General features: G+C 42.4%; 3 protein-coding genes across 3 annotated transcripts; 2 read left to right on the forward strand and 1 right to left on the reverse strand.

Moving 5' to 3' along the window:
* Positions 1–298: 298 nt before the first annotated feature.
* Positions 299–23206, reverse strand: LOC306921977 (piggyBac transposable element-derived protein 4-like). Its single transcript, XM_079499324.1, has 10 exons — positions 22819–23206; positions 16615–16695; positions 14172–14270; positions 12787–12888; positions 11898–11956; positions 11233–11368; positions 10945–11025; positions 5174–5502; positions 4929–5052; positions 299–2218 (listed from the first exon to the last, which is right to left on the reverse strand). Exons 2-10 carry the CDS (start codon positions 16682–16684, stop codon positions 618–620), a joined length of 2601 nt encoding a protein of 866 aa, XP_079355450.1. The 5' UTR covers positions 16685–16695; positions 22819–23206; the 3' UTR covers positions 299–617.
* A 4439-nt stretch (positions 23207–27645) lies between these two features.
* Positions 27646–32259, forward strand: LOC306921987 (uncharacterized protein). Its single transcript, XM_079499337.1, has 3 exons — positions 27646–27879; positions 28675–28830; positions 31766–32259. The coding sequence occupies exons 1-3, from the start codon at positions 27678–27680 to the stop codon at positions 32215–32217; spliced, it is 810 nt and encodes a 269-aa protein (XP_079355463.1). The 5' UTR covers positions 27646–27677; the 3' UTR covers positions 32218–32259.
* An 11372-nt stretch (positions 32260–43631) lies between these two features.
* Positions 43632–48045, forward strand: hmgb2a (high mobility group box 2a). The gene is made up of 5 exons (XM_079499648.1): positions 43632–43776; positions 45246–45405; positions 46055–46206; positions 46588–46762; positions 46997–48045. The coding sequence occupies exons 2-5, from the start codon at positions 45259–45261 to the stop codon at positions 47174–47176; spliced, it is 654 nt and encodes a 217-aa protein (XP_079355774.1). The 5' UTR covers positions 43632–43776; positions 45246–45258; the 3' UTR covers positions 47177–48045.
* Positions 48046–65831: the final 17786 nt, after the last annotated feature.

Raw genomic sequence — 65831 nt, forward strand, 5'->3', positions numbered from 1 at the left:
GCAGTTTGGGCAACTCGAAAGCAAACTCCACATGCCCCAACATTGTATTTACCTGCCATAGTGTCAACCGCTTACCCCTGTGTCGGATCGGTGGTTAGACTGGCATATTCGCCGATACCGATGACCAAATAAGGGCCGATACGATACTTTTCCGATACTGATACAGTATCGGGACATCTCAAATTTAGAGTAGACAGTATACAGTATACATGTACGTTTGTTTTCACCAGAAATCCCTGTCTGTAGACAGAAAGTTGAATGCATTTTGTGAAGGAAGAAAAGCTCAAGCAGAACTCTCTCAGGCCTTTTATATTTACAGACAAAACACATAGCACAGAAAAACATAAAAGGTCTCCACTTCATACAGAATCATCCTATCAAATGCACTTGTGAATGCAGTTCCGGACATTTCTAAATTCTTACTAATCTTTCGATTAGTTTAAAGTATTTTTCACGTAATAGAAAATGGCATGAATGAAACAGAATATATACAGAAAGAGCAGACCTGAGCATTGAGCACTACTGGCTTTCACATACAAAATTAAAAATTAACAGTCGTATATCACAGTGTGATGTGTGTGTGTCTGTGTCTGTGTGTGAGAGAGTGATGAAACTTTTTAAAAATAGTTCACCTCTGTGTGGTACCTGTGGAAGCATGGCAACTTGCACAATGGCATTTTACAATCTTTACAGTAGTACCGTGACTCTCTGCGGTTATTGTTCTTTGAACAGACCCGGCACCGCTTCGTTGGCGCCACCTTTCCTTTGGGCCCACGGCCAATGGGAACAAGCACATGGCTTGCGATGTCTCCATTCAGCCTGCTCTTGGGGTCTGTTCTTGGTGCCCTGGGATTCTGTGGTTGTATCCGGGGATCCCTGTATGGTGTTGGTGCGCTGGGTGGATTGTCATCACCACTTGCTTCCCCACCCGTCCAGGATGTGATGATCCTTTTCATGAAGGAGAGTAGTTCCTTCTCTCTGCCCTGAGGATTTTTGGCTCTGTAGATCACAAAAGCATTGAAGATACAGATCTCAAACAGGTAGGACACAAACTTATTTGTCCACTTGTGAAACCTGCGCACAAAGGGGTAATAGGCAATTTTCTGGTCAAGCTTATCCACGCCATTCATCGACTTCTTATATGCCACACTGCAGGCAGGCCTCTCTTTCTCCACACTCTCACTGTGGCCTCTCTCCCTCACTTTGACCTTCTCCATGTCAGCCTGGTGGAATGTGGACACCATCCTGATGATCTTTTTGTCCCGCCAAGCCAGAACTATCACTTTGTCATTGTGACGGGCAATGACGTCTCCAACTTCCAGGTCAGCATGTGTCAGCTTATTTATGTCTGGTGGTTCACCCCTATTCTTTCTCAATGGTCCACACACATGGGTCTTCAAATCAAGGAGCTTATCACACATTGCCACACTGTTGTAGAAGTTGTCCATATACAAATTATGCCCATATCCAAGAAGACCACCTAAAAGAGCGACAATTGTGTTTTCTCCACAATAGGGCTTTATGTTGTAACAGTACCCTGTCTCCGAATCACAACAGATGTACGATGTCATGCCATATTTCACAGACTTCTCGGGATTGTTCACTTTGAAGCTCAAGCGCCCACGAAACAGCAGTGCACCCTCATCTATACAAATGTTTTTGTCTGGCTGGTACATTTCCTGGAATTTGTTGACAATGTAGTCCAAGACAGGGCGGATTTTGAACATCTTGTCAGTACCATCACCACGGTTTACAGAGTTATCACTAAAATGAAGGAAACGCCAAATTAGTTCAAACCTGTTTCTACTCATGGTTTGGCCAAAGTAGGGAGTCGCTACAATGTCCTCTGTGGACCAGTACATAGCCAGCATAGGTTTCCAAACAATGCCCGTGAGGAAATGGAGCCCTAGGAACGTTTTGAGTTCTACCCTGTCCACTGGTTTCCAGGATAGAACCCTTGCATGTGGCAAGGCACTCTGACCGACCGCGTCAATGCACTGCTGGGCATACAAGTTGGTCTGGACAACGATGCGATCCAGCAGTTCATCTGTCAGGAACAGCCCAAGGAAGTCGGCAGGATCATCGGACTGAAGATCAGCGGCAGCAGCACGAGGTCCAGGGACTGCAGTGAAAGGGATGTCCTGTGGGTACCAGTCCGCCGTTTCCTTCCAAACAGGATCTGCTGGAAGCTTTGTACCGGGCCTGCCACATCCCGGAACTATAGAAATACATAGAAATATATTATTATATATAATATACAAATTTGTTATTTATGTGATGTGCACATAGTATGTTTTTGTTTCACTGTCTGCTGATGCTGTTGCGCCTAGTACAATTTAAAATGGTGCAAAAAAAATGTAGGCATGTAGGCAATGTAGCTCAATGCAGAGAGACTGTGTAGTGTCTCAGTAAACTATAGGATCATAGAATGCAGAGATACTGTATAGTGCAGCCATGTCAAACATATGCCCTGTGGGCTGGAGATGGTTTAATCCGGCCCATGACTTTTAGAGCATAATATAGCATTCTGAGTTTGTAAAAAAAGTAAGTCTCTAGCTCATTCCTGTGAGGAGTTATGATTTTTTAAAGAATTAACCAAAATGCTCACTCCTAGTGAAAACCTCCCTCGGACATTAATTGTTTTATTGCTTGCTTGATTGAATGGAATGCTAAGGACTATATAGCTGTAGCTAGAGAGCGTCGCAGTCCCGCCCCTTACCATGGACCAGGAAATGATTCTCCGTTCATTTTCCTCATAGACATTTCAGAAAGTATTTATTTAAAGACGTTTACGCCGCGGACAAAGCCAACTCGAGTCGTGACAAATCATGACAACAAACACTATTTTTGGGTCCGAAAAAATAATTAGAAAGAAGAAAAAAACGGCAGGTTACAACACTTTTTTTGTTGTTTTTCTTCTTTGTAATTATTTGTTTGGTCCAAAATATTGTTTGTGTTGTCATGAGTTGTCACGACTCGAGTTGGCTTTGTCCGTGGCGTAACCGTCTTTAAATAAATACTTTTGCAAATGTCTATGGGAAAAATGCATTGGGATTCATTTCCTGGTCCATGGTAGGGGGCGGGACTGCGACGCTCTATAGCAGTGACTGAGACAACGGGAAGAAAAACAAAGCCAAGTAACAGCTGTGTACGTAAACATGCATGAGCATGCATCCCGTCTGCGACTGGTTGCACAGCTGCAGTCCTCATCAAGCCACATTTCGTCCAATGCGGCCCTCACGACTGATGTAGTGTCTCAGTAAACTATAGGATCATATAGAATACAGAGGCAGTGTAATGTCTCAGTAAAATTAGCCCGATCTACAAGATCACAACGCAGCACAACCTATGCAGAGAGTGTAGTGTCTCAATAAACTATAGGATCACATAGAATGCAGAGAGACAGTGTAGTGACGTATGATGTATAAATACTGTATATTCAAAGGTATAAATATATGGGTTATTCTACAAAAAAAATTCATTTTGTGTCCCTCAGAACAAAACAATTTGTAAAACTTGAATAAAAAATATATAATTTAGTTTCGGTTCTTGGTGTGATTTCATAACATAATAACAATAAAGTTGACAAGTTTGACAAATCAATAAATCATGACAATAAACACAATGTTTTGGGCCGATCAAATAATTAGAAAGAAGAAAAAGGCAGGGTACAACACTTCTTACTAATTATTTGATCGGCCAAAAACGTGTTTATTGTCATGATTTGTCACGAGCCGAGTTGGCTTTGTCCGTGTCTTTAAAATCTTTAAATAAATACTTTTTGAAAAGTATATGGGGAAAATGAATGGGGAATTATCTTGCGGGGCTCTCGTTGTCATGAAAGGAGGCGGGACTTCGACGCTCTATTTTTGAAAAATTCGCCCGCATTCAAGGTGTTAAACAGAGCAAATATTTTCAGTTTCACACTTCTTCATAATAAACCTGCCAATTACACACCTGCTTGTTCCTTGGAAGTAGGCACGTCACCACTGTGAGTACGTCGTGACACCCCCACTCTCACAGATGGGTGATTTTATCCCTCCCCCCCACACACACACTTTTGACCACCCGACTAACTGTTTTTCCACTCTCTGTTTCTCCTATATGAAAGCCTATTGGCCCATTTAAGATTGAACGACGACTGTGCCATTTTTGCCTAGCCAAAGCATGCCTACCTGCGAATTTTGGCCGGGAATAGGCTAAAATTAGAACAAAAACATAATAACGCCAAATTCGAAGTGCGGGCATTGTCCCCTCCCCACGCTCATCCCCCCACCTTCAGATACCCTGTGACACCCCTGCTTGGAGGTTTAAAGTGGTTAAGAGTTCAGCTGTAATTCAGTATGGGAAGACACTGAGGGAGAAGAGAACATCAACCCTGTTACTATCCTGTTGTCAACCCTGTTACTGAGAAGTCAAGCCTGTTACTTTTATAACTTGCATTCTAATATAACTTAATAAATTAAAAAGCAAATGTACAATCAATTCATCTCATATGTTAATTAAAAGGACCGGTTATCCACACAATTCTTATTTTGTTTTTCTTAAAAAATAAAAAATAATAAAAAATAAAGGTGCTGTATCAATTGCAAAAATGCAGGTTGTTAAGTAAAACTCATCAATATTTTCACGTGACAAAAAACAAGAGGAATTAATCTTTCATATTGTATGCCATGTTTTTAAAACATTTTCAAAAAGTAATTTAAATGTTGGTAACAGGGTTGACAAAATGCTGATTAAAGTGTGAAAAAAGACAAAACATAAAATAGCCTGAGATGGCACGGCTCACGTTTCTGATAGGTGAGGATCTTACATTGTTATTTTAAACATCAAACACTGAAGATGGAAATGGGCACGTTTTTGTAGAATGAACCACATTCATTTGATTTAATTTAATCTAAAACATGACACAATGTACGTATTCTTACCAGGACGTCTGCTCAAGCCGTCGTCCTCTTCTCTGTTGCATGGCACCCGGTCTTCATCATCACCACCATCTTCATCTGATGAATGGTCAGACTGGGACAGCCGGGAATTGTATGGGCTTTCCACCTGACATGTAAAAACAGCAGCAGAGTATACAGTCAAACACTTGATCTAAAAGGGATATCATATCTATTCATAGCAATAGCAAACAATTCATACATATGACATGAAAAATAAAATTCAATACCTGTTCACGAAGATCAAAACATGGTCGTGGAACTTTTCCGCTATGCTGTGTGCCGGTCCCAACACCCATCTCAGCAGGTCCACTCTCTGGCATGGCGGCCACGGGATCACTCGGTCCCGACGGTATGGGAACACCGTGTTCCTCCTCGTCATCGGAGAGTTCGGCGTCGGTCTCCACCAAAACCTTCTTCTTCAACGCCAAAGCCATAATTTCTTCTAAAGAACTGAAGTCCTCCTCTCGTGTCCTCTTGCAGGAACCAGGTCCACTCGACGGGCAGGGCCCTCCCCCGCGCTTGCCTCCCCTCGTCTTTTCCTTCATTTTCGGCATGGCTGCCGAAAGACGAACAACAAGACGAACAAACAAAAATAAACTATAGGCCTACTAAACTTCTAACTACTACTAATAATACTACTACCTGATCGCAACAACAACACTAACTCTCAAATACAACCCAACTATATTTTTCTCGCAGTCTCAACTCACTACATCAACTTCCCAGCTCACGCTACGGGGAGGGAGGTGGAGAACGGCTCTATTTATGCTGTTGTTTGATCACATGGTTTCCAGTGTGACCTCAATGAACTCAATGACCCAGGTACATTCACATGTTGCGGAAGGCTGTATATTATCATAATCTACTGTAATCAATAAAACATGAGAATCTCGTCACTGGCATTGGCACTAAGGGTTGCCCACCTGCTAAGGCTGGGCGATATGCCAACATTTTCCCATCACCTATGTTATGATATAAGTTGTCCTTGTACAGTACATCAAGTCTGTGTACTTGAACTTGAGATACAGTGTACTTGATATGTATTGTGTACTGCCTGTACTGTAGCATACTTTATAGATAGGCTACGAGACATCTCAGCGTAAGGTCAGCCTTGCTGCATTAGTCATTATCATGTCACGTTTCTATGTGTCTCATATCTTGTTGTCACGTCATTATGATCCAGCACTATATATGTTCCTGTTTGTGTAATAAACTTTGTGAACCTTTAGCGTGATACTGTCTCATGTCGCGTTATTGTTCTCCCGGGCCCACCGCCGCAGTCGCTGTACCAAAGGAATAATTCAACTGGATTATCACTCACCACCCAGCCTGCACACACTAATACCAGTCTGTCAGAACCAGACGAGGGTCCAGTTTAGAAACTACAACAACCTATAATCGTCGATGGACGATATATTCGTGCTATAAAAGGGTGAGAATAGCTTACAGCAGTGGCGTATCTACAATAAGGCAAGGCCAGGTGGCCGCCTGGCCAAATCCATTTGAAAAACACGACTGAGAAAAAAGAGAGAGGACAAACACCAGACCTGAGAACTATTAGTGGGCAGTGGATTGGCCGTTGCGCGCAGCGCGGCCCTCAATCACCCAATGGAATGCAATTGCATGCCTTTCAGCCTTTGTGTCATGTGGTGCTAGGTGTGGGGGTCTGGGTGGACCATCACCTGTAGCCTACTTGTCTGGCAGGTATATCTCTTTGAAAAACTTTAGTGCTTTAGTGCTAATGAAATTCTGGAAACGCCACTGGCTTACAGCGGGTCGCGGGTCTAAAAAAGGCAGATCTACAAGCTCTCGTGTTGCGACGGCGACACGTTGAAAGCGTGTAGATCTGCCTGGTTTTGCAGCGCGTTGAGAGCTTGTAGATGGAGGGGGGGGGGGGGGAGGTTATAATAGTTTTGTTTGTTTTTTTCATTATAGTTTAGTTTTAGTTAGTTTTGACTTTTTTGTCTCCACCAGGCCGAAGGCATGGGGAGAGAGTATGTTTTGCACTCCGTCCGTGTGTGTGTCCGTCCGTCCTTCCTTCCTTCCGTCCGTCTGTTACCAGCTAATCTCCGGCACCGTTGGCCCAATCCATGCCAAACTTTGCACACACACTCTCTGGATGCCAACGACGAACCTCTGCCCCAAATATTCCTCAATGGCCTGTTATAGCGCCACCATGAGGCGGCCGATTTAGGCAAAACACATTTCTGTAGATTACTCGTACACATTTTATCCATACATCACACAATTCGGTATACACTATCTCCATAGTCATGTGATCAACACGGATCTGCACCATTTCCCATCTTCCTTCCTGATTGGCTAAGATTCGTTTCCAAAGCTCACATGATTGGTCCGTTTCGAACAAAATGCCACAAATCACTAACACAGTGTGCAATTTCCGTGAAATTATACACGCACATTTCCACTAGGCTGAGGACGACATGACACAATTTATTTTCCAAACCAGCCTCATGGGCTGTTCCTGTTTTTACCTATAACTGCATCGATCTGTGTACAACTTTGTATGCGCACTCCCTAGAGGCCATGGAAAAACATTTTCCCTGCATCCCTTCACATCTGCCGGTTATCTGCGCCACCATGAGGCCGATTTCTGCAAAACACATTGTTTATATTAGTCGCACAGATTTCATCCAAATCTCATGCAAATCGGTATACATGATCTCTGTAGTCATGTGATCAAGACGAGTCTGTTTGATTTCGTCATATTCTACACTGATTGGCTAAGATTGCCTTCCAAAGTCTTCAGGAGTGGCCCGTTTTGTACAAAATGCTGCACATGTCCTGCTCATCCAGAATTCTATCCTCAGAGATGCTATGAGTGATCTGGCTCTGCATTTCCTCAACAAAATGAAGAAAATTGTTGCAAAAAACAAACAAACATGTTTATATCACTCCTAAACATTTTGCCAAACATCACACACACTCCTATCCTCCTGGTGGAGACCTGTGCCCAGAAGGGCACTTTTTCTAGTTTTCTTCTAATTCAGTTAGTTTTAGTTTTTATTTTGGTGAAATGCTTAGTTTTAGTTTAGTTTTAGTTTTTTTCGTACTTTGGTTTATTTGTCAGGTATAGGATAAAAAAAGATCAGAGTAAGTATTGTGTAATAAAACCTAACAAAATATACCATTTCAAAATATATACTCAGCAACAAAAGTTCAGAAATGTAACTTTAGTCCTTTATTTCTCTACTTTGATAAAATCAATTGGTTTATGTTTTATATCATTTTAATCGTTGAACGTTGTCACCTGTACATACAACGAGGTATAGTCTGTATAGATTGTAAGGATCGGGCATTCGCGGAATGAGCAACACAGCTAAGCGGGTGGGTAGTGCCCCAAAAAATGTGCCAAAATTGCAAATGGTATACCAACCCTTGTTTTTAGTTGCTTAGTGGATTGGATGATTGCACTCTCCCACAGTAATAAGGAAAAAACAACACTTGGTTCTGTTGGTCGCACGTACAGCACGTACAGCCCGTACAGCCCGTACAGCACGCCTAAGCTGATCCCACAAGTGTTCAATTGGGTTGAGGTCTGGACTCACGGCAGGCCATTCCATCCTCTCCACTCCTACATTTTGGAGGTACTCTGTGATCCTGGCTCTGTGGGGGCGAGCGTTGTCATCCTGGAGGATGGCGTTCTTCAGATTCTGAAGATATGGGATCGCCACTGGCTCCAGAATCTCACTGCATTGAGATTGCCTTTAATGAAGACAAGTTCTGTCTTGCCCGTGAGAGAGATACTGTTCCATACCAAACCAAGCTGTTGTGGCAAGGGTGGATACCAACCACTTGCCATTTTGGCAAATGTTTTGGGGGCACTACCCACACATCTAGCTGTGTTGCTCATTCCACGAATGCCCGATCCTTATACAATAGGCCTATACCCTTCCGACGTGCTCCGCGTTTTTTACGATCATCCTTTTCCACAAGGCACTTCCTTGCGTCTCTCTCCAAGTAACATGCAGTCAGTTTCAGGCAGTGCAGAATGTAAACAAGCAACGTAAAACGTGGCTACATGCTGCCCTACGGTGCTGAAAACTGCCGTAAAAAAAAAATTAGGAAAAATTAATCTAATGAATTTAAAAGGTTAATATTATAAATATCCGAAAGGCATATACATATTGATTAAAACTAAGGGTATTTTGTCTATAATTTCAGTTAGTTTTAGTTAGTTTTGTGAACACACAATACAGTTATAGTTTAGTTATCGTTTTTTTAATTTATTTTTAGTTTTTATTAGTTTCAGTTAACTACAATGTTTTTTTAATTCTAGTTTTCGTTTTTTAGTTAGTTTAAGTTAACTATTATAACCGTCATGGGACACATCTTGCCTTCCCAAAATATAATTCCTGGAAATGCCACTGGTTTACAGCGGGTCGCGAGTCGAAAAAAAAGGCAGATCTACAAGCTCTCAATGCGTTGCGAGCTTGTAGATCTGTCTGTTTTTGCAGCGCCGTTCGCAACGCGTTGAGAGCTTGTACTTTGTCGTTGTCAATAACAAAATAACCTAGATTACAGGCAAAATTAAGTGAAGTTGAATCAGTGCGTTGAATCAGCAGCAACAAGCTAAGCTAACACCTGGTGTTAGTCACCTGGTACTCTACACAGAGTAAAAGTGAAACGCCAGTCAGCACCATCTTCATAATAGATAAATACACAAACAGACAGAACTGAACTATTATTTTTATTATTATAAAAAAATATCAATATATATATATATATATATATATTTTTTTCCATGGAGCCCGAGGCCCAGCCCGGCCCTAAAACGTCGGGTCAGGTCGGGCCTGGTCGGGTTCGGGCAGAGTTTGAGAACTCTAGTACAGTATCCTCGGTCCCAGCCTTACAACTTCCCCGATGCTGCTGCTGGGGCAATGGAGCATACCATTGTAACGGGAGGAGGGGGTTTCCACCCAGCCGCTGTTACGAGTTTGCTGGCCCAAATTGATTTGCATTTTGCTCACACTTACATTATTTCGCTGTACAGGTTTAATTGGGCTGAAATTTATTTTGCAAAAGAAAAACATTGCAGAGAAAATCGCATAATAATCGCCGATATATTCGTACCCAAAAGGGTCACCCAACCCTTTCGGGCAGGTGGAGTTTGCTTTCAGGTTGCCCGACCCGGCAAGTAGTGGAATGTAAAATAAGAGCACTGCCTATAATGTGCTGTTTTCCCTGTTGCACTTACAAATATAAAATAACAAGTGTGAACCCATAGTCATACAGAATTCATAGCTATGTAGGTATTTGGCATAAAAAAAATAAGTATGAATTTTTTTATCGCAAGTAAAAGTGTTAAATTGAACAGTAATTCAAATTTTACCTATCATTTTATAATGGGTCATTTACTTTTCAGGCAAGTGGACATGACATTTAGGCAAGTAGACCTGTACTTGCAGCAGAGATTAAAATAGGGTGCATTTTGCATCCCAAAACACAGTTTATAGTTAAGGGACGCAATAAAACAACGACCTCTGCATCCACGATGCACTACCGTACTACTGTAATGTTTTTTATTCTAGTTAATTTTGCTAGCTTTAGTTATAATAATCATTTCTTCTTCTGTTTTATACATGAATATAACCACATTATAACCATATAAAATGAAATGGGAGTTAAATGCTGCAATTTGTAAAAAATGGCAAAATATGACTCCTAACGTCGTTGAAGTGGGACTCGTAAAATGTCTCATCTAAAAGACCATCCCTGCATCCCGGGACTCATTACATTGAAAACCTATTTACAATAGAAAATTATAACAATCCTTAAAACACCAAAAGGGGTTCCTGTCCTGAATGGGATAATGTTTCTGCAGCCATGCGTCATGATGCGCCCACCCTAACACAAAGTATGTCCACCAATTATACCTCCACCTGTTGAAGCACAATACTTTCACTGCCAATAGTGCAGCTAGCAACTGTTGAATGTGACAATGAACACCTTGAAGCTGGAAAAGAGAGAGACTTACTGAGACCTGGCTGGTCTTCAGGTTCCTCCTGTTTCATTGATACGGGTCTGGCTGGGTCTGGAGAGTTCATCTGCACACAGTCTGGAATTAAATAATTAAAATGCTAGAGGAGTTTAGGATGAATTAAGAATAGAAAGAAACTCCTTATTTTAAACTTCAACAACAACAGACAATAAGGCAGGAGTATGTTTTTTCGTCATCAAATACACCACATGCATAGATACAGTATAAATATATTCATTTTATTTCATTTAATCTAAAACACATAACAAATGTACATATTCTTACGAGGACGTCTGCTCCAGGCGTCGTCCTCTACTCTGTTGCATGGCACCCAGTCGTTATTATCACCACCACCACCACCACCATCTTCATCTGACGAATGGTCAGATTGGGACGGACGGGAATTGCAGGGGCTCTCCGCCTGAAATGTAAAAACAGCAGCAGAGTACAGTCAAACACTCGGTCTAAAAGGGATAGCATATCGAATCATAGCAATAGCAAACAATTCATAGACATGAAAAATAACAAAATTCAATCTACAAGCTTGCATCGCGTCACAACCTATATGATCTCATAGAATGCAGAGAGACAGTGTAGTGTCCTGTAAGTCCTGACGTCACTCACTCATCCCCTGATCCCGATTCCACGACAGTCATATTTGATACAGTCCGTTTCTGGAATGATGTGTTTATTTTTCAAACACAGTTCTCATATGAGGCGATCTAAAATCCCCCTATGGGGATTATAATACACATTTTAAAAACCCGTGGACTTAGCGCCCTTTAGCGATATTGACGTCAGACTTCGGTTCACATAAAATGCAGAGAGACAGTGTAGTGTCTCAGTAAACTATACGATCACATAGAATGCAGAGAGACAGTGTAGTGTCTCATTAAACAGTGTCATAGACATGTCATAGACATGACATGAACAATTACAAAATTCAATACCTGTTCACGAAGATCAAAACGAGGACGTCGAACTCTGTTGCTACGGCGTGTGCCCGTCCCTGGATCGGGAATCAAACACTTTGTTTTTAATGTTTCTGCAGCCATGCATCCTGATGCGCCCACCCTAACACAAAGTACGTCCCCCACCCATAGGGCCGATTCACACTGCTATTTTAGAGCCGAAACAAAGTGGCTCTGGAAAGGTCCTAGGGACAAAAATTTGTTAGGCTCTATAAAAGTCAGTTCATACGCGCGTGTGCGTGTGTGTGTGTGTATGTGTGTGAGAAACGTGGCTTGTTAAAAGAATGCTGTCGCGATGCAGATTCTTGTGTTTAGTTTCTTATTTGTGTAGCCTGGTGTTGGTTTGTAATTATTTTATGTTTTATTGTTGAGAGTGTGAGAGGAGAGGAGAGGAGAGGAGACAACACTGCAGCCAGACCGCACAGCCAGCAAAAGGCAGCTATACTTCAGCTGGGCGGAATGAATGAGGAAATACGACGTAGTGACGAAATGATTGCGGCTCATCAGACATTCTCAGTGGCACCGAAGCGCTGACTGTAGGACGGTTCCCGCCCTCCGAACCTCGAATTACGTCACGTTGTAGAGTCTCTACAGAACCGAACAGAGTTTAATTCAGCTGTAAAATATGAGTATGAATCGGCCCTTACACCAATTATACCCCCACCTGACCCTATGCATATCGATTGATTGAATACTTTGTTAGTCAAAAACATTTAAATAACATGGAGGTACCGTAAAACATTTAGGCCAAAAGGATAACACAAAAAGTCCTAGGGACTTGTTTCCATTGTGGTCCTATAATAACCGGCTATAATCATTGTCATGACATTATTTGCCTGGAGTATTATTGTTCAGTGAAAATGTGTACCGAGTTGTAGGTGGTCTTCCGGTTCCTCCTGTTTAATAGAAATGTCCATGGCTGAGTCTGAAGAGTTCGTCTTCACCTGCAGTCTGGACTCCACACAATGGTCTGAAATTGAAACGTTAATAGGACAAGGGACAAAGGGACATTTCACAGATGGAAGAAACTGCAGTCACTCAATATTAATAACAGTAGCACAATTTGAAATCTGCACCCTATAGCCAGAAACATAATGAAGTCTGTGTTTTTGGTTTGGCTGGATTGCTGAATTCCTACATGACCATAATGCTTTGGTGTGCTGCCCCTCCTTGTGGAGAGGGGGAGGCTGCATGGAGGTGTGACTTGTAGACCAGAAAGGACCACGTTTTCATGACAAAAAAACATGACATTACACATAAAAACCCCAGGAAAGTGTTTGACGCCCAGGGGTCCTTGAGGGAGTTCCATGGGGTCCCCACCTAAATGAAACTATGATCCAAACTATCAACCAAATGGACCCTTATGGGTCTGTAACTCTGAGAGTGTACAAATAGTAACGGGTCCATCTGGTTCCATTTGTACACTCTCAGAGTTAAACTAACATTGATTTTACCATATAATGTGGGGGTCCCAGAGATAGAAATGCCATCAAATGGGGGTCCGTAGCCTAATGCATGTCAAACTGAGGTGGTCCTTTAATTTAACGGTTTGAGAATCACTGCTAGAGCCGTCAAAATCTTCTCTCACAGGGGTCACTGGCATATCTTTTCAAATGGGGGTCCGCAAGCTAATTAGTGTCAATTTGGGGGTCCTTGACATGAAGAAGATTTGCAGACGCCTAAGCCTAACTCTCCAACATATGAACCTTGCTTGCAAAGATAACAAGATTGATATGTTAGGATAGACATCTCGCTTAATATTTAAGATAGCAAAATACATCAACAAGGCTGAAACTACAATTTATGTTCATAAGTACGGATCCTCGCTCACAAAAATCCCAAACTCAATCTCAGTTAGACTGTGAGATGTTCAGTTCAGATGTAACAAGAATGGTAAAAGCAATTAATTTCTTTTGAAACATTTTAGTTTCAAGAAGTCAGATGAGGAACACAACAAGAAATACTGTTCAAGATTTATGACGCCCTGAGGGTGAGAAGCGACCTCGCCTTAAAGGGCGAGGTCGCATTGAAACAACAGAGCTTCTTAATACAACACAGTTGAGAAGCAGGAGTTAAACTATTAATCTGGTGTCAGTGAGGTCAGAGTTGTCATGTTACCTTTATATCACATTGAATTAATTGTGTCTTGTTCCACACTGTTGAAGCACAATTATTTCACTGCCAATTGTGCAGCTGTAGCAACTCTTTTATGTGACAATAAACACCTTGAAGTTGGAAAAGAGAGAGACTTACTGAGACCTGGCTGGTCTTCAGTTTCCTCCTGTTTCACTGAAACGGGTCTGGCTGGGTCTGGAGAGTTCATCTGAGCCTGCTGTCTGGACTCCACACAGTCTGGAAAGAAACAATTAAAATCCTAGGCGTTTAGGATAAATTAAGAACAAAAATAAACTCCTTATTTTAAACTACAAAAATAACAGACAATAAGGAAGGAGTAACTATTTGTTTTTTACTTTTTTCACGTCAAGCTGCCCAACATCTTAAGTTAACCCATTTAGACCCGAGGACGATTCTACAAATGTCTTCTAAATCCTGAAAGTTTTCTGAAAAACCTATGTTTCTATGTCAGTGGTTCTTAAAGTTTTCCATGTCAAGGACCCCCAGAATTATCTGTAAATGGCCGTGGACCCCCATCTGAAAATATGTTGTTCCAGGGACCCCCCAGAAGCAAAGATTTGAGTTAAAAACGCAAAGAATATATGCAAAGATTTGCGCCACATTTTCATGATTTTTCAAAAATAGCAGACCTACAAGCTCGTAGCGCAGCACTCGGTGCCGCGCTATGAGCTTGTAGATCACAAACACAAAAGTAGACTTAAAATAATCAGACAAACTTTAAAGCGTTAAGTAGCGACGTCTTGGAAAGTACCGACATCTTGGAAAGTGTGGTGACCCGGGGTTACTTAGGTGCGTCTTCTCTTGAATCTAGGGGGACGCGTTCTAGCGTGCACCCTACCATACCTGCATTTTGATACCACGGCATGGTACTGCGTTCTACGAGCATGACACCACTGATTGCAGGACTGAATTTATCAAAATTTCCATTGGGCAGCACAAACGTCATCACAAATTAGTCCCTCCCCAACCAGTCCAATGGGCATGTTAGCAACGGTTACTAAGAGAGGACACTTGGCAAGCGTTCCTTCTCACCCATTGAGATGCACATTAAATGGCGGTATATAAATAATCGATCATTTCAGTAGCAAGAGATTCAAAATGTCTTCTAAATCTAGTCAACCAGGCCTGCAGTAGGCTATGCACTGGACAAATGTGCATGACATTAGTTCAATAAACTAGACATACAACAAAAGATGTTTTGATAAATTCAGTCCTGCAATCATTCAGGGCCCCTCGCCCTGACAGAATGTCGTCGCTCGTGGAAAAGTGGAGATATTTTACTAAACACACGTTTTCTGCCAGAACTTTCAAATGGATATGAAACTAGCCCATTGATGCCTGAGGCCGAATCTGGGAATGCCTTCTAGGGCCTGACCTAAGGTTTCTAAAAACCTTCAAATTCTGATTAATTATTTTTTAAATAGTTATGTTGCTACATGTATAGCAATAGCTGATGAGACGCAGAGAGCGCGCCGGCATCAAGGGTAGAACAACGTATACGTTGCATCAGGCATCAATGGGCTAGAGGAAAATATCCGACTCCAAGTCTTAGGAAATAATGATTGGGTGAGTACACATGCTGTGCGGAGCAGATTTATGTTGCTAGGGCTAGCCCCTATGATGACCACGGATATGCTCTAAAAGTGTGAAAAACATATTGTTGAGGGGCACTAGCCAGCTTTGAGGGATTGTGTAAACACAAACATTGTCTTAACCCATTTAGACTTGAGGACGATTCTGAGGATAATGTCTTCTAAATCAGTTTTCTGAAAACCCCATGTTTCTGTCAGTGGTGCTTAAACTTGTTTATGTGAAGGAGCCCCACAATTATCTGTATTTGGCCGCCGACCCCCATCTGAAAATATGTTGTTCCCCCAGAAGCAAAGATTTGAGTTAAAAAAACGTGCACTCTGAAAGAACGAAAATACATTGCATGGATGCAACTGGGACGTATCCTCAGTGATGTATCCCAAGGTCATCGGGGTTTCGGATCTCGCGAACATCATACCCCTCACTCGGGTGACCCAGCCAGTAGCTACCCTCGATCAGACCCACTAGGGAAAGACCAGGGCCACACAATCTGTTGGAACCACTCCGGAACTACTGTGCCGGGACTGAGAGGTACAATTCTGGCATGTAAAGAATATATATTCAAATATTTGCGCCACATTTTCACGATTTAAAAAAAATAGCAGACCTCGATCTACTATTTTTCAATAGCTAAAGTATAACAATCTTTAAAACACCAAAAGAATGGGTTAACGCAAACATTGAATGCCATTGGCAATGAATGGCCAGCTTTGACTGTTTGTGTAAACGCAAACATTGTGTAAACACAAACATTGAAGATGAAAGTGAGGACACAAATTGTACGTGACTGGCCGGAATGAGATGATTTATGATGTATGATAATAAGAGTGCCCTTCAATTCACACAGGTGTGATTTTTAATTCCACTAAAGATTGAATACCCCCAGCAGCTCTTGTACTCTTGTAAATGTTCAATAGTGCATCTAGCAACTGTTGTGAACACCTTGAAGCTGGAAAAGAGAGATACTTACTGAGGTCTAGCTTGTCTTCAGGTTCCTTCTGTTTCATTGATACGGGTCTGGCTGGGTCTGGAGAGTTCATCTCCACACAGTCTGGAATGAAACAATTACAATCCCAGAGGAGTTTAGGATGAATAATATGGGAATGTCATGATAACCAGTGTGGTTGCCGCAACGCAAGTCTCACTTGCAAATGGATCTCCATATGTGGAGCTAGCCGCAAATTTGCAACTCTAGATTTTTTTTATAATGGGATGAATCTAGAGTTGTAATACTCTCCATTGACTCCCCACTCATCCAATTTGCGTTTGCGATCTGTATTAAACGACGTTAACACCAACATTGCAGCTCTAGGCCAAGCTTGAATTATCCTCTTTCAATCTGCCGAGCTTTTGTTTTTTGCCGGCAGATTGAAAGAGGATAATTCAAGCTTGGCCTAGAGCTGCAATGTTGCTGAGATTAACGTTGTTTAATACAAGCAGATCGCAAATTGGATAAGTGGGGAGTCAATGGGAGGCTATTGCCACTTTAGATTCATCCCATTATAAAAAGATCTAGAGATCTAGCAAATTGCGGCTAATGTGGAGCTGACTGATTTATTAATATTTATTAACAGTTTGCAGAATTACAGTACATTTCAAGCACAAACTCAATACAAACTGTGAGTGGACGACCCAATTAAGCATTACACTTGTTTACAAGAGGGTCCACCTTGTTCAATTCATCAAAACATTTAGAGACGTACAAATAGACACTTCTATATAGTCAAAGAACAGAACAGGAATTCATCATAAGGGAGGTAAAAAGGGAAAAAAACATATACAGTGAGGGGAAAAGGGTGTGGGCGGTGGGGGGTTCAGATTTTACGGAGGCCAGTTTCGAATTGCAGCCGTCCGTAGGTGCCCTTTGAGAGCGGTTTTGAAGGAGTCAAGGGATTCGCATGTCTTAATGAATGTTGGTAGGGCGTTCCACATTTTGGTGGCATAGGAGCGAAAATAATTTAGTCCCTTGTTTGTGCCGAATCTGGGTTGTACATGGTTCGTTGCACTTCCTCTGGTGTTGAGGGTGTGGACTTCGTTAACATTAACCCATTCTGGGCGGGAACCCCTTTTGGTGTTAGCATTATGTTATGCTTTAGCTATTGAAAAATAGCAGATCTACAAGCTCATAGCGCGCTACGAGCTTGTAGGTCTGCTATTTTTGAAAAATTGAAGAACGACTGACATTTTTAGAATCTGATCTCAGGTCAGAATCAGAATGGGTTAAGGAAGTATCTAGACAGGTACATGGCTATCTTGGTGGTGTATCGAATCTTGTGGACCAGACCCATTGCAAGATGCTGTACTCTGTCGTCGACCCTAAGCCATTCCAGCCTATTCCAGCCTGTCAAAGTGGGCATCATCACTTGGATTTCCATATATGAAGATCACAACATATGGAGCTGGAGAGGCAACTCTACATCTGACCTCACTGACACCAGATTAATACTGCTTCTCAAATGTGTCGTATTAAGAAGCTCTGTTGTTTCAGCGCGAGGTGCACTTCTCGCCCTCAGGGCGTCTTACTGGCGTATATACACTATAATTCCCCATAGGTTTGGGGGAGTGTGAATCACACTGGCCTCAGTTACATGCACAACATTTATTCAGAATGAATTAATTAATTCCGAACAGAGATTCATACCCAACTGTTTACATGGAATCTGTAACTTACATGGAGAGCTAAAGTATTCCTATTCCTCAATTGTTTACATGACCAAAGCATTCATTCGGAATATAACTTTGGACTATAGAGATGGCCAACCCATAACCGTTATCCCTTAATGAATAACCGAAAAACACTATCTATCTGATAAAATAAAAATATATTTTGAAGCGCAAGTCCCTGCAACCACATGCAACGTCCTCCACCCAAAACAACCCAGAACTAAAAAACACAGCTGGCACTGTAATTCGCTGATGGGTTTGTAAATAGCGCATTTTATTATGGGGAAAAAAACCTACTGGTGCATTTGTATTTTTCTAATGGGTAAAATAGCGCATTTCTGCGCACATAAAATGTCTCCAAATGGCCATCCCTGCTTGGACATGGGCATAAAGCACTATAGTCTACTATAAGGGCAGACATGTGTAAAATAATACATGTATTCCAAAATCCCAGTAGCATTCGGAATAAAGTGTTTATATGGTGATCAGATTCAACGCTATATACCACCCCTCCAGAACGGAATGAAAATTCATTCAGAATGGGATATTCTATTCCAATTGAGGTGTTTACATGAGCATTTTTGAGTGGTGGAACAGCAATGTCCGTTAACCTATGTGTGTGGCTATGAGTACCAATAGGAGCAAAAGTGGCGCTGTTGTGCCAGAAACAGAGAGAGATAGTGTTGCACTGTTGCCTAGAGCTAATTACAGAGAGAGAGAGAGAGAGAGGCAGGGGGAGAGGGGAGTTGCACCACTCAGTTCACACAGGTGTGATTTTATTCTGATGACTGGAATGAATCCATTCATTCAGAATGAATTTATGCGTGTAAATGGGGCCACTGAGTGACAGAATCGGTCTGGTGTCTCTACTTATTAAGCCCTAGCTGGCTCAAGTGTGTGTGATAAAAGACCAAAACATAAACTATCATAGGCATACATGGTCACCAGAGATTTCGACCCAGGACTATTCGACCAACCGCAAATTCGAGTCCGTTCGACCCGTTTTTACCGGGTCGAATTATCTTTACTTTACTTTACTTTATTTGTTTATTTAGACAGGACAGAGCATATTAATGAACGTCACATGAACGTAAATACACCGGGATTAGCAAAGATGCTAATTTTCATCCGCAGTCCTCACACAAAACATAAAAACAGAAAACAGACAAACGGTGTAACCCCTAGAGGGTAGTAGAGTACAAGGTGACGGTGCTGTTGTAAGCATGCTCCCCCAGTTGCATACTTTTTTAAGAAGGTTTTTTTGTAAACCTTCTTTTCTAAATGAAATAATAATGTATGCCTTATTGTAATGTTGTCTGTTTTGTCCTTCTCTCCTCTAAAATCATTTGAAAAGTAGCAGATCTACAGTAGTCCCCATCATTAAACACAACACAAGAGGTGAAATGAATTAACGTAACTGTTATTTTATTTGACAAAACAGGGCAGTGTAAAACAATTTCAAGTCAAAAATAGTAGTATATACAAAAACAATTGAAATAAAATGTATATTACAAAAAGGCTGAGTCTGATTGAATGTGCACTATTTCAGTCATAGAAAAACAAGTTATCAAAAATAGTTATATACAAAAAAAATGGGGGAATAAAAAAGAGAAAGGAGACCAGGCTCTGTCCGCTCTTGCCAGTCCGACCCCGTGTGGCATCGTGTTCACCTCGTTCATTGCATAGGCATCCCATAGTTTTCAAGTCAAAAATAGTAGTATATACAAAAAAATGTGAAATAAAATGTATATTACAAAAAGGCTGAGTCTGATTGAATGTGCACTATTTCAGTCATAGAAAAACAAGTTATCAAAAATAGTTATATACAAAAAAAATGGGGGAATAAAAAAGAGAAAGGAGACCAGGCTAGACCTCGCTGTCCGCTCTTGCCAGTCCGACCCCGTGTGGCATCGTGTTCACCTCAGCAACAGCTGCCAGCAGCTGGGTGATGTCCAACTCGTTCATTGCATAGGCATCCCATAGTTTCACCAGTTTGCCCTCTGTGTCCTTAGTTTTCTTTCGCTGGTAGCGTGCCACCATATCCATTGTGACGAGACGTTGTAGGTGTGAGATTGTGCCAGCTTCTTTGTACAGCAACGACACAAGCAGGTACAGATTCAAGCTTGGCCGCTGTGCTGCGTTGTTGAGTCTGTAGTGCCATCCCATTGCCATGCCATTCTTTTTTGATGAATTCCTGTTCTGTCTATAGAAGTGTCTATTTGTACGTCTCTAAATGTTTTGATGATTTGAACATGGTGGACCCTGTTGGAAACAAGTGTAATGCTTAATTGGGTCGTCCACTCACAGTTAACAGCCTTTGTATTGAGTTTGTGCTTGAAATGTACTGTAATTCTGCAAACTGTTAATAAATTCTTCAATCAATCAATCAATCAATCAATCCCTCCAGGTGGTTGTTGGTTCTGATGGCTTGTCGGTAAACGCACCACTGCTGTGGTTTCCACTGGCCATTCATCCAGGTGTCACGGATGTAGTCCACAAGAGGTTCTAGCCGTTCTGTCGACGTCGATGTGTGGCGATTGAATGCATGGATTAACCACTCAACCACAATAAAGGTAGTGTAGCAAAAAACGTCATATCTGCTATGGGGATGATGATGGTGGCTGCTAGCCTTAGGAATGTGATCGTTGATGGCCTGTGTGTGTGTGTGTGTGTGTGTGTGTGTGTGTGTGTGTGTGTGTGTGTGTGTGTGTGTGTGTGTGTGTGTGTGTGAGAGAGAGAGAAGTAGCAGTTGGGAGACGTAGCACGCTACGCAAATGCATTGGTTTTGCTGGAACACTAAAAGTAAAAGTGTTTAAATAATGTCCATATCAATCCTGAACTGTCAACTCAACATTCGGTAATGGGATGGGATTATATTTGCCTGTTTTGTGAGCAGCAGGAAAGAAGAGTTTCCCTGCATGAGTAGGCAGTTTTTAGAAATATTACCTTTGGTACATTTTGATGCCTTACTCTTTGTGTGTGTGTGTGTGTGTGTGTGTGTGTGTGTGTGTGTGTGTGTGTGTGTGTGTGTGTGAGAGAGAGAGAGAGAGAGAGAGAGAAAGAGACAGTGAGTGTGTGTGAGAGAGAGAGAGTGAGTGTGTGTGTGTGTGTGTGTATGTATGTCTATGTATGTATTACGGTACAGGCCAAAAGTTTGGACACAACCCTGGCAAACACCATCTGATTCAATGTGTTTCCTCCATTTTCATGACTACAATAATCAGGCTTTCATGGTCATTTCATATCTATCCTATCTCTGCTTAGGAGAGGCAACAAGCAGAAGAGATGTTTTGGGCCAAGAAACAAGGAATGGAAATTAGAACTGTATAAAAAGCTGCCTGATGTCTGATTTTTGGTTCTAAACACCATTTTCATTTTGGAGGCGGAGGTGGGGCACTGTTTTAGTTTATTTGATCAACTCACAGTACAAGCACACATTTATACAATCTTACATCCATCAGTGTTTGAGGTGATCAAAAGGAAATAGGCAGAAGCTAAAAGCTTATGATAGCCTATCCTCCTTAAACATGATTAAGGACACGGTCATATGCTGTGTACATATTCACCTTGTAAACAAAATGTAAGTAAGATGAAATATGCAATATAAATGAAATCCCAATTATAATATTCGCATCTCATATATGATGCCTAATTCTCCATATTCAAGATTTAAGATGGGGAACATATACAGTTGGAGGGGGGTACAGCATTGTGTAAACAGAGCTATGTTACATTGTGTCGTTCTATATGGGAGAATAAAATGAGTGCAAGAATAATTGTCAGACAACACAGAGCTGCTGCTAATGTGTAGACTGAACGTCACTTTATGACTGAATGACAAAATATAGTGTATTCAAATCACAGCATACAATCAATAAAGGCATTACCATTATAGCTATAACTTTTCTTATATATCATACTTTTATACTTCATGTGATTATTCACAAAACCCCACTAGAAAAAAACGTCATACTCTGCTATGGGGATGAGGATGGTGGCTGCTAGCCTTAGGAATGTGATCGTTGATCACCTCCATTAGCCTCCATTAGCTTTGTAATTGTTTGGTAAATAAAAACACCAACACAATAATTGTTTGGTAAATCAATGTACATATTATTATTATTATGTCTCTGTCTCTCTCTCTCTATATATGTCTCTCTCTGTCTCTCTCTCTCGCGGTCCGGGTCGAAAAGTCAGGTCCAAGCGGGTCGAGAGCGGGTCGAATGGTCCGGGTCGAATAGTCCTGGGTCGAAATCTCTGGTGACCGGCATACATAGTAGGCTATTTATAATGATAAATTAGACTTTGTTTATTAGGTTTATAAGGCCATAATTGGGCTTGTTTTTCGAGGGGGGATTTGTCTTATTTCTCTCGCAAGAGCTAGTTGGCTTGTTTTTGGAGATGGGGTTGGCTCATGAGAGTTGATAACACTGGTAGGTGCATGTGCTTGCTTGTTGTGGACCAAAACCTCAACGGCCACTTCACTCCTGGATGAGTAAAAACGTGGTACCTTAGTTAACGCTCCTGGACGTCCCTCAGTACTCCAACCGTCACAGGTGCAGGTTTAGCAGCAGGTTACACTTTATAGAACACGTATGTTCACTTGAAATGGACGGACTATAGACTAAGCTAAAGCTATATACCTTAGCATTAGCATTATTAGCCCGCGAAACAGTCTTTGAACTCCGTGTGGAAATTCCTCCTGTTTTCACAACTTTACAGACGGTCGTACTCGTACAACGACAATATCAGACACAATACGTTATGTTTGTAATGTACACTGACTGCAGTATATACATATATAACACAAACTTCACGTTCACTCTCTGCTGCTTGCTTGTTTGGCTGTCGTTCACCACGGACGTTGTGGGAACTGAACGGTCTGGGAATTATGTGGGCCATGCGTGAGGATTTGGGGAATGGGATGTGTTTTTGTGTGTGTGTTGTTTTCAACCCGGATGAGAGAGAGGGGAGGAGTGCTCTGGCATGTGTAGAAGGTGTAAACGTCAGCAGGCGTATTGCTGCCCCCCACTGTTGGTCTCGGGTACTGTCCATATTGCTATATATATGACAGTATTTACATAAATTCATACTGTAGTGTAGGCTCAGGCTGATGTACTTGTAAATACCATAGGAATTATTTGCCTTCAAAGATAATAGACTGGACATGTCCCTTTGGATCTTGTAGCCAGTCATTCAGTATCAGGTTTGTGTCCTGTCCCCTGTTGTACGGGCCTTTCCTTTTTGATGAATTGAACATGGTGGACCCTCTTGTAAACAAGTGTAATGCTTAATTGGGTCGTCCACTCACAGTTAACAGCCTTTGTATTGAGTTGAAATGTACTGTAATTCTGCAAACTGTTAATAAATATTTCAATCAATCAATCAATTTCACCTCCAGCACCCCTTTATAGCTATCACAGGACACACCTATTTTATTTTTTTTACAAAATTAATGTGAAAACCATACTCTCTCCACACTGAGATTTGAATGACCTCTGACATCCTGAGAAACATACAGCTGTCTTGAGGTTTTGTCATGTGGAGCTGCAAACTAAGTCCTTGGGCATGGGTGTAGGTCTGGATGGCATGCTGCTCATTCTTTCTTCCTCAATGCAGATATACATTGCGGAGCTGTTAAGATGCAGGCTTTTTGAGCATGACCGAATTTGCTGTTTTGGCTATGTTGGTGCGTAACAAACACTGAATGTGCGGTTGTTGAGCCAGTGGTGCGGCCTGCCCTCCGTAGATGGCAGCTGTCATTAGAACTAGAAGCCAGGTCAAGAGTTTCTTTCTCCACCAAAGCAACCTGGCTCTTCAGTGATGGCCAGAACATGTGGCATAGTGGACTAGTGTAGGGGGGGGGGGGGGGGGGACTAGATGTCTGGATATGTCACTCCTGGTTTTCCCCAACTACATAGGCAAGTCATATGGACAACATGCTAAACCAACAATTTTTCAGGGAGTTTCCCGGTTAGACGTAGCACGGGAAGGAACACATTATTCCAGCCAGTTCCTTTCCCCTCCATCAGGTGTCCCGGCTGACCAGGGGGAGGCAGTATAGAGACCCAGGGATACAGCCTGTGCAATTGGCTGCATGGGCTGAATGTCTTGGTAAGAAGACATTCACATGTCTTGAGAAGATATATTGAATTAAGATAATTGAATGACACAAAGTTGGGATGCTGTTACTGTGCAAACATATGTGTTACTCTTATGACCACATTTAACAGTTGCATGAGTTTTAACAAATAACTTTTGACTTGAGACTATGTAAAAGTGCTGTGTTTTTTAGCACACAATGAATTTCACATGCCTTTAACTTTGGTATTGATGATAATTAATAACTTTGTTGAACCTTGATGTAGGACTATACAAATACAGCCTTGAAACTGGAAAAACAAAAGTCATTGTGAACCATCTTTTACAATCAAACTGCAGCCTCTGGCTCCACCTACAGGAGACGGACAGCCTCTACAGAACCTGTACTATGCCGAACAGTGGCCTAATATGTGGGGGGTGGCATTTTAAGGACCTTTGAGACCTCAAAACTGCACATTACCACAACTGCATCTGGATCTGGTCAAACATTGGCCAGATTGTCAAATAATAATATCGGACATTGTGAAAATAGCCAATCTTCTACAAGAACACCCTCGATCAGTCCCATTTTGGTAAGATTTTAATCAGATTAATCACAGCTTTAAAAAATATGAATCATGATTAATCACCATTCGAACTTTGTCCAAAATATACCAGGTTTTTCTGAATACCAAACGAGTCGCCCATTTACCAACTCGCCCCGGGCATAGCCTACATCAGGCATAACTGCTCAGCATGGTATTCCTAAAGTAACCTAATAGTCCGGCAGATGGGGTGGACGGGTGGGAAATTTGGTATATAGTCTTTGTTATTGGCCTACAATATTCTCTAGCCTATATACATACATTCATGAATCCACTTGCTGACCGGCTGTCGGTATTGGGCAATTTATTTTATAGGGGTTTCTTGTGACCCTACCATTAACATCCTATGGCAGGAAAAAATGTCAAACTTTCCTTATGCTTTAAGTAGCATGTGACATGTCAAACTAGGGGGTTTTCATGATTCTGAATCCATTCCAAGCATTAGTTTTGCACAAAAACACTCCTTGGGCTAAAAAACGGCCATAGATGTCATGTCAAATGTGATGAGATCAGCACAAAATGTGATGAGGTCAGCACATTTGGGTGTGTGTATTAGTGTGTATATATATATATATATATATATATATATATATATATATATATATATATATTAGTGATGGGAGATTAATTGGTAAACCTTTTAAACCTTTGTTGCAAAAACATGCTTTTGGGGGGATAAATCCGCCTCCTTGACATTGTGATTGGCTAGCTAAATCAGTGGAAGGGGCCTATTGGTACTACTTGCGGGTGCATGTGTTTGGTTATACATACCAACAGTCCTATACAGTCATGAGTCCGACACCCTACCCAAAACCCTAACCGAACACGGATGCCACATGATATTTAACCCACCCTGCAGGTTAGTTTTAACCTGCAGCACATGTCAAGAGCCACTGGTGATTTTTAACACGCAGCGGTTATTTTCAACCTGCAGCGCATGTCAAGAGCCACTGGTGATTTTTAACCCGAAGCACGGGTTAGTTTGAACCTGCAGCGCATGTCGGGAGCGACGGTGTTGTCCGACTAATGACTGTAGGATTGTTGGTATATATCTAACCAACTTATGCACCCCACAGGCAAGTGCCTCTGACACCAGACTGATTACACCACAAAATACATACATCAATAGTATGATCTATTACATCACTGTACATATTTTGGCTTTCATATATTTTAACGGGTAAGGACTATAAAGTATTGGCAGTAAAAATCATTATTAGGCTAAGTGCAATATGCTTTAGCTTTTCATGTTATACAATACCTTGGAAAGTAGGTCATAGAAACATAGCCTGGTTGTATCTCAAACATTGAACTGTTTTGCATAATGTCTGTCTTTACTTACTGACTGTACATTTTAACTTTGGAGTATGAGAGCCAGCAACGGCTCCAGAAAATTGTGACTGGGGTGACTATGGGGGGGCTGGGCTTATGGAGGGCTAAGCATCCACCAGAGGGGGCTAACTATTTCCTAAACATTAGTCCTTCTTTAAATATATCAAATTGAATTACTTTTTATTTCTTTTTTTACCCATTTTTACTCAAATTGTAGATTGCTATTATAGTATAGTCAGTGTGTGTGTGTGTGTGTGTGTGTGTGTGTGTGTGTGTGCGTGCGTGCGTGCGTGCGTGCGTGCGTGCGTGCGTGCGTGCGTGCGTGCGTGCGTGCGTCACACATGGCCACAGTGTTTGTATGCCAAGTTTGGTGCAGACTGGAGCAATGGTGCGCCATGTGGCACACAGGAGCTCCTGGCGGGGCCCCTGGGGGCACACATGGTCCCTGCTGTGGCTATTCTGTTGGCAGACCCTTGACCCTTGTTGGTGCCAAGTTTTGTGTGGATGTTGCGTTTGTGACGTGCACCATATAGAATTGTTATTTCAACTAAAAAAAAGTTTTCCTTGGACCACAGGTCTAATAGAGTTATATATAATCTAGAACGTGGACAGCCCCGCACCCCAGGCAGATATTTTTTTCTATGAAGTTGCTCAGTGGCGATTGAGGCACCCGGAAGTCTGCCGGAAGTACTTCTGTTCATCTGTTGGCTCGATATAATTGGTTGAGTAAGATTACGAAAAGAATTACGCACAAATACAAAATGTATTTTAAGAAAGACTTGATGAAGAAATTGACGTTAATCTGATTTCGTGACTTTATTGGCATTTTGTGTTTCATCATTTTCACATTTTCACAAGTTCAAATACAGGCCCTGTGGCAATCTTTGGACCAAAAAGGAATCTTCCTGGGATGCAGATGTCACTAGTGGTAAATTCAGCCTGCACATTTCACATAACCCGGAAGCAGATGCAATATCCACCAAAACAACAACATTACAAAAATTGTGGCACTCCCTCTTTAACAAAATCAACGACCAATGAAGGGCCTCAAACCCAGTACAGCGCGGTCCAATTTCCCCGAAGGGCCCCTGAGAGCCAAGAGCCCCTGGGCCACGGCCCCACTGGCCCAATGGCTAATTTGGCCCTGGGGTCAGTAGAGTCAAGTTCCAGCAGAGCGCTCCAGACTTCACTTTCCTGGGGGAGGGGTTTCCGAGTCGTGTCCTTGCCAGTGTAGTAATCCACACTTTCAGAGGCAGCATATGCTATCTTCAGTCTTTGACACAAATTACATTTTGTCATTTGTGTACAACAGTGATTTGATTAGAGAGCAGTCAGTCGGTGATCCTCCAAAATGTCAGGAAGACAACAGCTCAGATTGTTTATCCAGGGACGGCTGACGGCGGCTGCTGAGGAGATCTTTGGTGTGCTTGAGAGAACCATCAGTAAATATGAAGAGCAAGTTGTTCAGTCCAAGAGGGAAGTGGACCAGATGAAACAAGACATACGACACCTGAACAACGCATTGAATCCTTGCATACGCCTGTACAGAATAGGTATGATTATTCGCCTTATACAAAGTGAACTAATGAAAGTGTGATTAAAATGTGGTTTAAATTTGTCTATAGGCTCAAAATCGAATGTGTACAGATCACCGGAATGAGTTGTTGTTATGGACTGAGTTTATTGATACATCTTCACATCTGAAATTCACATCACATCATTTGCAGTTTCAAGCAAGAAAGAAGGGGGTGAAGAGTAGACAAAGAAAATAACATGGAAAAGACTTCATAGGGATGCACGATTTATCAATCATAATGTGTATCGAATGATATAAATTATCGCAATTTTGTTTCATTATCATCGCTGTCAGGCAGAAACCTCTTATCTCCACTTGATCATACTGCAGCGTCACACAAAAGCATCAAAAGTAGCAGATCTACAAGCTCAAAACGCGTCTCAAAACGTTGCATGAAGCGCCGTGTTTTGAGCTTGTAGATCTGCTACTTTTTTGCGGCCTGCTTGCTCAGGGGATGAATTTAATCTTTAAATTTGGATGTGCGTGCACCTCTTGACCACTTCGAGATTAATTGAAACTTGATCATCAGTTCAAAATCTGTCAGATGATGATGTCAGATCAGTGAGACATGACCTTTGACACAATCTGAGTGTCTCAATAGAAGTGCAGGGAGACAAAATACAATCGCCCCGATTGTACAGTATGCGCTATATTGTGTAAGTGCTATAAGGAATATTTCACTTTCAAACATGTTTGGGGTCGTTTTAACATTTAAATAATATTTGCTGTCAAAAACACTGCTTCAATTGTTTGCGCTCTCTCTCTCTGTCAGATTCCCAGCAGGTCTCTGAGAAGCTGTATCAGGAGCTGATGTTGTCCAGTACTACCAGTAGTCAGACGGATGTTGGACAACGACAACAGTCTGTGTCTCCACACGTAAAAGAGGAACAGATGGATCTCAGCATCGTTCCAGACAAGGACACAAACGGTAAGAACTAATTCAAGGCTTCAATGCATTACACATTGACTGCCAGTTATTAATTAATTTTTCCGCCACTGCCACAGCCTGGGTTTTCATTGATTACGTTAATAAATATGATCGCATTGTTTACTTCCGGTTCAAGGTCCGGGACCCCTTCAAAATAAGGGTCTGCAATGAAAGGGTACAGGCGCTTTAGTTTAGACATACTATTGGTCCGACTGTCATTAGACCGACAACCTACCTCAAAGTTCAAACCCTAACCGCAAGCACGGGAGCTGCGCATGTTCGCCCGCATGTCCGACCGTTGTTTCCGCATGTCGGTCCGTGTGTCTCTGCAATCTGTGTGCATCCCACATCAATGGCTGTTAATTTAAAGGTATAGTTTATGGTTATTTTGTATCAATAAATAAATAATGTAGGCTAAGTCTTGACCAAAACCCTTAAAAATATAATAAATGGTAAATTTATATAGCGCCTTTATCCAAGGCGCTTTACATAGATTGTGCATTACATTCACCCATTCACACACACATTCATACACCGATTGCGGCGGAAGCCATGCAAGGTACCAGCCAGCACATTGGGAGCAATTTGGGGTTCAGTGTCTTGCCCAAGGACACTTCGACATGTAGCCAGGAGGAGCCGGGATTCGAACCGCCGACCCATGGATCATTGGACGACCTGCTCTACCTCTTGAGCCACAGTCGCCCTGTGTATATCCAGACTACCAGAAATATAATATATATATAATATATCCAGACTACCAGAAAAATCACACCCGTGTGAACTGAGTGGTGCAACTCCCCTCTCCCCTCTCCCCCTGCCTCTCTCTCTCTCTCTCTCTCTCTCTCTCTGTAACAAGTAAGACGTGGGAAGCGGACGCAGCTGTTGTGGCAGTCTGACACACACACACACACACACACACACACACACACTGACCTCTGTATCGTTCCAATTTCAGTTCGTATTGGTTTGCTTCCAACCTTCTCTGTGTGTCTTCTCTGTATCGGCAACAGTGCAACACTATCTCTCTCTCTCTGTTTCTGGCACAACAGTGCCACTTTTGCCCCTACTGGTACTCTAAACATTGGGACATAGTCCCATAGTTACATAGTCCCATCCCATAGGGACATTGCTGTTCTTTGGAGTGGTTGCACCACTCAAAAAATACTACTATAAATGCGCCACGTGTGTCTGTGTGTGTGCTTGTGTGTACGGTTGTAATGCACGTAACTCGAGAACCGTTTGCCCCACTGACTTCAAATTGACACACGCGTTCCACACCCCCGCAGGGAGTGCAGTGCCCGGTATCAAGTCGGTCGGACCCACGGTTCTCCAGAACCGCCACAAAAGGCTCTGGTCAGGCTCTGCCAGTGGACCTAATGAGCCTAAAGCGTTATTCATAGACTGATTTATCTGCGGTGAGGTGACCACCGCAACTACAACATGACTACACGGAACCGCGGTGATGAGCAAACCACCGCTCTCCCCAGCCCTTCTCTCTGTTTTTACTCACCACCGATCCACGTTATTACAGCTCCGGTGGTCACCTCACCACCGACAATCCATACTATGAATAGGCCTTTAGTCCCCTCACCTGTGCAATTTCCAGACAGATACAGAGATCTCCATGTGGGAAACAGACAGACAGTTAAAATGGGTGGTATGACAACAGGTATTGCATACTAGATCTCCATATACAGTACTAGACCTGTACGTGCCCGTCGGCCACCGGCCTACTTGGGAACGATGCAACTTGGGAACCTAATAATACCCGTTGTCATAGCACCCGTTTTAACTATCTGTCTGTCTGTCCCTTTTGTGCCCATACTGTAGCCTATATGGAGATCTAGTATGCAATACCTGTAGTCATACCACCCATTTAACTGTCTGTCTGTTTCCCACATGGAGATCTCTGTATCTGTCTGTCTGCCTGTGTGCAAACTGACTGGTTAAGTAATCAATTGGCAAGTGTGGGGTTGCCATGGCAATCAATTGGCTGAGGCAGAGGCTGGAAATTGCACAGGTGAGGGGACTTAGGCTCATTAGGCCCACTGGCAGAGCCTGACCAGAGCCTTTTGTGGCGGTTCTGGAGAACCATGGGTTCGACCGACTCGATACCGGGCATTCTCGAGTTACGTGCATTACAACCATACACACACGCGCACACACAGACACACAGAGACGTGGCACATTTATAGTAGGACTAGGATTATGGACTTCTGTCTAAACGGACATATGATATACAGAATATGAAGACATGATATGATATTCCCTATTGGTAATGGTTATTCACTCACCCCATGTGGAGACTTGAATTCATGCATTTGTATTTGTATTAAGCCAATTAACTGATGACCACACAAAGAGTCCCATTTGTGTCTCTATAGGGAACCGCTGCTGGTCATATATCCTACCATACTATTTAAAAGGCAAACTAGAATAAATATAAGCACTTCATAGTCTCACTACAAATAATGTGCAAATAATAGAGCACTATTAATCTATTATGACTCAGTTCATCTGTCATGATTCAGTTAATCTGTCATGATTCAGTTCATCTGTCATGATTCAGTTCATCTGTCATATTGATTACCGTCCTTAATGTCTGCGGCTACTAATCGTGCAGTGGCCCTCTGGCCTGTGGTGTCTCAGGTTGTGAGCTAGAGCCCGTCGGGGTCCGACGGGCCGGGCCCAGTTTGTCAAACAATACATTTCACAGGCTTTGGGTTGGACTTGGGCTGAACATTTATAGGCTACATTTATAATAGCAGCACAGTCTAGGACACTGTAGAGCAGCTGTGGTCAGTGTGCAGCGAGCTGTTATGCTGGATTATCAGCCTTGGTGCCCAGATGGCTACACCAGCCGCCCGGGACCAATATGCTGTTTTCATACATTTTCTTCAGTAAGTTTATTTATGTATTCTTTGTCTTTTAACAGTGTCCGGAATAAGCAACTCAATCGATCAAAATTCCGAGACCAGTATTTCCAACTTTGTGGCAAACGGAATTCTTAAATCAGCAAAAGAGGAACAGGTGGACCTTGGCATCAACTCTGAGACCAGTATTTCCAACATGGTGACAAATGGATGTGTTGACAGCCGGTCGATCGTTTCCCGACGATGGATCGGGAAACTGGGCTTGGCCCAGTTCGGTCACAGTGCCGACCATGCTTTCTGTATAGAGCACAAGATTTGCCGTTTTTGCAGAAAGCCGTTCCACAGAAACAAGGACTTGATACAACACGTGAGAGATGCTCACAACGGACTCGCCAAATGTGCCGAATGTGATGCGGAGATTGTGCGTCGGGGCAACTGGGATGATCACTATTTGACCGTGGACCATCTTAAACTTGTTGTGCCAGGGACCCCCAGAAACAATGATTTGAGTTAAAAATGTTTGCTTAAAAAGTTACAAAAAATGTAACTTGCGGCACAAAGTAAATGGTGCATTTATATAGCGCCTTACACAGACTGTGCATTACATTCACCCATTCACACACACATTCACACACCGATGGCGGCAGAAACCATGCAAGGCACCAACCAGCACATCAGGAGCAATTAGGGGTGCAGTGTCTTGCTCAAGGACACTTCGACACTGACTCTGGGGGAGCCTGGGATCGAACTGGCAACCTTGCGGTTCCCATCCAGTCACTCTACCCCTGAGCCACCGCCGCCCATGTGTTCTATTGTGAGCGTGTGTTCTATTTTTGAACGTATAAAATATGGTGATGATTGTGATATATTAACCCTAATTTTGCTGGGAACACTGTGGTACCACCCCAAGGACCCCTGGGGGAACCGGACCACACAGATCACACGAGAATTTACAACACGTGCTAAACCTTATTTTAGATTATTGGATTCACGTTAATGTGTATTTTTCAAACATTTAACCACATTGAGGAGTGTGGCGATTTGTACAAAACGAGTACAAAGCGGGCTACTCTTGAAAACTTTAGAAGCCAATCGTAGCCAATCAGGATGGATTATGAGAAATCAAACAAACCCGTCATGATCACATGACTATGGAGAGCATGTGTACCGATTTGCGTGACATTTGGAGTAATATTATAAAATGTGTTTTACATATGTCGGCCTCCTGGTGGCGCTATAAAGAGCAGATGTGAAAAATTCCAGGCAAAGGTTTGTCCTTGGCCTCTAGGGAGTGTGCATATAAAGTTTTACACAGATCCGTGCAGTTGGAGGTAAAAACACTATTCGGCCAGTTATAGCGCCACCATGAGGCTGAGTTGAAAATGTTCCAGTGGCATTTGTTCCTCGGCCTAGTGGGAATGTGCGTGCACAATTTCATAGAAATCACACAATGTGTTCATGATTTGCTGCATTTTGTTTGAAACTGAGCACTCCTGCGAACTTTGGAAGCCAATGTTAGCCAATCAGGATGGAGTCTGAAAAATCTGAAAGACCTGTTTCGTTGAATGGCTCTAGAGAGACTGTGTACAATTTTGCGTGATGTTTGGACAAAATCTGTAGGTGTACTGTCCAAAAATCTTTTTTGCACAAAGCGGCCTCCTGGTGGCGCTATAAGATGCCAATGTGAAAACCTTGGGGCAGAGGTTCAGCTGTGGCATTCAGGGAGTGTGTGTGCAGAGTATGGCTGCGATCAAGCCAACAGTGCCGGAGATTAGCTGTCCACAGACGGACGGACGAACACACACACACAAACACACAAACGGACGGACGGACGGAGTGCAAAACATACTCTCTCCCCATGCCTTCGGCCTGGTGGAGACAAAAAACGAGAACCCCGACAATTATCGCCGTTCTCAGAGTACAGTAATGAATCTCTTAACGATTTTTCGCGTGGAAAATGACCAAGGAGTTGGTTGCACCACTTCATTTAAAAAAGTGGCAGATGCCAAAAAGAGTTGTATTTTTTGTTTTGTTTTTAAATTATATAATTTTAGGTGCATGTCATGTGGTCTACCTGCACAGCCTTTGTGATCTACTGGTAGATCGCAATCTATACCTTTTGGGCACCCCTGCACCAGCTAACCATGTAGCACTCTGGGATTCCTTGTTAATTAATTCAGTCATTATTATTTTATTATTACCCATGTACTCAGATTCGGCTCAAACAAGGGGTTCAATTAATTTGGCTCCTATGCCACTAAAATGTGGAACGCCATTTCAACAGCCATTAAGAGACTCCTTCAAAACCACTCTCAAAGTGCACTTACGGCACTTACTGGCCCGTGTAAAAACATTAAAGTCCCCCTTTTATGGTTATATCCTCAATAGCAGTTTTTGTATTGACCTGTATACTTTCGTTTGAACTGTACAAATTCTACAAACTGTAAATGAAATGTTCAATCAATCAATCAGCTTTTAGATGAGATAAAAATCACACCTGTGTGAAGCAAGGCTCCCACAGGAACACGCCCAGTGTGTGTGTGTGTGTGTGTGTGTGTGTGTGTGTGTGTGTGTGTGTGTGTGTGTGTGTGTGTGTGTGTGTGTGTGTGTGTGTGTGTGTGTGTGAGAGTGAATAGCATCTCAGCAGTAGGTGACTGCAACAACTGGCAGACCCCACCCCCAACACACACACACACACACACACACACACAGCTCATCTCATATTCATTGTTTTCCAGCTTGAGTCATTTGCATGTTTTGTTACCATGCTCCTTGACCATCATGAATATTTAACAAAAGGTACTGTGGAATATGTTAATAATATGTATGAGATGAAAGGAATCATATGCATACATTCTTTGACACTTTCTATTCTAGGCCTTAACCACATGAACCACATGCCGGAAAAAAGGGGGGGAAATGCAGATCTACAAGCTTGCAGAGTTTTAGTATTTGATAAATAAAATCAAAACATCAAATACATTCATATAAATAAGTATAAAACATATTAAGAACTAGTGAAAATAGCATCTACAAGCTCACAGTGCGATGTGAAGCAATGCGTTGTGAGCTTGTAGATCTGCTATTTTCACTAAGTTTGGGTCCTGGGGAAATGTCACATTTCTCTTTTGGGTCTTTTTAGCTAAAACGTTTGAGCCCTGGGGGACTCTGGAAAATGAACTTATCAATCTCCACATTTGACATCATTGGTAACCAAAAACACATTCCAAAGTTGTTGTTTTAAAAAATAATAATAACTTTGTTGATTTATAGAAGTGTATATTTGTACGTCTTTAAATGTTCTGATGAATTGAAAATGAATGACCCTGTAAACAAGTCTCATGATTTTTCTGGTTTTATCCTTGACATCTACTTTCGTTTGAACTGTAGGCTACTCATTCTACATACTGTGAATTAAATTTTCAATCAATCAATCAATCAATCAATGGCTTCAATTTCAGAACGCTAACTTGACAGGAAGATCGAGCAAAGTTGTAGTTTCTATTAGCTTGGAATCCCCATCGATGATGGCACTCATATACCGGTAAGCAAGTTTGTGAGCCGTCTACAGTCCACCAATGAGACAACAGATGGAAATGGTGTCATCTTATAATGAGCAATGAGCACTAGTAATATTAACATTAGGTTGAAAATGCTTGAAGTGCTCGTTAGCCTACATGTATCTCTCTGTATGTATACACTTTCAGAGTTCCATTTTGTTTGGCAATTGGAAAAGCTGGACTCAAAATAGAAAAACTTCAAATGAATATGGTCAGTCTGATAACGTGCGCGGATAGGACCGATCTATGGCTGTGTATTTGGAATACATGATGAAATGTATGTAAGATCAGACATTCTAGGCCAGGGGTTTTAAACTGATAACTCTTATATTTAAACATTCATAACTCTGAGTGTACAAATGAAACCAAATGGACCCTTACAGGTCTGTAACTCTAAAAGTGTACAGATAGAACCATTTGTACACTCTCTTAAGTGAACACGCATAGTACTCTACAGTGTGTAAGCTATAGCAGAGCAACAGGCGTGTGTGTGTGTGTGTGTGTGTGTGTGTGTGTGCGCGTGCGCGCGCGCGTGCGTGCATGCGTGCATGCGTGCAGAAGGGACAGCAGTCAGTGAACAAAGAAGGGGCAGGTGACAGCTGTTCACTGGCATGGGACACTGGGGCAGCATGCAAGGACTGGACGGGGCTGGATATTATACCAAGTGACTGCAACATCTTGGAACTAGAAAAAGTGCTCCTCGGAGCACAGGTCTCCACCAGGTCAAGATATTGTGGCCTATTTTTATGCCTTTGACAGCAATTGGATGTTCAAATTGCATGATGAATCAGCCTGCTATAGTGCTATACCATGAGGGTTATTCCAAAATCCAAGTGGCATTTCAGCCTCTGCCTATAGTGCTAACGAGCGTGTAAAAATGTGCACCCATCATGGTTCGAGGCATTTTGTTCAAAACACACCAATCTTGCAAACTTTGGAGGCCAATCTTAGCCAAGATCGGGATGGAATATGGACATTTGGATGAGAAAAGGTTGAGAACCACTGGAATAAGCTCCCCATTTAGACATAAGAACTGTGTAATAGGTAAAGGATCGCACACACCAAGAATGCATTTTAAATGATTTATTCTCTACATCACATGGACAGACATTTCGGCTATCCAGCCTTCATCAGTGTGAGGAGTTTGTAATTGTCAGTTACTTGTAAAGGGAGTGGTGACAATGTGCAGGCCGTGCACATCTTCATTGCTGATCACCTCACGATCACACCAGAGGGTGTATATAGACTGGGAGTAATAATAGCTCTATAGAGAGTATCTGTCAAGAAAGCAATATTGCCAAATCTCGTCATACAAATATAAAAACACGATTATAAAAAAGAATTAAACAAAGCTAATGAAAGTCACTGGCGACATCAGGCATCGCTGCCGTTCATAAATCAGTTTCAGTCATTAGAATAGAGCAACTTCTTTTCTACCGCCAATAATAACCAACAGACTATGTGGATGGCATGAGGGGAATGACAATGCCCAGATATCCGTATTCCGTATTGTGGGATTGTGAGATTATTTTAATTCGTTTTTATTTTTTGTATATTTAACAGCCAGTAACACATTCCCTTGCAGCCCTCCACGCCAGAACGTGCCAAAGAAATCTGCGAATTAAGCATAGAAGACAGGTCACTTCTGCCCGCGCCGGAAGTGATGTAGTGTTGTATCTGTAATGTAAGCATAGGGAAGAAACGGACGATGGCCCCCAGAGCAGCGATGATGATGAAGTGTAAATAACACTATTAACCCTGTGCGTGTGCACATGTAATCGTGTATGCTACCGCAGATTATCATGTAGGTTGTTTCTACAATGAAAGGCCTACTAGCGGCAGAAGCTAACGGATGCAAACAAAAAGGTAAAATGTTATTTTCATCATCATTTTTAATCAAATATCGTAATGTCGAGGTTGGCACAGTATAGGATACAATAGCTATTCACGAGATTATCTCGTTATGGCATAGATTCAATTATGTCAAAAAGTCACCAGGTTGATGCCATTCACAAGAAAGAAGACGTTACATTCCACATTCATGCCCAGGGAAAAAATAGTTTTTAAACTATTGTATCCAAAAACATTCCCTTTGTAAGAGTAATCTTTCATGCTTACCACCTCTGCGGTTGACCCATACCTTCTCGATGCCTATACATTTTAAGTCTGCAACTTTGTGGTTGTGGCTAAGTTCACAGACGTGACGCGCCACAGGTGACATTTGTGGCAGCGGTGGCCGAACGGATTGCGGAGCGGTCTTGATACCGGAAGGTCGCCAGTTCGAATCAGCGGTCCGACACGTTAAAATTACCACCGCTGAAGTGCCCTTGAACAAGGCATTGAACCACTACGATGAAATGTGTTCTATGAGCAGGGCCTGGCTGGAAACAAGTTCTTGAGCTTAGCCCAGATACCCTGGGTAAATATAGTAATCATTTCATTTCATTTCACATAATGTCAGCCCTATTAATGTTACTCCATGTGCTCATTGAGCCTAAATTAGAGTTTACGGTTATGTTACAGGTTATTAAAGATTTTATGCGATAGTTTTTGTCTGTGTGTGAATTGTGAAAGGTCTTATATCATATTGGCACAAGAGGCGCATGATCTACAAGGGAAACTGCCTCAGATTATTGGTTTTGGTCTATTAATATATGAGTCAGCCTTGGACATCTTTAGAATATAGTTTAAAGACTCACCAAGCAGGCCTTTACACAGCTCTTTATGATTACAGCTTTTGTGTTGTGACATATCCTGTATTAATTTCCTCAATTTCACCAGTTGATTGGTTAAATGGAGATTTGTTTTATGTTTGTCTTTATTTTTTATTATTTTATAACAGAAATGTTATACTTCATTGTTGTGAAGCACTTTGTGACTCCGAATGTTCTGTGAAATGTGCTCTACAAATAAACTGTATCACTTACCTGACAAGGATAACATGGTGTAAAGCTTTTGAAACATATTTTTGCAAGATGTTGCAGTCACTCTGTATCACATCTCTTGACTCATAGCAGCAGTTGTTCAAATGTACTTGAAACAGCAGCCAAATAACAGCAGGTTTTCAAGTGTATTTAAATCACTCTTCCACAATGTCTCTTATCTCAATGGTTCTCCAAGTGAGGTGTGTGGACCCCCCAGGGGTCCTTGGGGATGTTCCAGGGTGTCCCCATGCAGCAAAATGTGTTAATACTGCATCACAATCATTAGAAGCACCTTATCCTGCTTTATATGATGGCTATTCAAAAATCTTGAAAGTGTGTTTTGAATCATTTTTGATTTATTGTCTTTTTCTTTACTATTACACAACTCTTCTCTTCTTGGGGCCCCCTGGCAAAAAACATTTTCAGAGGGGGGGATCTGTGGCCATTTTGGTCCTACTGAAATCATGCAGCCTTTGAATCTCAATAATTGTCCCTCTCTCTCTCTTATCTCCCCAACCCTGTTCTCACCTCTGTATACCCCCCCCCCCCGCCCCCCAGAGAAACACAGACACAGATAGGTCCATACATTCTTCCCCCCATAGAGACAGATAGGCCCATGAACACACACACACACACACACACACACACACACACACACACACACACACACACACACACACACACACACACACACACACACACACACACACACACACACACACACACACACACACACACACACACAGGTGTCAGCTCACTTAATTTAAGAAGCTGCCTATTGTTTTAGGTGGAGTGCTGCAGTGCTTTGCTTTTCAAATGCAACAGCAGCAGTTCCACCAGCATTTAAACGCCTGCGGTTCTTCTCGCAGTATTTCCATGTCAAAGACCCTATATCCCCCCAGTCCCCCATCCCCCGTCCCCCCGTCTGAGAATCAGGGTTGGAAAAAGTACTCAAATGTTTTACTCAAGTAAAAGTGTCAATACAACATTGTAAATTGTAAAATAGAAGTCTGTTTAAACTGATAAAGGATGAAAATTACTAAAATGAAGAAAGCCCAAATAAGCAACTGCGCTTATGCCCAAAAAGCATGCAACGACATTTGCATGCAACCTTACAGAAAAACATGCCCAAAGTTACTTATAATAAGCGGACTTAATGGCAACACAGGGGTGTTGGTAACAGCACACCATCGTAACCACAGGTTATTATGGGATGTCATTATGGCATTTAAATATACAATAATTTCATGACCTGCTTGCTGTAATCTGCACCTATATAGCCTACATAGGCCTACTGTATGCATTTCATAACCACACACAGCACTTCTTCACTGTGTCTGCATGCCTCAAAAACACACACACACACACACACACACACACACACACACACACACACACACACACACACACACACACACACACACACACACACACACACACACACACACACACACACACACACACACACCACCCCCACCACCCCCACCCATGCCATTCCCTGTGTAGCTAGCTGTTGTAACTAGATCTGCGCTGCTCTAACCGGTTCCCGACTTGAGTGAGAATGAGAGAGAGAGGGGGAGGAAAATACACACACACACACACACACACACACACACACACACACACACACACACACACACACACACACACACACACACACACACACACACACACACACACACACACACACACACACACACACACACACACACACACACACACACACACAATACTGTGAAAATAGCAGATCTGCAGGCTCAAGCTTGTAGGTCTGCTAAAATAAAAATAAAAATACATGTAAATAATGCCCCAGAATAAGCTCGCTGTGAGCTTGTAGATATGCTATTTTCAGCAAAGAGATTTTGTGTCCAGGGGAAAAGGAGGGGGCCTAATAGACCCCTAGCTGGGAGACCCGGGTCAACTGTGGTTAACTGAATATTTCGGCTTTTACGCCACGAACAAGAACAAGTCTTTGCCACGGACACCTGTCCGTGTACGGACATATTGATGACCCCTGCCCTGGACATGATGTATGATTGCCACAGTAGCTCAGGGGTTCAAGGTTCCCAGTTTGATCCCGGGCTTCCCCAGAGTTAGTGTCAAAGTGTCCTTGAGCAAGGCACTGAACCCCTAATTGCTCCCGGTGTGCAGTTTGGTGTCTCGCATGGTTTCCTCCAGAGATCGAAACCCGACATCCCAATCTCAGGGTGGACACGAACCACAAAAATGCACCATTTACCTTTATTTTATTTCTTTTTGCCATATTTTAAATGCATATAACTTGCATGTTTACGTCTCAGCACATGGTCAGCACATGCTCAGAAAAACATCCACCATAATGCAATCACTAATAGACTTGAAACTTCTGACATTATGACTTGATGTGAATGTCTGTTGTATGAAATCCTGAGTGAGTGTTAGTTTAACTCATGTGCCAAACAGAACCAGAAAAACAAACTAAGACGTTGCATGTTAAAGAGGACAGCATGTGTTTGACAAGTCAGTTTCCACCTAAAGGAACATATGTACCGTGAGTGTGTACCTACTACCCACCAGGGGAATTTGTGCATGTGAGAAATGAATGATGTGAAATTAAGTCCTTCTGGAAACTGATGAAGGCTGGATAGCCAAAACCTTGAGGCATACATTTGGAAAAGTAAATCAGAAAATGGGTGATCTGTTGATTCTGTTCCAAGTGCAAACTATGTCCATTGCAAGCAGTTTTCACTTTTAATCAAACCCACCCAGCTCCTATCTGTATGTCACGGTTTGCTAAATGGTGAACCCAAAAGCATATACAGGGGCAAGTATATTTATTCACAATAAGTGAATTGGAGAATGGGGAAGGTGGCGTACAACAAACATGGGAGGCTGAGGTGGTGGAGTAAGGGCAGGCGGCAGGCAGGCAACAAGCAGGCAGTGGAACAGGTGAGCCGGGTTCTGAAGCAAAGGAGGAAGGTTCATGTTGCAAGCAGGAATCTTGAGAGCAAAACTAGATAACAGCTAGGGAGCACTAGAAAAATACTAGATCTAGAAACACTGGAAATAACTGTTGCAAAATATGCTACAGACAGTAGTACCCTACTACCCAGGTAAGAATCTTGAGAACAAAACTAGATCTAGAAATAACTGCCACGACTCACGCTACAGACAGTACTAGTATACCAAGGAAGGCTTTGCAATGATCTGGCAATGAGTGAGGACCAGGGTTTAAATACTGTGAGGGTTGACGAGTTGATGGCCGGCAGGTGTGTCAATTGAGAGTGATGAGGTGACCACGGACAAGTCAGAGCCATAGAGTAAGACAGAGTTACGACAACTCTGTTCACTTCATGGGGCCAGTCCAATGGCGGCTCTTCTACATAGACTTATATTGGCACATATAGACTATATTAGTGACAAAGGCCTGAACCGGAAGTTTACGAAATGCATTGGAGTCTATAGGGTTTACAGTGACAAACAAGTTACATGAACCACGTGACCAGGCTGTTTTCTGCCCCCTCAATGTCATAACTCTGTCTTACTCTATGGCTCAGGGACAGGTGGGTACCAAGGCTGGAAGCTGGGAGGCAACTTGCCCACACCCACACAGAGCCACAGTAAGCCCACACAAAGAGAGAGAGAGAGAGAGAGACAGAGAGAGAAAGAGAGAGAAATTTGACTTCTGTGGATAGGAAGAATGTCATTGGGGATATGTGAAATGTTAACTTTGACTTGAATTGAATTACAGATATCTGCAATAGGCCTATACATATCCAGTCAAGATATGAAATGTTAAAATCGCATGCCATAAGTGTCCAATATGTACGACCAGATCCTCAAAGTGCAATGATATACCAAAAAATGTATCTTTGACGGACTTGCCAGTTACCAGTTCAAGGTTCAAGGTTGTACTTTATTGTTACATCTTGTGTACAGGTACATAAGAGTAAAACTTATTTTTGTTTGGCTTCCTTCAGACGATGCAGCAGCAAATATATAATATAACATCAAACAGCAAACACAGCAAACAAAGGGTTAATAGTGCGAGAAGAGGGCGAATGTGCGGGGGGGGGCTAGCGTTGTCCTTTTCCCTGATTCGCTCGGTTTCTTTTCAGTTTGTTCATGCATCTGATTGTTTGGGGAAAGACGCTCTTTTGCAGTCTATTTCCAGTGGCTTTGAGACTGCAAATCTGAGAAAACAATCTGCGGTTGGGATGGATACTAGTGGTGTTAAGTATAACTATAAGTGCATCTACTCAAGTGCAATTTTGAGATAGGCTATTCATTATTTTACTTTTTTCAGTATTTATTTCCTTTTACTCCACAACAATTATATGAAAACTTTAATTTGCAGATACTGGACCACTTCACCACTTTTCAACCTATCTTCATATAATTGGTCCTCACTAATAATCATGATAAAATAGCAAAAAAATAAATATCTGGCAGTTTAGAAACCCATCCACCAGTGACATCATCAATGGGGATATGAGACACAGATTGAGTAAATAAAAATATTGTGCAGTTTTAACATGAACATTAGTGAGTGATTATATGAAGATGATATATGATCCTTTAAGTAATCAGTCGTATACCCAATTTTGAAAATATATTATATAATCTATCTGGCTTCAAGTTCAGACAGAATAGAATAGAATAGTATAGAATAGAATACACTCTTTCTCAACGTCAAGTCTGGGGACCAACATGGTTTCAAAAGCACCCTCTGAGAGTGTAAGTGGAATCAAATGGACCCTTTAGTAGTCTGTGTGTAATGGGTTAATTTGGTTCAATTTGTAAAAAAGAGCATTTTACAGTGTAGATTTATCAATAGGCCTATATAATGTTTTTTAAATAAAATGGGAGATCATGGCCTGCCCTAATGCATATTAAACTGGCGCGGGAACCACTGATATTGTAGGCTGTATATATATATATATATATATATATATATATATATATATATATATATATAAATAATAATGGTGTTGAATGTTCCATAATTAGGAATCCTAATTACCTGATCCTAATTTAGGATCATGTAATTTGACAGGGTCTACTCATAGACTGTAGAAGGGTCTACTGTGTGTGTGTGTGTGTGTGTGTGTGTGTGTGTGTGTGTGTGTGTGTGTGTGTGTGTGTGTGTGTGTGTGTGTGTGTGTGTGTGTGTGTGTGTGTGTGTGTGTGTGTGTGTGTGTGTGTGTGTGTGTGTGTGTGTGTGTGCGTGTTCGCGTGTGTGTGTGTGTGTGTGTTTGTGTTTGTGCGCCGTCACGTGACCGCCAGTGTGTGTGAAAAACACGAACACACTGGTTTTACATTCCTCACAAAGAAGAGGGGCTGCTTCTCTTTTGGCGCCGTTCGTTTAAAACTTCCCCTCGGCCAATCGCGTCACATCGAGTGCACACAAACTTGCTGGTCACTCTGACGCAGCCTCGCGTCCCGCCCCCGCCTATCACCGCGTTCCAAACGCAGAGCTCCGCATTTCCGCCAATCGCCTCGCGGCTGGTGGGCGGGGCGCTTTCAAGTTGGGTTGCGCCGCAGACGGTAACAAAACACGGAGAAGAAGTTCAGCATTCAGACATTTACACCTCGTGAGGCTGGAAACAGGTTGGTCACAATTCTTCTCATTCTTTCTGCTTTATTATATCCTTTCTGGATTTGTTTAACCTTCTAAAGGTGATTTGAGTTGTTCGCATCTGCTTTGACGATGCTAACACACGTTTTATGTTGGTTTTGCCCGTGTTTGTTTGGCTTAATGTTGGAATTTGAGTTTCGAGGCCTTGCGTTACACAGCAAGCCGAGGGAAAAGGAAGATCTGCAAGCCCATCGTGTGTCGTGTCCGCGACGCGCTGTGGGCTTGGAGCTCTGCGATGAGTCGCTTTGCTCGACACCAGCGTCCAACCGACATGTAAATCCAAGGTTTTAGCGAGCAGCAGGAAACTTCAGTTTTCGACGATTCTATAGCTTTCATTCGTAGTTGAGATAGTTAAACGGCCATGTTTTCTATATTCATGTTTTACTTTTGATTGCGCCGTATGTTTTTAATGTTCAGTTTTAACCTTATAGGGGGTGTTTACGACTCTAGTTTAAACCAGTTCAGGTCAACTTAATAAGGCCTGCTTTATATTTCGTTCGTAGGAGGGCGCAGGTTTAAAAAGTCGGTTATAATGTAAAACGTGTTTAAATCTTGTCTTTAAATGACAGTTTTCAGCGCGAGCTAAAGCGTTAGTGCGGTAGATCTGAAAGCTGCGGCACATCGTGTATCTGCAGGCCTTGTGGTCATGCAGATCTGCGCTTTGAGGCTCCATGTCTCGTGCTAACCAGCTTGAACAAACGCCATTTGGTTCTGCTAGCATTATTAGCCACGTTAGCTTCCTGTGTCGGACTTTTTCAAACCGAGCTAGGCCTAGGCTCCACCGGTGAGTTTGTTATAAATGCTAATGGTTAATGCACGGTATCTAAGTCTCGTTTAGCAGCCGTACCAATGAGCAGTGAATTGGTTTGTTATAAAAGTTGTCCTTTTTGTCTCATGGTTTTGGCGCTGTGGGGGTTTAGGCGGGAGACGAGACAAAATGGGAGCCAGTGTCTTTTTGTCCCGACGGGTTGAAAATGGCAGATCTAGTGTGAGCTTGTAACTCGGCTATTTTCGACGCACAAACAAATCCGATTAAAGTTTCTTTTTTTTGTCCTGCTGGATTGAAAGCCTCAACCACACGACTCGATGAATTTAAACATTTTAACTTTCAACGTTGTTTGTAAGGTTATTACACGTTTATGCTCGGATAGGAGGTTTAAAGTGAGACAGTCGCCCTTTTTTGCTTTATGTAACTTTTTATGACTTGTGTTTGTTCCCCTATTAATTTAGTTTTGCCATGTTCACTTTTATACAGACCCTTGAGTCAACTTTTGCAATTATATGCTGGTTATTTCGTCTTGCATTTTACATTAACCTGCATTAGTTTTATTAACTTGTGTCATGTATTACCATTTTGCCAGTATACGAGTTATTGATGTGCCTTTTATATAAAAATGTATGCCTTCCATTTAAAACTAACTTAAAATATGCTCTTTCATAGATATTTTGCAAACATGGCCAAGGACCCAAACAAGCCCCGTGGAAAGACCTCCTCTTATGCTTACTTCGTCCAGACGTGCCGTGAAGAACACAAGAAGAAGCACCCAGGGACATCTGTCAACTTTGCAGAGTTCTCCAAGAAATGCTCTGAGCGGTGGAAGGTACGTTTGTTTACTGTGGATGTTGTGTCATGGTTGTGTCAGGTGGGTGGGGTATGTAAATGGCTACTTGGGTTGTACAGGGTTTCCTGTACAACCCAAGTAGCCATTTACACACGCCACCCACCTGACACAACATCCACAGTAACAGACGCACCCATCACCGCTACTGAAATAATTGAAAAGTGGCAAATGGCTTGTAGATTGGCCGATAACGCTACTTTTAAGCAACACTGTTATGGAGCTTAGTTTACATATGGAGATGCATGGTTTCCGCCCTCAGTTTGAACAAGCAGTCTTATTTACATCAGTGGTAGAAACTAACTAATTTCACTTTCTCAAGTGCTGTACAATTTATAGGCACATTCCTGTTAACTTTTAAATGCTTTATGCTTATATTCCACAACATTTTAGAGGTAAATGCATTTATTCTCTGCTATTGTCAGGTCTGCCACTTAAGCCCTACTTTATACTAGCTTGTAGATCAGCTATTTTTTTTTTATACATTTGTTATGATCAGTCCAGCACTGGTTCAGTGGTTTGACATGTAATTACTAGCAGTTTGCATTTCCACTAAACATCTGATGTTGGTTTCTCAGTTGAGATTTTTTTTGTATTCACAATAAAAATGTATTCTTTCTCCCTTTTGTAGACTATGTCTGCCAAGGAGAAGGTGAAGTTTGAGGATTTGGCCAAGACTGACAAGGTCCGCTATGACCGTGAGATGGTGGGATACATCCCCCCAAAAGGTACCAAAGGTGCGGGGAAGAGAAAGAAGGACCCCAACGCACCCAAGAGGCCACCGTAAGAACCACATCTTTATAATTGAACACTACATCACTATGGGCTGGCAGCAATGTTTTAGTACAAGAGGGCTTGTGCCTGAACGTTTGCTGCTGATTAAATGGAAATGGTTTCTTTATTCATCAACTTCTAAGACTTGTGTGGCTGTACTCTGCTCCACAAACTCATTATCCACCTCCTTTAGTGTTACATTGTATGTGTGCCATTTGCTTGTAAGATTCATGGCCTTTGTATATTACGACAAATAATTATGGCAACAAATATTTTATATATATATATATATATATTTATATATATATATATATATATATATCGCCAAATTTGTTTACAAGGCTTTGTGATGACCTTTGTTATAATATATTCAATCTCCTCTTCCCCCAGATCTGCATTCTTCGTGTTCTGTGCTGACCACCGTCCTAGGATCAAGGGTGAGCACCCCGGTATCGGCATCGGTGACATCGCCAAGGAGCTGGGAAAACTCTGGGGCAAGCAGGGTCCCCAAGACAAGAAGCCTTATGAGGCCAAGGCGGCCAAACTCAAGGAGAAGTATGACAAGGTATGTACACGACTTCCAGTTGTGAAGCTAATGTCGGTTCATGTGCTTTGGAGTTAAATTATTAAACATCTACATTAATACAAGTACTCTACACAATTGGAAATCTTATTTTGATAACAAATATTATCTTTTTGGTAAGTTTTGGCTTATAAGTTATGACTCAATGATGGCTCTGGATGTGAAAGGCTGAGTACTTCCATTGAACCTACACTCACTCCTCTCTCCTCCCTGCAGGACATCGCAGCTTACCGTGCAAAGACTGGCCAGGCAGCCAGTGGCCCTGGCAAGAAGAGCGGCCCCGGCAGGCCCGCCGGCAAGAAGCCGGCACCAGTCATGGACGCAGACGACGACGACGATGACGACGATGACGAGGAGGACGAGGAAGACGATGATGACGATGAGGATGATGACTAGATCCTCAGGGTGTTGTAGGGGGGGGGTGTGACCTTGTTCTGGCGTTTATTTTTACAAGGATGTGAAACCTGCAATGCAAAATGCTTGATATTGACACGAGTTGGTTCATGTTCTGGACTTTGTCTCCTGTATGTCATTTTATAGGATATTGGGCCCCCAGCATCTTAATTGCAACTTTTTCCCCCTTTTTTTTGTCTTTAATACCTAATGATTTGTAGGTTCTGAAACCACCAGGTTTAAAGTTCTAAGGTTAAAATTTGTTCAACACCATAGTTTGATGTTAAAGATAGAACCTTGGGTAACTGGCTACTAAGTCCAAATATTTTCCTTATCAGTTCTCGATGTTTGGAGTTAAATATCACAGCCAGATGTCTATTATACCCAGGGTTCTACAAAGCGGCGACATCCAAGTTCGAGTCCCGGTTTATGCTGCCGTGTTGCGCACTGAAAATTACCCCTATAAGTTCCAAGTCTGCGCATGTCATGGCCCAGTACATGAGCATAACTACTCTACTCACCTGTTTTGGATTCGCACATGGGGCTTATAGATGGTCTGGTTTCGGCTGACGACTGAGCATAGATGGGTTATCAGGGGGAAAAGACGACTTAGCATTTTTTTTGTCCAAGTTCAGACACATGGTGACAGCAGTAAAGACTTGTACATTTTTTTTTTTAAAGCCGTTTGTTTTTCTCCTTTGAAAGCACTGCTTATGTTGTTTTTAGTGGTGTTTACTTTTTTACAAACCAGGAAATGTGTAGTTCAATGAGAAATAAAGTTTTTTGCAGCCATCTTTAATGTGGAGCTTTAACTTTCTCCATGTAGAGTGAAAATGTTTTTTTGTAATAAAAAGTTTGTATATTATGACTAATTCTCGTGTCGTTTAATCATTGTCTGGGTTTAATGGTGCATGTGGTATATCTATCAATGCTAACATTACTCAGTTTATCAGAATATTGAGCTGGCTGTTTTGGCTGTCAGATTTCTGTAATGTAAAGGCTCTTAAATATAATTTGCATTTGTCTAATTTCACCCAAATTCCTTTCCAATGTGTGCTCATTTCAGGAGACTATGGTTCCTCAACATGATTATCAGTAGATTTTGATTACAAAACATACATTAAGCTTCTCTTTGAAAAAATAACCCATCTTTCAATGGGTTCAAAAATTCCTAAATGTAGGCTACTTAGTTACTTTACATCACTGCCATTTTAGGCTCCTCTGTTAAATTAACACATTGGGGACCCTAGCCTAATAATGCATGTCAAACTGGAGGTCTCTTTATATTAAAACCCCTTCTCTCATGGTTCAAATGGTCCGTGGGCTAATGTCATTTTGGGGGTCCTTAACACGAACACGTTTAAGAACCACTACTTTAGAGTTTGAGCTGACACTATGGCCAATGAGGATTTGAACTTCAGCAGACTGGCCCCATCTGGTGGACAAAGTGCAACACCACATTCATGGAGCAGAAGTACACATGTTTTCAGAGTTATGTAAAAGTAGCAATACCACAAAGCATAGAGGAATACACTTTACAAATAAACGTCCTGCTTTCAAGTCGAGGACAAAAGTATTGGCATCATTATATTTGACTAGCCTATAATGTATTTGTTTTAGAGCCACTGGTATAATGTATTTCGTTGTACGTTTGGGTGGTGGGGAGGCGTGATTATGACACCCCAAATCATGTAACTTTTTGAGTTGCATAGTTTGGGAAGGCCCTGGACTAGCTCACCTGCAGACCACAGTACATCAACTGCAGGGCAGCCTGTCCGATGTGCTGCGAAGCAGTGATGGGAAGAAGTATTCAACATACTCAGGGGTCATCAATATGTGGTCTTGTCCGCATGGACAATTTTAGATTTTCTTTTTACGCACCATTATAATGTTCTTATTTTGATCATAACACAACTTACGCTACTGAATTTCAAGTCTCCGAAGTTTTTGTCACAACTTGTATATGACACTTAATTACTATGATACTATGGCATATTAGAAGTCCAACTAGTACTAGTGGTTCTCAAATATTATGTTTGCAAGGACCCCTTAACGTTGAACACTCTCAGAGAGGGCTAGGTCTCAGAGAGGGTCTTTATGTGTTCCTGGTGATATTGTCCACTCATTCATCCCAAGAAGGGAATTTTGACAACTGATGTCATGGCAGAGACTATGTTTTGCACCCTGTGTGTGTGTGTGTGTGTGTGTGTGTGTGTGTGTGTGTGTGTGTGTGTGTGTGTGTGTGTGTGTGTGTGTGTGTGTGTGTGTGTGTGTGTGTGTGTGTGTGTGTGTGTGTGTGTGTGTGTGTGTGATTGATTAAATGATTGATTGATTGATTGATTGATTGATTGATTGATTGAAAAATGTATACAGTTTGTAGAATGGGTACAGTTAAAGCGAAAGTACAGGTCAATACAAAATCTGCTACGAGGATAAAACCAGAAAAAGCACTAAGACTTTACATCAGGGTCCTCCATTTTCACTTCATCAGACATGTATGTGCATGTATATCTGTAGCCTATAGGCCTATATCACATTGGCTATCTTTGAATAGCCAACTTATTAAAAGTGAAGCTGTATTAACTAATTTGGCCCCGGACCTCACTTTGAGAACCACTGCTTCTTCCACCACTGCATAAAGACTAAGGGCAATAGGCCTATCTAAACTTATTTGCCATTTTTTACTATTTTGAAAAACCTGTTATAACAGTTCTAATAGCCGGCTGATGTAGTCTCACTCTGTCACCAGTAGATGTCAGTGGTGTTCCATAGTATCTATACTGAGTCTAGAATCTAGAGTATAACTGGATTTACACTTAGGACATTTACACCTGCACAACAAAGGCAGTCATCATGATCTAGCTATACTTATATGTCCGTGTGGCAAGGCATATGTATAAGACCACCCGTGAATTTGACGATTGACAGTGGTCCCTGCTGGCCAGCCTTCACACTGACCATAGATTCTACCCGAGTATAGGCTACACTTCATTCAACTGTAATGGACCTGGTACATGTGCCTCAGAGGGCCTGGGGAGAAAGAGAATGTCATGTGACAGAAGAAGAGTCACTTGTCAACGTTTAGAGTGAATAATAAAGTTTGACTGTGTTCCTAATGTTTACTGGTGTTGCCATGTCTGCTTATAATAAGCGATTTTGTGCTTGTTTTTAATGGGTAGTTGCTTATTTGGGCTTGCTTAGTTGCTTCCAAATGTATTTTTATTTTAAACCAGTGGTTCCCCCATTTTTCTTGTCTGTGGACAAAATATTTGTGTTGTTAATATGTTTCAAAAGTATTCAAAATATTTCATTATTTTTGTCTCCGCCAGACCGAAGGCATGGTCGAGACTATGGGTGCGTTCGGAAATGCGCCCTGAACGCACTGGTGTGCTCTCTTGTCGTTCGTTTATTCAGTGCACTCGGTGCGTTGTCGTTCGAAAATCCAGTGCGCTGCGCACCGGGTGTGCCTGCACCCATACCCTGAAGCTGGGGTTGTCCAGTGTGAATCGGTGTGATTGCGTCACAGCTGTGGTCGTTCGTAAATAAGGCACACTGAACGTACTCTGTGACGTCACCGCCCACCACACTCAACAAACTGACCACATTCCCGGTGCGCATTTCCGAACGCACCCTATATGTTTTGCACCCTGTCTGTCCGTCCGTCCGACCGTCCGTGTGTCCGTCTGTGAACAGCTAATCCCCGGCACCGTTGGCCTGATCACAGCAAAACTGTGCACACACTCCCTCATAGTGTGATATAACAGGCCGATTCATGTTTTTACCTATAACTGCATCCATCGTAAAACTTTGTCTGCACACTCCGTAGAGGCCAGGGAAAAACGCTTGCCCTGCACTTTTCACATCTGCATTATAGTGCCTTTTATACAGCAACCAGCTTACTTTTGGTATACTTTAAGCATATTTCGATGCCAATACTTTTGTACTTTGTACTTACTCAAGTACAACACACACACACACACACACACACACACACACACACACACACACACACACACACACACACACACACACACACACACACACACACACACACACACACACACACACACACACGCAATGTCACAAACTGGTCATTCCTTGGGGGGGTCTACTACAGCCAGCCCATTAAACTACTACAGGGCCCCCCCCACACACACACACACACACATATACACGCACATGCACGCGGGTACACCACCACTTAAATACAGACATAAAAAGCAGGCCACCAGCACAGGTGATGTGTGTGTGTGCGTGTGATTTTATGTCCACCTTTAAGAGGCCGTGCGTGCGTAACTGTGTGAGGCGTGTGTGCACGGGCGTGAGCACGTGTTTGTGTGTGTGTGTGTGAATGCGTGTGTATGTTTTTATGTCCAGTGCCAGACCTGTTGATCAGAACCATGCGGTATACTGACTGTGTTTGTGTGTGTGCGTGTGTGAAGGCTGGTGGTCCGCACAGAGCATGGTGGTCTCAGGATGCAGGGGCCACCAACCCCCCCGCTCCCCACCACCACCACCACCACCACCAACCCCCCCGCTCCCCACCACCACCACCACCACCACCACCAACCCCCCCGCTCCCCACCACCACCACCACCACCACCACCACCAACCCCCCACCACCACCACCACCACCACCAACCCCCCCGCTCCCCAGTGCCCACCACCACCAACCCCCCACCACCACCAACCCCCCCGCTCCCCACCACCACCAACCCCCCCGCTCCCCACCACCACCACCAACCCCCCCGCTCCCCAGTGCCCACCACCACCAACCCCCCCCGCTCCCCACCACCACCACCAATTTCACTTTTCATGTTCAGTTTGTATCCTGTGTGAGTTCTCTCTCCTGATTGGATAGAATTGGTATAGAGGCATTTAACACTAATTTAACAAAAGAATATCACTTGACCTACGTTTAAATAAAAGTATTAAAATGTTGTGGTTACAATATATTTGCAATACAGGGGTCGCCTCATAGCTAGAAGGTCATGGGTTCGATTCTTGTTGGGGATGCCATGAGTGCTGGGGGCGTGTTCTCCCTGTGTCCCCTAGGTATAGGTACCCTCACAAACAACAGTACAGTCCTGGTCTCTACACTCCCTCCCCCTGGCCAGCCAGGACGCCTGATGGAGAGGAAAGGAACTCGTTGGAATAAGTTGTGTTAGTTCCAATATATGCAATGACAAAGCAAAAGTACACATTTATTTCAAAATGTGTCAAACCTCCTGGACGGTTAGCTCAACCGTCTGGGTACCTCGGCTGCCAAATCCATGGATGGCGTGCCACGGGTTCGACTCCCGAGCCTGACAGCCTTCGCCGCGTGTCACTGCCCATCTCTCTCCCCCTTTCCTGTCTGTCTACTGTTCCCTATCAATAAAGGCCTAAAAAGCCCCAAAACAAATCGTAAAAAATGTCACAATGTGAGTTTGTGCATCCGCTTTGCAACTATCCAAAGTATTTGACATATAGGGCTTAAGTGGTTAAAGGTGTGTTTTGTAATCATAATCTAATCTAAATCTGCAAAGTAATTTATAACTGAAACTGAAATAGATTATGTAGTTTGTGTGATTGAAAATGAAATGCATTTTGCTTTGTATTGTTGATTCTACAACTCTATCAGGCATGCAGATACTTTTTATTAAGGTAGATCCAAATTATGAATTTGTATTGTGTGGTTGGATGACTTGGAGTTGGAGAAACTGAAACGTCTCTTTCAACATGAAATCTATTCGTTTGCTTCATTTCTTGAAAAAGCCTGGCCAATGAGGAGGATTTAGATGTAAAATGGCATTGTCTTATTTGTTCTTATTTTGTTCATATACTGTAGGCCTAAGTATGTTTATTTATGCGGTATGTTATACGGCAGGACGTAATATGAACAAGAAGGATTGTTAATGTCAGGTGTTTTGTATAATGTGGCATATAATCCCATGGGATGGCTAAAAAAACCCCGCATCCACATAGATAATTATTATAATTAAATATTAAAATATATGTTGACACCAGGAGCGTGGATGGCTTGGTTCCATGAAGCTTAAAATAATGTACAGTATAAATTTTTCAGAAATCTCTATGTGATTTGTAATGACCGTCGATCCCAGCGACTAGTAAAACGGGTATTTGGCAGTTACTGATTTTTGGAAAATGTGTAAATTGCTTATTTGGACTTGCTTGCTAATGTTGTTTAAACCAGTCGTTCTCAAACATGTTCATGTCAAGGACTCCCAATTTATGTCTGGGAACCCCAATCTAAAAAGATTTTGTGTCATTTCACAAAAACACATTTTTCTATTACAATTTACAATTTAGACATTTAGTAGACGCTCGTAATCCAGAGCGAATTGCAGTAAGCAAGCTTATGTAGATCGACTGTGCGTGCGTGCGTGCGTGCGTGCATGTGTGCATGCATGCATGCGTGCGTGCATATGGAGGCAGGACCAATGAGGTGTGATCTGAGGAGAGGCCTCCTCATCTGTCAGTACTTTTACTACATGTAACAGTTTGAAACACCTGGGGAACACCCAGGGAGAGAGAGAGAGAGAGAGAGAGAGAGAGAGAGAGAGAGAGAGAGAGAGAGAGAGAGAGAGAGAGAGAGAGAGAGAGAGAGAGAGAGAGAGACAGAGACAGAGACAGAGACAGAGACAGAGACAGAGACAGACAGACAGACAGACAGACAGACAGACAGACAGACAGACACTCAATAATCGTGGCTAATCCTGCGTACTGAAACCTAAACACGCCGTTCATCATCACGTTGGGATGTATAACTTGATGCAGAGTACACACACATATATACATATACACACACACATTTTAATTTTGTATATATATATATATATATATATATATATATATATATATATATATATATATAATAACAATGTATCATACTTACATTGTAGCCTATACTTAAAGGGATATTTCACCTTCAAACCAAACGGTGCAAACACAAACCCAACCGCCATTAACAAAGAGACAATATGACGTAAATTTTCCCTTCATTGTCAATGGCGTTTACAAAACAAACATTGAACTAAAGACAAACATTGAACCTGTGTAGGGCTAGTGCCCCTCAAAAAAGAATTAAAGAAAGATAAAGAAAAACACGGCCCCCTCAATAAATGAGTCTAATATGGTTAAAATGGAGTTTGAAGTTACTCGATTAATCGGTTTAGCCTATAGGAAGGGGGCATGGCATGGTAAAATTAATATCAAACGGTTTAGCCTATAGGAAGGGGGCATGGCATGGTAAAATGAATATCAAACATGTCACAAAAAAGCTAAATTACCCTATCCACACGCTTTTTGAGTGGTGCAACCACTCCCTTACGGAGCTATGTGTGTGGGTGGCTGGCTGGCTGGGTGGGTGGCTGGGTATGAGCACGAAAACAGGATGGTTGTTTTTCCACCACCTGTGCGCAACCTAACACACACACAAACACACACGCAGATATTAACTGTATATATGATGATTTCGGGTGTGCCAGTACAGTGACAGTACAGTACAGTACAGTAGAGGGTACAGTAGAGGGACTGCCACACGGTAACTCTGTAATTTCTCAACCGTTTCGGACGCGGGGCAGCACGCCGGAACCGGCCCGGCCCCCTGGGCGCGTTCCTGGGGGTCTGGAACTCCCCCTCCCACCCTCCCCCCGGGAACCCCCACACCAGTTGCACCACTCACTTCACACGGGTGTGCTTTTTTATGGTGGAATAGAATTGGGCCTGGATGGGAGACCCCCCCCTCCCATGAGTCACTCTGTCTCACACACACACACACACACACACACACACACACACACACGCACGCACGCACACACACGCACGCACGCACGCACGCACGCACGCACGCACGCACGCACGCACGCACGCACGCACGCACGCACACACACACACACACACGCGCGCGCGCACGCACGCGCGCACAGTGCTGACAACCAAAATCATGTGCTTTTTAAGATCACATGGTGTTTGTGTCTCTGACCCATTCCCATGGTGAGAACTCCAGCACCAACAATGGCCTTATCTGAATGGATAAAGAGAGCATACTGTATGTGCGTGCGTGCATGGGTGCCCTTGTATATTACTACTCTTGTGAGGGCCCATTGGCTCGTATTACTACTCTTGTGAGGGCCCATTGGCTCGTATTACTACTCTTGTGAGGGCCCAATGGCTCGTATTACTACTCTTGTGAGGGCCCAATGGCCCCACAAGTAATTCTACTTGAGAAATAGAAGTTAGACTTTTCTGAAAAGATTCATGCTGGAGTATAGGATTAGGCATTTAGAGGTTAAAAAAATCAATGGTTAAAATGTTGTCTGGTTCATACTTGGTTTTGCACCGTTGCACGCTGGGAAAAAAAGCTGGTCTAGAAGCCCACAGTGTATCGTCCTGGGACACGCTGTGGTCTTGTAGATTTCCGACTATAGCATTAAAATGTGTAAAAGTTCAAAAACGTAAACATTAATATCACAATGTCCAACATTGTCGATGTCCTGACAAGTACAAACCATACACATTGTGTGTTTGTGTGTGTGTGTGTGTGTGCGTGCGTGCGTGCATGCGTGCATGCGTGCGTGTTTGTGTGTGTGTGTGCACGTGTGTGTGTATGTGTACCCTACATGTCGTTGGTCAGACAGAAACTCAATCTCTATTACGGTAGCTGTCTGCTGAGTGTCATGGCTGTGTCAGCACCACTCACAAAACCCACAACACGCACGCACACACGCACGCACGCACGCACGCACGCACGCACGCACGCACGCACGCATGCACGCACGCACGCACGCACGCACGCACGCACACACACACACACACACACACACACACACTCACAAAGACACACAAAGACACACAACACAGACACACAACAAGAAAAGCATGTGCAACCATGTTTGAAATAATCTGACTATGTAAGGTAACGCATGCTATACAGATCCTGCCATTGGAAATTCAGTAGATTGTCAGAACATTGTCAGTGAGAAAGAGGGGGGGGGGGGGGGGGGGGGGCATTTGCCAAGGTGTTATATGTTAATTCTATTCAGATTCCCTGAATAGATACAGTTCCTCTGCTGGACACTTCTTAGCAAAGCAGTCTAATTTGCTAGGCTGCTCGCTCAGGGAATAAAACTTGCAGGGAAAACATGCATTTTCAGAAAACCTTCAGGAAAAGATCAGGAAAGCGTGAAGAGTTAGAATGGCACATGTGTATAATATAATAATGCCCTACCAACAGCCATAAAGAAATGTGGAATGCCCTGCCCTACCAACAGCCATAAAGAAAGTAATCTGAGTTCCCAGAAGTTTTCTTTTTCGCCACTAAAGTACTCTCTTTCAAAACTACTCTGAAAGAGCACTTACAGGATGGTGTAGTGTTACTAGTGTACATTTGTCTGATCATTAATGTTTTAGATTAATTGAGTACAAAATGACCCCAATGGAAACAAGCCAATATGCTTTCTTTGATTCATCCTTTTAGCAAACCTTGTATTGTACTGTGCTTCACTGTGCTTGTCCATGCGTTGCGAGGCCTTGTTTGCTTGTAGATCGGCTAATTTCACAATGCTTCTTATTGGTAAAAGTAGGCCTACAATAATTGTGGCTGGTCTCTGAGATGTAGTGGAATAGTAAAAGTATTGGAGATCGGAAAAACTCAAAGTACAAATACCTCAAAAATGTACACTGTACAGTACTCATTCTAGGCCAAGTAGGCCTACTGATTTGAATTATTTTTCACAAAGTGCCTCCAGGCCAAAGACGGTTTTAACTTATTTTTAAAGGGGCTTAAATTGATAACATATTAACATTATAATCATGATTTAAGACAAATCTTACAACCTAAGATTGTAAGATTTAGCGGTGGATGGTAAAGTAAATGTAAGTTACTTTCCACCACTGCTATTTTGTAAACTTTAAATCTACAAAGTATACAAACGAACAAGAGTAGAGGATATAGGAGAGGAGAGGGGAGAGGATAGGAGAGGGGAGGGGAGAGAGAGAGGACGGGGGGGGGGGATAGGAGAGCAGAGGAGAGGGCAGAGGAGAGGAGAGGAGAGGGGAGAGAGAGAGAGAGAGAGGACGGGGGGAGGATAGGAGAGGATAGGAGAGGAGATTAGAGGAGATGAGAAGAGAAGAGAAGAGAAGAGAAGAGAAGAGAAGAGAAGAGAAGAGAAGAGAAGAGAAGAGAAGAGAAGAGAAGAGAAGAGAAGAGAAGAGAAGAGAAGAGAAGAGAAGAGAAGAGAAGAGAAGAGAAGAGAAGAGAAGAGGCTGTATATAGTAATGGTTGACAGATGTTTGGGTATTAGCTGAGGGGAACAATCCTATTGCAGCCACACTCATCTATCATGTTCCATAGCCCGCTGCACACTCACGTGTCTCACACACACACACACACACACACACACACACACACACACACACACACACACACACACACACACACACACACACACACACACACACACACACACACACACACACACACACACACACACACACACACACACACACACATCGATCAATTGATCAATTGATCAAGCTCCTTCTATAAACTATGCAAGTAAGTATGCACTGTATTTGTGAACCTCGTCTGTATACTGTGCAGCTTGAATTGACCCCTGCAGATCAATTTGTTCCTTACTGCTTGCTTTTCCTTTTTTCCTGTTTTTATTGCAATATTAGGACTCTGCTATGCTTTTTTCCAATGCATGGTTTACAGAAATTATGTCATGTGGCAGCCACGTCTATATGGACTTTTTAATGTTTATTTAGAGCACTTTTACAAAATAACGTTTGCCAGCCAAGTCTATGGACTTTAATGTTTGTTTAGTGCACTAATGACAACGAGAGATGTCATATGGTTAATGTAAATACAACTTGTATGTAATTTTGTTTCATATTAACACAATGCATTCTTGTAAAAGCAAAGCAAAGCAAAGTTCTTTGTTTACCCAGGGTAAGTGGACTAAGCTCGAGATGCTTGTTTACAGCCACGCCCTGCTCATAGAACATTTCATCGTTGGGGTGCAATGCCTTGCTCAAGGGCACTTCAGCGGTGGTAATTTTTAACGTGCCGGTCCGGGGATTCGAACTAGCGACCTTCCGGTATCAAGACCGCTCCGCAAACCGTTCGGCCACCGCTGCCCTGTCTTGTGGAGGACGATGAGGATTATGTTGGTGTCAGACTGTCAGCCACACCACTAAAGCACAAGAAGGAAATTGACTTTTTAGACCGTATGACAGTGGAAATCTCTGCGTCATTCCTGACTCCTGCCATCAATGTATTTCAGATATAAAAATGAATGAATGAATGAATGAATGAATGAATTAATGAAAGAAATTGTGGAACCTAAGCTAATGTATATAGGTCTAACATTTAGCGGCAATGACGCAATGATATGTTGTTAGACGAGGTTCATAGGAGACAAACTGGTGACATTTGATCACATAGTCCAGATAGTTAAACTGCTACAGTAAACTGCTTCAACCATTACGACTTCCATGAACACTGGGGGGCATTGCTTTGCGTTTTAACTTTTAACTACATGTGCTATAGCCTAAAAATCAGTAACAGGGGTCTCCCATCTCATCAGCTTTTTGGCAAACACAAAATAAATGTTCAGGTCGGGATACCAATTGTATCCAATCAGGAGAGAGAGAGAGAGAGAGAGAGAGAGAGAGAGAGAGAGAGAGAGAGAGAGAGAGAGAGAGAGAGAGAGAGAGAGAGAGATAGACAGAGAGAGAGAGAGAGAGAGAATACAGGTTAAACAAGTGAAATTGAGATGACACAAAGACATTAGCAGACAAAATTTGAACTGGAACACTGTAAACACAAAATTGAAGCTGGCAAATGGGTTCTCTATAAAGGATGACATTTATTTTCTGTTGGGCAGACATGGGAGACCCTGTTAACCTTTTTTTTTCAACAGCAGGGGGAAACTGTAAAGTGAAATCAACTGTAGTCATATAATTATTTTTTACATCATATTACCTTTCAGTGAAGACCATCCTTTAATGTGAGTCTTAACTCCCCTCCACATGTCTGTAGTTTATGGCAGCAGTATTTAGACACAGGGAACATGAACCCAGCCTGAGGATTCCATTTCACAGAGCTCTCTCTCTCTCCTCTTTAGCAGAGCTGACTTTATGGTATTGTAGTTCCAACGACCTGGGTCAGCAACCTGGACATTATAGCAGCACTCTGTCTTATCATGCCGACGTTAAACTGCCTTTCTGCTGCTGTCCGGTGATAGCCCTTTAAAGGGGTATTTCTCTTTAAAACACTTCTGGGGGTCATTTTAACGTCTACTCAGGCTTGTGTGTCTGCGAGCATATTACAGTTTCTGTCCGGCAGGAACATCTTATCTCCATATTCTAAATGTACGGAGCCCCGGAGTGGCCATTGAGAGAGAGGGGAAAAAATGAAATGCTAACTAAATGCGCTTGAGTTAGTAACTCGAATAATCAAGTTAGCATTTATTTATTTTTTCTCTCTCAATGGCCACTCCGGGGCTCTGTATAAAGGAGCTTGCACACTGCTGCATGCGTTTTATACCTATCATAGTGCACCAGCACCAACCAACAGACAACAAACCCCAGTGCACGCAATGTGAGAAGAAGCCAGGCAGACCGCTTTGCTTGGCCCAATGAATGGGAAATTTAATTAAAAAAAAACCTCACTCATTGATTCACTCGTGCTGGCACTGGGTGAGGTGCAAACTGCTGAGTATGCATCCCCTGCATGGAGTCACAGCAGCCATACAGCCTCTATTGATGTTGTGCTCAACACCGCCTTGAGGCTAATCAGTGGCGCCTTACCATCAACCCCTGTCGAGTTCCTCCACATACTGTCTGGCATCCCACCTCCAGAGCTCCGTCGAAACTTCCTGACCTTGAAGCTGGCCTGCAAGAGCTAGTGCACACGAGCCAACAAGCCTGATTCCCCCCAGGGGCGCAGATAGCATTTTATAACTGGGGGGGACATATTTGGGGGGCGCGCGAAAAACACTGCCAACACAGCAAAACACTGCCAACACAGCAAAACACATGCAGCCACAGCAAAGCCAGTCATCCTTACCTGATTGTGTGGAGGGGATAATCACCCCTCCTCATGAAACTGAGGGGGTCGACCCTCCCCCATCCCCCCCCCCCCCCCCCCCCCCCTATCTGCGTGCCTGATTCCCTTCGCCTTCTGATTATGCCAACCAGGTCCAGAGACTCAAACGCAGACACGTCTCCACCGAGGCTATAGGAGACTCCTTACCACGAGCCCTCCACACCCTGGATGGATCATTGACTGCTGGAACAACCAATGGTCCAATTCAACATCCACCGTTGTCTCCTATAGCTGTCTTATGCATCTTTGAAACATCTCACCAACACTCAAGCGGCGCCTCCGTGAACAGAGAGTATGTAAATCTGCATCCCATGGAGGGTGGAATAAGCTACGAGGGACCCTAGGGTAGCAATGTCCAAAATTCAGAAAAGCTAACCGAGGGTCCCGAAAGGGGCTACAGGAGCTAGAAGACCGAACTGAATAGGGATTAAACATGTGATTCATTTTGATGAATTAATTAATTAATTACAAAGCTCTAATTCATTAGATTTTCTTTTTATCGAGTCCCAGCCCTAATAATATTAATAACTTGCTCCATGGCATCTCTAGTCAGCCTGGCAAAACAATATATGGCTCACATGTTGCAGTATCCTTTTTCCACCACTAGAGGGCGAAAGAAGCCAGAAGTGTATTTTGCTCAGTAGAACTATGGCCTGTCTAGGCTGGATTAGATTTAGAGCATTGATGGAGTGGTGTGAAGTAACTATACTCAAGTACATATACTCAACTCAAGTACTGTAGGCCTACCTTTACTTTTTACTAGAGGGCGAAAGAAGCCAGAAGTGTATTTTGCTCAGTAGAACTATGGCCTGTCTAGGCTGGATTAGATTTAGAGCATTGATGGAGTGGTGTGAAGTAACTATACTCAAGTACATATACTCAACTCAAGTACTGTAGGCCTACCTTTACTTTTTTTTCCTTTTTTAGTTCTACTCCACTATATACATGATCTCAGAGGCAAATATTGTACTTTTACTCCACTACAATTATTTTACTAGTTACTTTGTATATTTCGATTATCTAGCCCTATCTGGATGGCAATAGCAACAATGGCAATAACCGACATAATCATTATGTTGGTTATTGCCATAAAAGGCTGCACAATTTACATAGGCAGAGGCTCAAATCACAGCACGACAACGGGGTGAGAGACAGACAGACACCAACCTACCACACTAGATTTGTTATCCAGTTATTTAAAGGACCACTTCACCACTTTTCAACTTATCTTCGTATAATTGGTCCTCACTAATGTTCATGATAAAATACCACAATTTTTTCCTACTCAGTCTGTGTCTCATGGGAGCTGTGGGCAGTTCAGAAACCCGTCCACCAGTGACATCATCGTTAGGCAGATTTTTTTTAAACAAGATTCAAAAATATATATATATTTAGATTTGTATTATGATGAGAACGATGGTTTGCAACTTTTCAGGATAGAAAGCCTGCAGTTTCTAGCTTCGATTCCCCATCGTTAAACCCATTAAACGTATTCATTGTGCAGAAAGTCCCATTTCAAGTTTTTAAATGTATAATATATTTTGGAAAATAGCAGATCTACAAGCTCACAATGCGTTGCGATGTGACGCATTGTGAGCTTAGATTGTCTATTTTCATATGGCTGAAATGTAGGGCTGAAGTGGATTATGTGTGTCTTGTAATAATAATCAAAGCAACTAAAGTTTTCAACTAAATGTAGTGGAGTAAAAGTACAATATTTGCCTCTGAGATGTAGTGGAGTAGAAAAGTACTGTAAATTGGGATATACTCAAGTAAAGTACAAATACCTCAACATTGTACAGTACTTAAATGTATACTTAGTTACTTTACAGCACAGTTTAATATGAACTGGAATATGTACAGGCACTTTTACTGTTCCTGTGGCCTCGCTTTGTTGCTTTGTGTGTGTGTGTGTTTGTTTTAGTTTTGCACCACAATGGCACCGCACAATTAAATCCAGCATAGAAATGCACTGTTTATGAAAACACACGTTACTTACACCGTGCTAGAGATGCAATTGATTTTATTTGAGTCTTTTCTATAGTCTCTACTCACAACAGGTTGTGATGCATACACACTGTGAGCTTGTAAATCAACTATTTTGAAATAGCCGATGTATAGGGTTTAAAGTTAAACTGTTTAAATGTATGTTGATGCTATGTATGTAACTGGGGGGTCCCCAAACCCCACTTTGAGAACCATTGGTCTACTTTTCTACTATATGTCTTGTCTCTTCTGTGGGTCTTTCTTTCTTTCTTTCTTTCTTTCTTTCTTTCTTTCTTTGTCTGTCTGTCTGTCTGATCTTGTCTAACAGATTCACATAAAGCTGTCAGTTGTGTGAACCAGGATTAAGCCAGCAGCCAAGCTGTGTGAGTGCGGTCGAAATCAGTCACGAACTGAAACCACACACACACACACACACACACACACACACACACACACACACACACACACACACACACACACACACACACACACACACACACACACACACACACACACACACACACACACACACACACACACACACACATGCACGCGCGTGCACACCTACATTATAATGAAAGCTACGCACAGATGCTCGTTCAAGGTTATATATATATATAGCAACTGAATCATATCAGATGGTTTCCATTTGTATGACTGATATGCTTCTTGATCAATCGGCCGGAGCCCACTGGGGGGGCCGCGAGGGTTTTGCAAGTGGGCCCCCGAATAATTCCTTTCAAAACTCTACGATTTTAATGACTATATTACAATATCTGATAACGCAGTCGCACATGGCTCACACATCTGGCTCCTAAAGATCAGTTTATTTTGTGCTACAGTGCATGGAGTCCGTTCTCCTTCACGGCTGTGAGTGCCTCTCACTGATGCAAAATGTATCAAGTGGAAAAAAAGGCAATGCTCGTGAACTGTACATAGCAGATGTCTTCATGATGCTGCCTGGCTCTTCTCCTGTTCAATGACTTCTTTGGTGGGCAAGTCTGTGGATGGGTGCTACTGCACCACACAATGCTACGCGTGCTACTGAACATCAAACAGGACCACACATTGCCAACAAACGTATGAACGCTCTTTTAGTTGCAAAAATACCGTACATACATGTTTAAAACAAAAAAAATGCCATCTCTGCTTTATTTCCTGTATATGCATGAAATACGTGGCTGCCTATTTAGGAGACTTGAAGCAGGTTGTGTCACAGTTCGAGCCAGGAAAGAATGTAGGACCCAGAGCAGATTCGTTCAAAGTGTTTAATAAATAAAAAACTAGGCATACAAACTAAAAGACTTCAGACATGAGACACATAACACTTCACAATGTAGCCTACTAGCAAGGAAACACTGCAGGGATCAGTGGGGTATAAATACACAGGGCACAGGTGAACTCAACTGAAGATCAAGACAGGGATTGGCTAAGAGACTAACACGACACAGGTGGATATCTATAGGTGGAGCAAACTAATCACAGGTGAGACAAGACAGGTAACAGTAACCACAAAGGAAACCAGGACACTAAATACTACAAAAGAAAAGGAACACAACACTCAGAACAGTAAAACACAAACTAAAACTAGGAACAAGGAAGACTAGAAACCACAACAGAAATACAGGCAAGACACGGATTTAGTCTTTTGATTCCAATGGAAGAGTGAATGTGAACACAGCTTCTGCTCCATGGTCACTGAACTAGACCCGATCGTCGCAGGCCACGCAATCTTCTCTGCAAAAAAAAGGCTTTTTTTCAGGAGAAAATCAACTTTATTATCGACCTTTCTCTGTCCCAGCAACACTCTCGTGAGATCTAGCACCAGTAAACATATAGCAAGTTTGCGACATTTGCCCTCAGATGCCGGCGCCCACTTAGGAGACCATTTGTAGAATTTGTGTACCATTTCGCTTGCTCCAATTGTGACGGTCTATCTTTATAAATCAACAATCTTTAGGATGTTAATGGGCTGACTGGAGACACCGACGGAGGGGCTCGTCTGAGGACAACACAGAGAGTGTAAATTGGTCAGATGGGTGGGCCGCAAAATGCTTTCAATATTTCCAATTGCAGGCCCTACAAGAAAAAGGTTTAGAACCACCGTTGAATGACAGCTCATGAATCATGAAGATGTTTTGGTCCTCACCATGAACAATGTAACAAGTCCATTTTGGATGAAGGTCAACTCTGTGGTTTGCATTGTGGATAGGTCTCTGACACGGATGAAAAGCACTGATAAAAAAGTACTCAAGCATGCTTCAACGATAAAAAAGATAAAAGGCTCACAATGCATTGCGATGTTGTTGTGAACTTGTAGATCAGCTATGTATTTATATCAGCCATGGCATCTTACGTTGTCATTTACTGCCCATAGACTTGGCTGGCATCATAAGTTACATCATAACTGCCCTAAACAAACATTAACGTCCAATAGTCCATAGACTTATGGTTGCCATATGATGTAATTTCGGAAAGCCATGCATTGGAGGGGCTCATTGGCATCTGTCAGTCTAGAGAGACTATGGAATCGTGCTCTGGATAGGGGTACTTCTGCATTTGGTGCAGTGTTGGGTGTGTCTGAATAGACCTATGCAGGATTTGCATTCCCTTCCGCACTTCACACAGGGGCAGACTGATGCTGATCTGTTCTCCAAGCCATGCGATCGATTGCTGCAGCTTCCCAGGTGACCATGCAGGTCGATGTTCAGGAATGTTCAGGGAATCCTTTCGTCATCCATCCTCACTACATGGCGCATGTGTCTCTGTTTCAGAGTGCTGTACATGCTGGGGACGGAGCACTTTGTCTTGCCAGGTGATGCCCATAAGGCGTCTAAAGCAGCGCATGTGGAAGGCATTAAGATTGCGTGATTCTGTCGAGCGTGCAATGTCCAGGACTCACTTCCATACTGGAGGGTGCTCATGACACATGCTCAGTAGACCTGGATGTTAGTTTGCTGTGCCAGCTAGCGCCCCTCAAAAAGTTCACATTTTAGTACACTTACTTTTGGTTTTGGTAATAGTATATTTTGTACATTTGTACTTTTACTCAAGTCAATACAGGTATTTTGCTTACAGAGTATGTGGTATTTGCTGTGTGGTATTTACACTGTGTGTATACTAGCAATCTGAACACTACAAGGATTCATTGAGGAGATTTGATCTCCATATTATACATGCAGGCAAGAAATACCTCTATTATATATTTTAACTTATCCCTTAGCCTACATCGAATGATGTTGATCTGCCTCTCATAGCTATCTTCACATCATGATCACACCACTGTTCATTTCTTTGACTAAAGCTATGACGAGAATTGTTTGGCGACCACGGAATAAAAACTAAACAAAAACTAAGCTATGATGACTGAAACCATGACTAAATATATTGGCAATTAAAAATTAGACTAAAATGTTAGGGAGGGACTAGTGGAGAATACATTTTATGTTTGGTTAAGCTTGGGTGTTGCGTTCTGAAAATAGCAGATCTACAAGCTCACAACGTGTTGCACGTACGTGTTATGAGCTTGTAGATCGGCTATTGTCAGCATTCAAA

The sequence above is a fragment of the Electrona antarctica genome, assembly GCF_951216825.1.
Source record: "Electrona antarctica genome assembly, chromosome: 4".
NCBI lineage: Eukaryota > Metazoa > Chordata > Actinopteri > Myctophiformes > Myctophidae > Electrona > Electrona antarctica.

Excerpts from the sequence above, each read along its gene's own strand:
- LOC306921977 (XM_079499324.1), bottom strand. The coding sequence starts at position 16,684 with ATGAACTCTCCAGACCCAGCCAGACCCGTATCAATGAAACAGAAGGAA. Across the intron at positions 14,271-16,614 it reads TGAAGACAAGCTAGACCTCA|ACTGTGTGGAGTCCAGACAG; the intron begins GTAAGTATCTCT and ends GTTTCTTTCCAG. Across the intron at positions 12,889-14,171 it reads TGAAGACCAGCCAGGTCTCA|ACCATTGTGTGGAGTCCAGA; the intron begins GTAAGTCTCTCT and ends TTTCAATTTCAG.
- LOC306921987 (XM_079499337.1), top strand. The coding sequence starts at position 27,678 with ATGTCAGGAAGACAACAGCTCAGATTGTTTATCCAGGGACGGCTGACG. Across the intron at positions 27,880-28,674 it reads CATACGCCTGTACAGAATAG|ATTCCCAGCAGGTCTCTGAG; the intron begins GTATGATTATTC and ends TCTCTCTGTCAG. Across the intron at positions 28,831-31,765 it reads TCCAGACAAGGACACAAACG|TGTCCGGAATAAGCAACTCA; the intron begins GTAAGAACTAAT and ends GTCTTTTAACAG.
- hmgb2a (XM_079499648.1), top strand. The coding sequence starts at position 45,259 with ATGGCCAAGGACCCAAACAAGCCCCGTGGAAAGACCTCCTCTTATGCT. Across the intron at positions 46,207-46,587 it reads AACGCACCCAAGAGGCCACC|ATCTGCATTCTTCGTGTTCT; the intron begins GTAAGAACCACA and ends CTCTTCCCCCAG. Across the intron at positions 46,763-46,996 it reads TCAAGGAGAAGTATGACAAG|GACATCGCAGCTTACCGTGC; the intron begins GTATGTACACGA and ends TCCTCCCTGCAG.